Source organism: Cupressus sempervirens, chromosome 3, assembly GCF_028749045.1.
Source record: "Cupressus sempervirens isolate cs-2001-9-10 chromosome 3, ASM2874904v1, whole genome shotgun sequence".
NCBI lineage: Eukaryota > Viridiplantae > Streptophyta > Pinopsida > Cupressales > Cupressaceae > Cupressus > Cupressus sempervirens.
In genome coordinates, this window is record NC_143120.1 from 604667405 (window position 1) to 604739493 (window position 72089).

Below are 72089 nucleotides of genomic sequence, written 5' to 3' on the forward strand. Positions count from 1 at the left end.
ATTATGAAGGTAGTGGACTAATTGAAGGACAAAGTATTGTAGCAGCAAGTTCGTAAGCATAGGCTGGAGTATTATGTCAATACTACTGAAGTAATTAGTGAGTTGATAAATCTGCTATGTATTTGGTTTTATGAATTCTGAAAATAACATTTTATTAGCAGCAGTTCATTTCCACTTTGCATACTATTGTAGTTTCTTTCTTGTTTATGTTGTATGATACCAATTCCATGCACGAAACACAACAAACAAATAAACGTTTGATTTCTGGAGTTATAAGGGGTTTTAAGAAGTTGAATGCAAACTGTTTGACATAATTCCTTTCAGCAATTTGGTTTAGTTTTTTTGGGACATCCAGGGGTGCCCATTACATAATTCGGAATGCTCAGCCATCCATTGTACATGTCACAGGGTATGAAAGGCTTAAAAGAATATACATATATAAAAATAAAGATACATCCTCCTCGAATCCATGATACAAAGTACAATAAAATAAATGAAACTAATAATATACATGATACATCCATACATCCATAATAAAATCTAACCATCCATCATAATAATCCATGAAAAGAATGAAAGTAAATGCCAACCAAGAAAGCTCCAACCACGGTGACCATGGACGGATCTCAATGGTAAGAGTAAAAAGCATTACCACCCGACCGCATGGAACCTAAATGGTCCACTCCCACCGCGCTGAGGAGATAGTCTCAAGTCCCAAACAGGATATCAAATCACATGACACAAGAACTCTCTAAGTCCAGGATATCCTAAAAGCAAACTAACTCAAAGGTTCCAACACATAGATCAACATCTAGACCCAGAGGCACCACAAAGACACGTAGGAAACTTACTATGCAAGCGAGAAAGTGTCATCGCAAAAGTCATGTTGGAAGTTACCCAAGCAATCCCTTAGGAATCCCGGGTCCCCTGTGATCCTGCGGCCACTAGTATCCTCTCATACTGACGAGGCATACTACAGAATGCAAGGTCATAACCAAGCGCTCTCTCTACCCCATCCTAGCTTGTACTAGCACTCAAGGCATGGGAGAGAACATACAATTATCTTATTAGGTTCATTTAAGTCAGTATTTAGGTGAGATGTTTTCACTTATTAAAACAACTTACAATGGGTTACTCCAGGTAGCCTCTTAGGGCCCCGATCCCCATTGCAAGCCACTTCCCGACACTACACATAGATAACCTACCCTAGGCTCATGCAATCACAAATCAAAGAATCATAATAAAATCACCTCAATCCTATACAAGCAACTGAAAACATCATAAATATAATCCACAGTAATTACATCAGTTCTTCATGAGCAATTGATAAGCATCAAATAATAATCATATGACCACAACAGTTCTCTATCAGCAACTGAAGGCATCAATGATAAATCACAATATCCAATGGTTCTCCAACAAGCAACCAGAAAGTATCCCAATAGTAAATCACAATACTGATCGAAGACTCCAAAATGGTCAAGTCAAAACATGTCACAACATGACATCATCATGATCTAAACAAACACTTCAGTCCTCTCAAAGCGACTAGAAGGTAACCCAAGTATAACTGATTGATGACTCAAAAATGGTTAAGTCAGGCAACTCATAAACATACACCTCAGCTTCACACAAGGAAACTGGAAAGCAATAGTAAACAGTAAAAACATCCATCACAAAGCATAGCATCACATCACCATGGTTGGGTTTAGAAAGATCAAGACCAAAACATCATATCATCGCAATTGCATAACCCCAGAGCCTCTCGTAAACGTCCTAAACTAGTCAACACTCTAGGACCACCCAAACCCCAAACATAAACAGAACATAGAAAGCGTCATAATCTCATAGTTCATAGTAAAAGTTCCAACTTTCATTTTAGTATGAGTTTTCAATTAACTAAGTTTCATAGTTTACCCCAACGAATTAACCCGATTCTTATAATTAATCATATCACAACTTAAGAGTATTAATAATCATTTATTAAATTATTAAAATAATAAAAATAATTGATTATTAAATAAAAATCAACCCAATCCCATTAATATTCAATTTTCTTTAAAAAAATATAATTAACAATTATTAATTGATAATTATTATTAAATTCAAACTTATTCAAATATTTACATTAATAACTATTAATTATTTAATAATTATAAATCATTTAATAGTTAAAAATTATTGACTAGATTCATTGATAGACGATATCCACTAAAATATTAATTAAATAATTTATTTATTTATTTATTAATATTTTAAACTAAGAAGTAAAAATCATATATATATATATATATATATTTTTAAATAAATAAATAAATAACATTTAACAATTAATTAATTAATTACATAATTAATATTAAAATAAATTTAATTTAATTAAAATAAAACAATTTTAAAAAAAATTTAAAAAATAATAAACTAGCGTATTTTTAATAAGCCCGCCGACTTAATACGAAAGCCTGCGACTGCCGTAGTCCTGCGGTCGCAAGGCCTGCGACGGCAGGTACCTAGTACCTGACGTCGCAGTACCTACGATGCAGGTACTGTGTGCAGTGTAGTGCCTGCCCCTAAGTCGCATTTTAGTCTTCATTGCCAAACTCTTTTAGGCCAGTTTTATACTTGATGTTTAGTAGCATTACTTTCAGATTATTAAATGTTGTTTTACACTCAATTTATTATATGATGAGATGACTTGGTACTCTATATTTCATGCATGTATGATGATTATTCAATGTTTTCAATTATCAATAATGATTAGCTATATGGTTTATTACCACACGTGCTTTCTTATGGATACTTACCCCATACTGCATGTGTATGGTGTGCGTGTTTGTTTTCTTTATGTATGGTGTTTCTGATGTGGTTAAGGAAGGGAGTCGTAGTCACCTGCTAGTCGGGATCTACACGATGCACCACTTCCTGCCATTGTCTGTTTAGCTTAGAATATTGTGTCTGTACATGCGTGAATTTTATGCAGGTTGTAGGTACCGGGTATCGACTTCTCTGAATTGCCAGGATGAGCGTACCCTATCGCATTATCTCAATGGTAAGAGAGGGGAGATAAACTCTTAAGTCCAAATCCTAAACCCTTTAGCCAATTGTCCTAATTGATAATTAGGACAAGTATCTGAGTTAAGTACCCTCCGAATGCATCAAATGATGTTATTTCGTGATTATAACCCTTTTTGTTTGATTTAGTATGTGTTTTTCTATGATAGGTTTTCATATGTTGCTTTTTGAGTCCTTGATGTATTTTCTATTAATTAAGTTTAATTAAAAGGATTAATTAATGATTTAATTTAATAGAAAATTATTATGATATTTTAATATTTAATTATATTTAATTAATTGAGAAATTAATTAAATAAAAAGTATTAAATTTGGAAATAAAAGTTTTAAGTATAATTTTAGAATGTGATAATATTTATTTAATTTAATAATAATATATATTTAGAGTTCATTTTTAAATAAATGTTAAATATTATTATTAATTGAATTAATAAATATTTTATCAATTAAAGTTTCTTAAATAAATTAAAAGTGGAAAAGATATTAAATTATTAAAGGTTTCTAGATCGCATGATCTAAGCATGAGTTTAAATATAAAAGAAATTAATTAAAACGATTAATTAATGATTTAATTTAATAGAAGATTATTATGACATTTTAATATTTAATTATTATTATTTATTTAAATTGAGAAATTAATTAAATGAAAGGAATTAAATTTGGAGATAAAAGCTTTAAGTCTAAATTTAGAACGTGATAATATTTAGTTAATTTAATAATAATATATTTAGAGTTCATTTTTAAATAAATGCTAAATATTATTATTATTTGAGTTAATAAATATTTTTATCAATTTAGTTTCTAAAATAATTTAAAAAGTGAAAATATAATTATTTAATAAAAGATTCTAGTTCGCATGACTTATGCATAAGATTAAATAAAAGAAATTTATTAAAAGATAAAAAAATAAGTGAAAATAATAATGTTACTTTAATTTCATAAAGTGTGCATCAGATTAAAGGTAATAAAGATTAAAAATAGAAGTCAAGTGGAATATTAAATAAAGTTATTTAATAATTCAACTTAATATGCATGAAAGATGAATGCAAAATAAAAGAAAAGATAATAAAGGTTAATTTGGAGTTAACTGAGTTGTGCAAAGAGTCTTCTCGGGTAAACGCACAATTAGTGCCCCGATTTGAGGAGAAATTGCTTATCACAACTTTGGGGGGGTTCATTTTTGATATAGACGTATTTGGACAGGAATTTTTGGGGGAGACAATTTTTGGAAGCGAATTTCAGAAGGCTGATACCAAGAAAGTTTTCGAGAAGAAGGTCATTGAGAGGAGCGAATTCTCTTACAGTTCCTGGAGATTGCATAATAGCATCAGGTTCAGGTAGGGTCTTCTGTTTTGATCACTAATTGAATTATGCAAATTGATATTCCTGTCTACTCCGTGATTGTAAGAACTTGCCTTCTCGAATGTGTCATTTCTTCGTTCTGAATCTTTTGCTACTCGTTTTCATTTGTAAATCTAGATTGAAAAACTGTTTACAAACCTCAGTCAACAATTGAAATAAATAAGAATTAAATCAAGATTTGAGTTTGAATTAAATGGAATTTGAGAAATTTAATAAGGTTAGGGTTGTGAAATTGGATGAAGAAAACTCTAAGTTGGAAAATAAATATGATTGATTTATTTTATTTAAATTTTATGATTGATAAAATTTAATAAAGTAAATTTACTTGAAATTGATATATATAATACATGACTTTATTTATAGAAAACGTTTTAAAAACAAATTGTTTTTATACAAAAAATATATATATATATATATAAAATTATTGTTTTAAGTGGGGGGGGAGGGGATCACCCGTACCCACCCCCCACTGCCGACGGCCGACAGTACCTGCGTCGCAGGTACTGCAACGGCAGGTACAACGTACCTGCCGCCGCAGGCCCTGCGATCGCAGGCCTGCGACAAAGCCAACGGGCTTTAAACGTATGTATTAAAGTTGTATTTTTTTTAATATATTTTTTTAATATAATTTTTATTAATTATAAAACAAATTGTATTATTATTTAAAATTTTTAATTAATAAATTTTTAATATATATATTTTTAAATTAATAAATATTTTAATTTTTATTCATATTTAATAATTAAATAATAATGCATTTAACATAGTTTGTAAATATTAATTTATTAATAATTTTGGTTTAATATTAATAAATTAACAAGTAATGAATAGATTAAGATAAGAACAAATGATTATTAAAATTAGTTTAATTAAAGTTAATTAATAATGAATATTAATTGATTAAATGGTAGATTTGGAATATTGACTTAATGGAAGTTATTATAGAATTGGGTTAATCGTAAGGGGTAGTTATGAAAACCTAGTTACTTGAATTCGACATTAAACTGAAACATAAACCTTACCTTAACTCAATAATATACTTTCAAATCCAATCTCTGAGACTTTGATGTTGTCCTTGTGCTTTGAGTGTTTTGGGGTTGGTTTAGCGTTGACCAGTTTAGGTTGTTACCAGAGGCTCGGGGTTGTGAATGTGATGTCATGATGATTTGGTCTCGATCTTTCTTAACCCGACCATGGTAATGTGATGAAGTGCTCTATGACATGATTGTGTTTACTATTTGTTATTGCTTTCCAGTTTCCTTGTGTGAAGCTGAGGTGTATGTATTTGAGATACTTGACTTAACCATTTTTGAGTCTCGATCAGTTATACTTGGTTTGCTTTTCGGTCGCTTGAGAGGACTGAAGTGTTTGTTATGTTCTTGATGATGTCATGTTTTGACTTGACCATTTTGGAGTCTTCGATCAGTATTGTAATTTACTATTGGGTTACTTTCTGGTTGCTCATTGGAGAACCATTGGATTTTGTGATTTATCATTGATGCCTTCAGTTGCTGATAGAGAACTGTCGTGATCATATGATTATTATTGGATGCTTATCTGTTGCTCATGAAGAACTAATGTAATTTTGTGGCTTATCTTTTATGATGTTTTTCAGTTGCTTGTATAAGACTGAGGTGATTTTATTATGATTCTTGATTTGTGATTTCATGAGCCTAGGGTAGGTTATCTATGTGTAGAGTCGGGAAGTGGCTTGCAATGGGGATCGGGGCCCTAAGAGGCTGCCTGGAGTAACCCATTGTAAGTTGTTTTAATAAGTGAAAACATTTACACTAAATAAGGGAAAATGAACCTAATAAGATAATTGTATGTTCTCTCCCATGCCTCGAGTGCTAGTACAGACTAGGATGGGGTAGAGAGAACGCTTGGTTACGACCTTGCATTCCATAGTATGCCTCGTCAGTACGAGAGGATACTAATGGCCGCAGGGATCAGTAGGGACCCGAGATTTCTAAGGGATTGCTCGGGTAACTTCTACGTGACTTTTGCGATGACACTTTCCCGCTTGCATATTAGGTTTCCTACGTGTCTTTGGGGTGCCTCTGGGTCTAGATGTCTATCTATGTTGGAACCCTTGAGTTAGTATACTTTTAGGATTTCCCAGACTTAGAGAGTACTTGTGTTTTGTGTTTTGATACTTTGTTTGGGACTTGAGACTATCTCCTCAGCGCGGTGGGAGTGGACCATTTAGGTTCCACGCGGTCGGGTGGTAGTGCTTTTACTCTTACCATTGAGATCCATTCCGTGGTCACCATGGCTGGAGATTTCGTGATTGGCTTTTACCTTCACTATGTTCTTGGATTATTATGACGGATGGTTAGATTTTATGATAGATGTTTTATCATTATGGATGTATGGATGTATCATGTATGGTGAATAGTTTCATATATTTTTACTGTACCTTGTATCATGGATTTGAGGATGTTGTATCTTGATCTTTACATATGTATATTCTTTTAAACCTTTCATACCCTGTGACATGTACAGTGGATGATGGAGCATTCTGAATTAATTTGCCAAGGAGCATTCAGAACAAATGTATATTATGGACATTGGAGTTTCTGATTATTCTTTATTATGTATGTATTATTTGTTAGACTTAGAATTTAATTAAATTTAAACGTGACTCAACGTCTTGGGATCTTTAAGAAATGTAACTTGCAATGTATGTTTGTCAATGATTACATGTTATTGCTTCCGCTACTATGTGTTTGATGTGTATGTTATACATTCTTACTTTAAAAAAAAAAAAATGTTTAGCAAACTTAGTGAAACTTTAGGTTAATTCTTTTGGATCCCTTGGCGGGGCGTTACACGCAGAGCCACGGCAGTGGGGGTGGGGTACGGGGTAATTCCCTCCCCCCCCCCCCCCCCCCCAAAATAATATATTATATTTTATTTATAAAAAAAAAAAAAAAAAAAAAAAACAAAACAAAACGTTTCCCCAATGTACTATAAGGATAAATTAATTCAATTTCATTTTTATGAAATTTTATTAATTATAAAATTTAAATAAATCAAATTCTTAATAATTATAATAATTTATATATATATATATACAGATTATGTTACAAACAAACCCTCTCCAACATTGTTAAGTTTTTTTAATAATATATATATAAATTATTGAAATTTAATCTGATAGGAAAAATAAGTAGAATCAATCGAATTATCAATCTATAATTTTTTTATTTCCAAATCTAAATTCCTCAATTCCATTTTAATTCAGACCCAAAACCTGATTTAATCCAAATTCCCTTTTTACCTACGAACAAGGTTTTTCCCAAATAACTTTCAATTTAGATTTACAGATGTAATCAAATAACAAAAGTTTTCAGAAACGAAGAATTCACACATTCGAGAAGACAAGTTCTTACAAATCACGGAGTAGACAGAATATATTAAATTTCTTAAATCATTTAGGGGTCAAAATACCAGACCCTACCTGAACCTGATGCTAATACACAATTCCCAAAAACTGTAAGAGAACTCGCCCCTCTTCAATAACTTTCTTCTGAAAATCCTTCATAGAATTCTCCTTTTGAAATTTGCTTCCAAAGTTCTTTCCCCAAAATTCCTGTCTCCAAAATTCACCGTCCCCCAAAAATGAACCCCAAGGTTGTGATTAGGAGTTTTCTCCTCAAATTGGGGCACTAATTGTGCGTTCACCCGAGAGGACTCCTTGCTTAACAGACTCAAACTCCAAATTAACTTTTATTATCTTATCTTTTATTTTGCATTCATCTTTTCATGCACATTAAGTTGAATTATTAAATAACTTTAATTAATATTCCACTTGACTTCCATTTAAATTAATTTATTACTTTTAATCCCATGCGCACTTTATGAAATTAAAATAACATTATTATTTCCACTTATTTTATCTTTTTAATTAATTTCTTTTATTTTCAACTCATGCTCGCATCATGCGATCTAGAAACTTTAATTATTTAATATCTTTCAACTTTTAGTTTATTTTAGAAACTTAATTGATAAAATATTTAATTAATTTAAATAACAATACTATTTAGCATTTATTTAAAAATGAACTCTAAATATATTATTATTAAATTAAATAAATATTGTCACGTTCTAAATTTATCCTTAATTTTAATCTCCAAATTTAATTCTTTTTATTTAATTAATTTCTCAATTAATTAAATATAATTAAATATTAAAATATCATAATAATCTTCTATTAAATTAAATCATTAATTAATCTTTTTAATCAAACTTAATTAATAGAAAAAATACGCCAAAGACTCATAAAGACAACATATGAAAACCCATCATAGAAGAACACATACTAAATCAAACAAAAGGGTTATAATCATGAAATAACATCATTTGATGCATTCAGAGGGTACTTAACTCAGATACTTGTCCTAATTATCAATTAGGACAATTGGTTAAAGGGTTTAGGAATTGGACTTAAGAGTTTATCTCCCCTCTCTTACCATTGAGATAATGTGATAGGGTACGCTCATCCTGGCAATTCAGGGAAGTCGATACCCGGTACCTACAACCTGCATAAAATCCACGCATGTACAAACATAATATTCTAAGCTAAACAGACAATGGCAAGAAGTGGTGCATCGTGTAGATCCCGACTAGCAGGTGACTACGACTCCCTTCCTTAACCATATCAGAAACACCATACATAAAGAAAACAAGCACGCACACCATACACATGCAGTATGGGGTAAGTATCCATAAGAAAGAACATGTGATAATAAACCATCTAGCTATTCATCATCGATAACTGAAAACACTGAATAATTATCATACATGCACGAAACTGGCCTAAAAGAGTTTGGCAAAATAACTGAAAATATGACTTAGGAGCAGGCACTACAACTTAATTTGTTCTTCTCTTCCCCACCAACCAAAGGAAGTTTCTTTGAATTTTTTCTAGCTTCTCCACTATAACTTAAGTGATTTTGAACAAGGAGAGGAAGTAGACTGGGATCCCTTGAAGGGATGAAGTCAAAAGTTGAAGCTTACCTACACTACTCAAAGTTTTAACTTTCCACCCAATCAACTTCTTTTGCATCTTTTCCAAAATGTTATTCCAAAATTGATTGCTTACCTCTTTAATAGTCAAAGGAAGCCCCTAGTATGTATTAGGGAGGGAGGTAGTGTTGCAACCTAGGATATTTATCACACTCCTCTGGATATCCAACTCAACATTGAAGAAGAAGACCTTATGTTTATCCAAATTATTTTTTTGTCTCGCATTAATTGCATATATCTCCAAAACATGTTTCCAAGCTTTTGCTTTCACCACTGAAGAGCCTCCACTTAGGAAAGTGTCATCTACGAACTCTTGTATTACCTTTGCCAGAAGTGAGGTAGTAGGTCTGATGCCTTTGATCTCATCTCCTTCCACCTTTCTCAAGAACACTCTTCCCAACACTTTTGCAACCATGATGAATAGATAAGGGGAAATAGGGTCCCCTTGTCTAAGACCTCTTTCCCCACTGAAGTTTCCCTAGGGCGAACCATTCACTAGCACTGAGAAATTTATAGTCTCAACCATCAATTTAATCAATTTAATAACTCCCTAACTAAAACCAATTTTCTCCATGACCTCATATAGGAAAGCCCAATTAATCCTATCATAAGCTTTGGAAATATCTAACTTTAAAGCCACACTTGAATTACCACTCTTCTCCATAGAGTGTGGCACCTCATGAGTAGTTATAGCAGCATCAAGTATCTAACATTCTGGGACAAACTCATTCTGAGTTTTAAACCCTATAAATTTATTCATTAGAGGCTTTAGGCGATTCACCATTATCTTGGAGAAGATCTAATAGGTGGTGTTACTTAGACTAATAGGTCTAAAATTAAAAAGAGGCTCCGAGTCCTTAATTTTCAGGACAATAACTATGAATGTTTTATTAAGTTGCTTGAGTAATTTCCCAGTCCTAAAGAAATCATGCACAACTCTAATCAGATCAACTTTTATGATCTCCCAAAAGTGTTGAAAGAAGGTTGGGGGGAAACCATCAGGGCCCGGGGACTTGTAAGCTTTCATAAAGAAAAAATTTATGTGAACTTCCTCCTTAGTGACCAGCTGCGCAAGCTCCTCATTCTCTTTCACTAAGATCACATTGAGCATGGAATCAAACAACCATTGCCCATCCTCCCTATTAAAGGCCATGTGCTCCTCCTTATAAGAATTTTTGAAGTAAGCGCTAGCCCAACTCCTTATATCTTTCATTTTTGTTAGCTTTATATTATTATCATCCATTACAACATCAATGGTGTTTCTCCATTTATGGATAAAGGCCAATCTATGGATTTTTCTTGTATTTCTATCTCCCAATTTTAGCCATAAAACTCTTGATCTTTGCTTCCAATAAGTTTCCTCTCTGATCATTGTGTCCTTCCACACCCTCCTATAGTTTTCCTCTTCCAGAATCATATCCTATGAAGCCAAGCCCTCCCCCATCGCCTTTTGGAGCTCCTCCAGCTTCCCTTCGACCTCCTTCTTTGTGTTAAACATATCTCCAAAGTAACTCTTTTGCCATGGTCAAACATTCCTTCTCACATTATCAAGTTTGCCCAAGAGTCTGAACATTGTAGTTCCTTCCACTCCTATAACCCACCACTCCTCCACCCAAGAACAAAAGTCTAGATGAGATTGCCACATTATTTCATATCTAAAAGGTCTTGGCCCCCCTTGCACCACCTCTTTCCAATTGAAAATGATAGGGGTGTGATCCGAGACCATCTTGGGTAATCCCGTGAGAGTAGAAAAGGTTAGCCCATCCCAACTAGCTGGGACCAAGAGTCTGTCCAATTTGACTTGAATAAGGTCAACCCCCTTTCTATTATTCAACCAAGTAACTTGACACCGCACATTTCCATATCCATCAAGTCATTTTTGTTTATGAACTCAACCAAATCCTTCATACTCTTAGTAAAATCCACTGCTCCTCTAGCATTCTTAGAGGGATACAATGGGGAATTAAAATCACCCATGCAGAAAGTGTTTCTAGAATGGAACAAGAAATTAGACAATTCCTCCTAGAGTCAACCTCTTCCTTGCCTTGAGTTTGAGGCATACACATTAATGACATTCCAAATCTTGTCATCTTTCCTATGCTTTGTAATAAGGTAATTTTTAGAATAATGTATGAAATTTCCTTTACCATACTAGGTTTCCAAAAGGTAGCCACACCTCCTGATGCTCCCTACACTTCACTCTAGCAAAAATTGGCCCCTGGCCAAATATATCTCGCAATACTTTCTAGGTTAGCCATGGTCATTTTAACTTCTTGAATCAAAAGGATATTGATCCTTGTATTAGACAGTTGCTGCTTAAGTGCAAACTACTTCTAAGGGCTATTCAACTCCCTCATATTCTAAGATAGAATAATCATTTTCTACCCTTGACCATAGCCTCTGAGGTAGGTTACCTGCCACTAGCCACCTCCCTCGGCATATGTTTTGTTCTTCTATTCTGTTTCCCTAATTTCCTTGCATCTAACTTCAACTCCTTTCCCCCTTTAGGTTTCTTTGAAACTCTGGTCTGCCTTCTTTGAGTTTGCCATTTCCCCTCCTCTTCCCCAAGCGGGGAAGCAGAGGTAGTGGGTTTTTCTATTAGCTTGGTAGCTAGAGGGACATCTTCACTCCAACTAAGCACTCGAGCCACCTCTTTCACTTCCAAGTCCTTCCCCTTATCTTCTATAATCTCTTTACATTTATCCTCCAACCTCACACACACCTCCTCAGTCACCATGTTTCTCATGGGGGTTCTTAGAAGATCCTCAATACCTTGTAGAAAGGGGAAAGACTCTCCGCCATCATATCAACAATCTCACCTTCCTCCACCATTGCTGAAGACCCACTTGGCTCTAGAATCTTCTTAGGGACCTCGACTGGTTCTATCGCTCTAATATTTTCCTCGTCAAACGACACCACAACCACCTCCTTAAGCCCCTCCTGGGATGTTGCTTCCTTCATCACCTTTCCTCCAATCTCTACCTCCTCCTTTTCCTTCGATACTTCCTTTGTTTCCTTATCCCTCACTTTCTCATCTTCCTTCTTAAAAGGCATGTTATTCTTTTTACAATCAACAAACAAGTGTCCAAACGTTGAACAACTCTAGCAGAAAAGCCCTGCATTCTCATAGACGATGGGCTGCACCTTCTTCCCTCATTTAGAGCTTAACACAATGGACTTAGGTAGTGCAACACCAATCGCTACATTCACACTAAACCTTGCAAAAACTAGTCTAGATTTTTGAAGGGTAACCATGCCCACGCCACAAAGTGTCCAAAGGAGTTCCTAATTGACTTAAGGACCCTTTCACCCCAAAACTCTAGAGGGAGACCTGGGAGTTTGACCCTGACATGAGCCAACCTATTCAATTCCTTCATTGGGTCTAAAGCAGGGTGCCATTTAGCCACAGTTAGACTATGCTTACCATAGTACCAAGACCCAGTAAGAACCATAGCCATATTTTTTGCGACCATAAATTTGAAGCAGAAAAGCCCCCCTAGACATTGCTGAAACAACCACACACCATTTCACCTTCCACTTCTGACTTACCTGCTTCCTAACCATCTCAATCAATGGGCAGAAGGCCGCAAACCTACCAACCAGACACAATTTTAGGGTGGCAGACACACTATCGACCAAGCTATTTGGAATAATAATTTCTAACCCCTCATCTCCACTCATCACCTTGGGGGCTTCTAGGGGGAGATGAGTTGTCTTCTCTCCTTGGACTACATCCTTCCAACCTTGAGACACAATAGAGCTCACGACTTTCTCCTGGCCATCCACCGGAAGCACAATAAACTCCATAGGGTCCCCAACAGAAGGATGCTCAGGATCCACTCCACCCTAGAAACTCCTAGACTAGGTTAGAAATATAAGAAATATAATTTTGAAATGAGAATCATGTATAAGAAAATAAAAGATAAGAAATAAAAAGAAGTGTTGGAATCCATAATATGAAATTTGAGAATATAACTAGCGATTGCATGCTTTTGTGCTTGCAACGATAAACCGACATATGCTCGATAATAAAATTATCATTTAAAAAAAATAATCTTATGTAAATAAATTATATTATTAATAATTTTCAATTTAAATAACATAATATAAACTAAAATCTTTTCAATAGAGTAATTAATACTATTTATTTAAATTCAATGTATCAAATATGAAAAAAACCATTTAAAAAATCCCATAAAAAAATCTATTGTGAAAAATTAATAAGAGAAATACACCAAAATAATATGAAAAATAACTTTGTCTCTAACAAATATTCTATTAACTAAATAAATTATAGAAACTAAAAAATAATATTTAAAGAAAAAACTAAAGTAATATTAAAAATAAATTAAAGTAATTTAAAAACTAAAACCTAACTAATTTTTAAAAATAAAAAAATTAAATAAATATAAATCACAACAATGTGGAGATCAAATATTTATTTTTTAAATAAATAGGAAAAGAAAAATAATAGTTAAAAGTGAAGATTTAAAATATAATCTTATGTGAACAAATTAGATTATTAATAATTACTAATTTAAATAACATAATATTTACCAAAATATTTTAAATAGATTAATAAATATTATTTATTTAAATTCAATTTATAAAATATGAAAAAACCATTTAAAAAATCCCATGAAAAAATTTATTATGAAAAATTAATAAGAGAAATATAAAAAAATACCGACGTCTATAATATTTAAAGAAAAAACTAAACTACTATAAAAAATAAAATAAAATAATTTAAAAACTAAAATCTAAATCAATTTAAAAAATCAAAAGTTACATAAATAAAAATAAAGATCACAACATGTGTGGAGATTATAATAAAAAAAAATAGAAAAATAAAAATAATAGTTAAAAGTGGAGATAAGAATAATAAATACTAAAATATGAGTTAAAAAAGTGGAGTGAGATAAAAATTGATTGGTAAATAATTAATAGAAAAGATTTACAATTTCAGCCATACGACAATTTTTGAGCCTTAAATAATGAAAATGATAAAGAAATCAAACTATTCCATCAAAATAGGCTCAAAATAAATGGGAGGGGGAATTGGCATGGGTGATCACAAATCATGGTAGAGTTTGTCCAATGGTGTAATTTACTAGTTTGGGTTTATTTATTTATTTATACAAGAATTTTTCTCCGACGCCAGCCAACTTAAAAATCCCGAATTTAATTACATCGGAGTAGATGCGTATGCAAAAGGAGCACTGGATCCATGCGAGAGGATCATTCCAAGGACGTCGGAACGAAGCGGCACCATTGAAACTCCCATTTACAAAACCTCTTTCCTGCCATTCACACTCTACAACTGGCGCTTGCCCAACCTCGGAAGAACAATATTTGATTGAATAATAAGATCGCTACGCTCTTCTTCATTCAATATAACCTAATTCGGAGTAGCAGTACACGATTTGCTCCTCCTGAAATTTGAAAATAAGGGGAAATCTCGCGGAGTTGGAGCCGCACAGTAGTACATGGAAAGCAGAGAGCCAAGGTATCGGGGTTGGAATTAAAAATAGCTGGATATACTCATATTTGCAAAGGTATGCGCCTAACTACTTTGAATAGTTGTTTGTAGTTTGTCTGGATCTGTACCCCAACTATGGGCCTTCCACCCTTCTGTAGCCTTACATGTATTTGAAATGGGGTTTAGGTGTTCAAGTGCCAAATTTGGGTTATGCAATTTTTTTTTTGGATCTAGGGTTTGAGGGTTTGCGATGTGATGATACGGAAAAGGTTTCAGGGAATGGCCGATAATATAGGAGATAAGGAAGAGGATTCTAGGGTTTCAGAACTGCCGAATATGGCGGGGAGTAATAATGGCGCGGATTCAGGGTTTGAGGAAACACAGGGTCGTGATGAGAAGTCGTATGTGAGGACAAGGAGACGGCCGCACAGAAAGCTCAGGCTCTTCGAAGACGACGAGGATGATGATGTGGGTGTTATTGGCGAGGGGTTTTGTTTTCAGGAAGGCAGGTCCGAAATCCATGAGGGAAAGGGGAACCATGTGAGTTCCACTAAAGGGGCTGACGTTGGCCGGGAAATTGAAGCTGCCCCCGTGGCGGGTGTTGAACACCGTGACGGCTCAGTTGGGATGGAAGTTGATGGTCGGTGTACAGAATTTGGAATTTCAGGGGAGAAAAATGAGGTCGACGTGGGTAGTTGGGATGCAGAAGTTCTGGCTTCAAGCAAGGCTGATGCGGATGACGGGTGCTCAGGATTCGGTGTTTCAAGCAATAACATAGAGGGAGATGTGGCCCCAGAATTGGGGATTTTAAGCAGTAGTAACGATGTTGGGAGCACGGAGTGTGAAATTTTAAGTGTGAAGGTCAGTGAGCCTGAGGTGGATTACAAGGATGATAATGCAAATGCGGAGCGCAGGAGTTCAGATAAGGAGAGCAAATGCGATACAAATGATTTGCTTTTAGTAGAGAAAAATGAGGCTGATGCGGATGATACACCTCTGTTGGAGAAAAATGAGGATAATGGTAAGAGGATGCCGTTGCAGAAAGATGAGAAAGTGGATGAGAAGCTTTCAAGGAGAAGAAATACAGTTACTGTTATGGAGGGACATAAGGGGATTGCAGAACATAGGCCTTCAAAGGAGAAAACTGAAGCTGCTGTAGAGGAGAGATGTGATAGGATTTTGGATTTACAACGTCCAGAAATGAGAAACGAAGTTGATGGTTATGGCATCGATGACGAGAGTGTAGAATTAGAGATTTTAGGTGAAAAAAAGGCTGCCGTGGATGGTGGGACTAATGGTTGTAGGATCTTAAGGAAAAGGAAGAGGGTGATCCGTGATGATGTAACTGGCAGGGAACATGGAAATGCAAAACTCTTGCTGGAAAGGAAGAGGAGAAGAAGGGTGGGTGATAATGATCTGAACAAGGGGAAGGAAGACAATGCTTTGCATATGAATCTTCTAGAGGATGGTAAGATTGACAGGAAAACATCAATAGTTGAACTAAAGAAATCATTGAACCGAAAGTTAGGAGGATCTTCAATTATTGAAGCCTCTGAGGTAGGTGGCCTTGCACACAAGTCATCTGGTCATTTTGAAGAGGCTGCCAGTGGGAAAAAATCTGAGAAAAAACTAAGGCGAGGGGCCTCAATTATTGGGGCCTCTGTGATTGATGAACATGCAAAGAAGGCATCTGGTAGTTTTGAAGGGGCCGTGAGTGGGAAAAAATTGGAGAAAAAACTAAGGGAGAGCAGAATGGAAAGGCTATCAATGGGGTCAAAAAGGTTTCACCGTGGAGTATCAAATGGTTCTGGTATGGATTCACTAATACGGGGGATTCTATTAAAGCCTAACTCAGGGGGCACTTCGAGGGATGGTCGGATTCAGAGAAATAAGTCAGAGATTGGAGTTGTCTCCACTGGGATAGATGGCCATGATACTAAGAGTACACATTATTTAAAACAGAGCAGAGTTGGGGTTGTGACTTCCCAACTGGGAAGCAAGTCAATGGATCGGAATAGTTTGAGGAGGGAAAAATCAGATTTAAAAGGTAAAAGCATTGTTGCTTCTGTAAGTCCAACACGTGACAGTTTGTCTGTTTTGCATTTGCAAAAGCAAAAGAAAATGTTGAAGAGCCCTCCAACTTTGGAAAGGGAATCAAAAATTGCAAAGGAAAGAAAAACTACGGTGCCACATTTGGCAGAGGAGAAACCTAAGTCATCTTTGGCAAAGGAAATGAAAACTCCAGTATCCTCATTTTCAAAGGAAACAAAAGCTATGCAAAGGATAGCAAGGTCTGAGGATCGCAAGAGATTGCGAGAACGGCTGAGAGATGCTCTATTGGATGCAGGGTGGAAAATTGACTTGAGACCTAGAAAGGGAAAAAATTATGATGACAATGTTTACATTTCACCTGTGGGGACTTCTTTCTGGTCACTTCCTAAAGCATGGAATGCTTTGAAAGGGAGTCTGGGGATGACAGAAGAAATTTCCGGCTCATTGGAAGAAAGCAAAGAGGCAGAAACATCAAAACATGTAGACACAGGTAATGGAGGTGAGGGTGGTGCTTCAAACATGCTTTTGATTAAGGTAATTGATGAGGACCTTAGTTTATTACAGCGGAAGAGGAGGAGAATAATAGAAGATGCAGAGAGGAAAAATGGTAAGGGAAAGAAAAAAAGGAATTCTTCTCATGAAGTAGACATTGATGAAAGGGCAAATAAAATCAAGAAAGATGGTAAGAGAGTAAAACTTCGGAAGTCTCTAAGCAAAACAGACAGTGAAGATACTGATTTAACTAATGTTAAATTGAAAGAGATAAGGAAAAAGTTCAAAGTTAGTGGATTAGATGCCACAACTCTGAATTCTAAGTTTTCAGAAAAAAATAACATAAATGACAGGATGATGACTCCCCTTTCTGGTCAAAAACATATAAAGAGAAGGTTGCATGGGGACTCTGAAAGGAAGCATTCAACATCAAAGGCATTGTCTAATCACGATTCGGTAAAAAGTGGTTCATCACAAGTGAAAAAAAACAAAAGTCGGAGAGGAGGTTGTGGTTTGTTGGTTCGCAGCTCTAAAAAAGGGGACAAACGCGGGCAAGGTGTATCAAATATTATTAAACGGACTGTTATTTCCTGGTTGGTTGATGTTGGCATTGTTCCTGAGAATGAGAGTGTTCAATATTGGAATAAGAAAGGCACAAGAATAATGCTGGAGGGCTGGGTTCGAAGGGACGGGATCCTTTGTGAGTGTTGCGACAAGGTAATTTCAGTATCAAAGTTTGAAGATCATGCAGGTGCTACACGTCATCGGCCTTTTGAAAATATCTACCTTTCATCAGGAAAGTCACTGACTCAATGCTTAAGGGAGGCATGGGATACACAAGAAGAGTCTCGGAAATGTGGCAAATCCATTATACAAGTCGATGAAGATGATCAAAATGATGACACATGTGGTCTTTGTGGTGATGGAGGAGACTTGATCTGTTGTGATAAGTGCCCTTCAACCTTTCATCAAGATTGTCTAGAACTGAAGGTATTTGCTGAACTTACTTTCCCTTATTTCATACTCAATTAAGCAATACTGAAATATGAATAGCTTCCTTTTGTTGATTATGAAACTAATTTGTTTAATGAGATCTTTATATATTTCATAATTTCAAATGAAGAGTCTTTGGAAATGCTCTAATGAATGCACCCCTTGCAGAGTATTCCGGAGGGTGATTGGTATTGTCTTAATTGTACATGTGGAGTTTGTGGAAAAGTTGGACATGTAGGTGAAAATGCAACCAGCACAATGGCAGATGTTCTCTTCTGTGAACAATGCGAGCATGAATGTATGCTGAATTCTATAATGTTTTTTATAAGAAAAATTCTTCATTTGTGTTTTCGTTCTTAGAAGATGGGTTTCTGACAAGTCTTAGGAGTTAGCAGTATTGAATTCATGCTTGTTTCTTTATCTCAGATCACAAGAAGTGTCTACAAGAGAGAGGAATTCAAATGTCCTGTCCTGTTTTAGAAAATTCCTCCTTTTGTGGGAAGGCTTGTCAGAAGGTATGCTTGTCCAAAAATGTTTGTAAGTTTGTTGATTAGATATTGACTTGTTTAAAAGATTTATAAGTTTACATGTTTTTTTGGAGACTTAAAGGGTTAGTAACTGCTATGTGGGGGTGGGGGTATGGCCCATAGCATCGTAGAAAGTTTTGTGATTTGTCAGAAGGCATGCTTGTCTAAAAATGTTTGTAATTTTGTTGGTTAGACATTGACTTGTGCAAGCTTTTCAAGTATACATGTTTTTTGGAAACTTAGAAGGGTCAGTAACTGCCATGTGGGGTATGGCCCATAGCATTGTCGACCTTGTATAAGCTGATTAAAGATGCTGCTTTTTAAAATATTGGATAAGTCAGCTCTAGTATGTATCATCCGTAGTATATGTGCATGCTGATAAATGTAAAGCAGTTTATGATGGTAGGGTATGTTATTTTTTCTTCTGTTTATTGGCACAGGTTTATGATGGACTTGAACATCTCCTTGGAACTTCAAATTCTCTCGGGGATGGCTTTTTTTGGACTCTCTTAAGGCGTTTTGATGATGATCAGCACAATTCTTCTTCTCAAGGGCCCAGTCAAGATAGAATTGCAGAATGCAATGCAAAGCTTTCTGTCGCTCACATAGTGATGGATGAATGCTTTATGCCTATAGTAGACAAGAGAACCAACATAGACATGGTTTCAAATGTTGTTTTTAGCTGCTGGTGAGTATCTTTTTGCAAAAGTCACTTGTATATAGGATTTAGTGCTATTTCCCATTAGTTATATACAGACTGCTTATCAAGGTTGGTGCCCCCTTTCACTGGCATAACTTTAATCAGTAGTGACAGGCTACCACTGTCATTTGTACTGGACCACATTCTGATAACGAATTGAAATGAATTCATTTACAAGTATCAGTTCAGGCTTCTTGTTGCTATTAATTTGATCTGTTATCTTTATGATATTTTGCTTGATTTGAAGTCCCACCTGTGCATGACCAATATAATTTCATAATATTAAAATTTCTGTGATTACCAGACTCTGTTTCTTGTCCTCATATGAAAACATATTTTCTTGAACAGGTCAAATTTCAGTCGTTTGAATTATCAAGGGTTTTACACTGCAGTGCTGGAGAAGGATGATGAAATAATTTCTGTTGCATCAATCAGGTATTTTTTCTTTTCAGAATGTTCTAAAGGTTTTGTTGAACGTGTAATTTTTTTGTAGATATCAGAGATTTATAGTTCCATTTAATCTGTACAATATACAAGTAACAATTATCTAGAGGCCCACCTGATGCAGTTTTTATGATCGCTCAATCATCATACAGGATTCATGGAGCCCGTTTAGCAGAGATGCCTCTTATTGGAACTCGCCATCATTACCGACGTCAGGGAATGTGCCGACGTTTAGTAAATGCAATTGAAAATGTATGCCAGGACAATTCTTTAGTAGGGATTGGTATTTTAAAGCAGATCTGTTTTAGACATATTTTAATTAAATTGCCTATTGAAATTCTAGTACAATAAGTAGCTTTTCTTGGGATTCTGTAATGTGTCAATGTTTAGTAAATGCAATTGAAAATGTATGATAGGGCTGTTCTTTTTTAGGGATCGACATTTTAAAGCAGATCAGTTTTAGATATCATTAAAGTAAATGGCCTATTGAAAACCTAGTATAATAAGTAGCTTTTCTTTGAATTTTTTAATGGCATTGTTTTTGAGTAAATAATCATCAAGCATATTGCTTCCAGCCCCATTAGTGGTTTCTATAGGTTTTATTCATATATGAATGGTATTTTAGCATGTTGAGGTCTTGTCTTTTTACTCCTTCTAGCCATGTCGATGTATGAGGAAATTTATGAAACAATGATGTTGAATAATTTCAGGAGCTAATATTTCTTGAAAATGTAACCATACTTTCAGTTTGATAGCATATATAGATAGCGTGAGGCCCCTTTCTTAATTCCTTAGATGTTATATGCTTTTAAAGTACTATTTTATTAGTAACATATTGCATCTTGTATGTAGATGCATCTTAATATATCTGTATCCTGCTCGTTTCAGATGTTATTGTCTCTTCAAGTGGAAAAGCTAATCTTACCAGCAGTACCTGACCTTCTGCAGACATGGACTGTAGCCTTTGGCTTTAACCCATTGGAGGTCTCACATAAGACTGAAATTAGACATTTGAATTTGATGGTCTTTCCAGGAACTGATCTGTTGCAGAAGCAGATATGTAATCAAGAAGCACCAACAAATCAACCTGCAGGTCACTATGTTCTCTGTTTTTTAGCATTTTTTTCCAGGAGGCATTTAATTAATTATACATGGTGTAGAATGCCGAGTTTGTAGAGACTTGATTTACTTGCATGATAACAAGATAGTGGCTTAACATCAGAAATGTGAACTTAAAATCAGAAATATGAGCAAATCCCTTATTTTTTATGTTACATGTTGTACCATATTTACCTTGAGACTCATATGCTCACCTCTGATACTTGTTATCCCTGACTGCTGCACACATTAGAGTTGTCTCAGGATGTTAGTAGACTTAAGATGAAGTTTCTTGGTGTCTAGACATGTCACCTAGAAAATTCCATGAAGAATGGGAAATTTTCTATAGAAGTTTCTTAGATGTATCATGTGAATTACAATGCTTTTTTCTACGGGTGCTAATTTCTGATTGACAACCTGCAAGAATCAACTTAAGATGAAACACATTGGAGTTGTCTCAGCATGTTAGGAGAGTTAAGATGAAGTGTCTTGGTGTCTTGACATGTCACCTTGAAAATTTCTTGAAGAATGGGAAAATTTCTATAGAAGTTTCTTAGATGTATCATGTGAATTACAATGCTCTTTTCTACAAGTGCTAATTTCTGATTGACAACCTGCAAGAATCAAAGAAACACACTAGTAAGATTTGTAATTTATGATATATGCATGAAAAGCTGTGTTGGATGTCTTGTAGCTCAAAATTTTCTTATTGAATCTCAATGAGGTCTTGATAAGAAGATATTCAATAATAAAGGCTTGAAATATAAAGCTTTATCAATTAGTCAGTACTGCCTGATGGTATTAGAATTACATCTTCATGCATAGCCATCTCTAAGAACACCTGTATAATGTTTAAAGTAATGGTACTGTGACTATTTATAATTAACGTTTTATTCTCATAATTTTTTATCAATATAATTAATTGGTTGCTTTTATTGACTTCTTCAACAGACGGGAATATCCTTTTCAAAAGTTTTAAGTTTGTATATATATTTTTGATTGGTGATTATATATATTATATTAATTATAGTTTTAACAGAGAGATAATACAGCATAAAAAGCTTTGCCATCCATGTCCAGCCACACGAAGTCTAAAACCCCTGCTACTAAGTCCCAAACTAGCTGATATTAAGTTTTAACACCATCCTCTAAATACAGACCTGAACACTATATTACTTGTGCCCTTTCCTTCACAAAACTGGGATTCACAATTACAGATACTATACATACACCATTATAATAGCAAAATACCTAGCCACAGTGTTTCCCAGAATCACAATAACCTGACTGTGCCCTTAGCATTGAATGTCCTGGTGTATTTGTGGTTTAAACCCCTCCTATGGTGTCCATCTTTGTCTTCTTGGTCTCTTGAGTCTTTCTTTCCTTCTGCTGCTTCTCCATTTCCATCGAGTGTTATTTTAGAAGCTCCTATCCATCCTTAGCTCCTTCCTTTTTTTGTTGCTGGACATTGCACTGCAATCAAACAGTGGTTCAAAAATCTTTAATGTGCCCTATATCTCCTACCAATTCCCTTCCTTGGTTCTGAAACTCACCCCTGCTTCTTCCACAGCAATCATTGGTACAGTGCCTCCTGTTCACTTCGGCTTCACACACCAGCGCATCACCTGGACTGCCTCCTCTCTGGTTCTTAATTCCATTGTCCATGCTAACACTGTTGAGGCTATATTAATGTTAGACTGATAACGATGGCCTGTTAACATGAACTTCTCTCCAAGCAACAATTCCATAATTTTCCAGGACTGAGGGTGGTTGATCTCCTATATGCCCTTCATCCTGTTCCTGGTGACCACTCCCAGTAATGCTTGTTGCTGTCTGCCTGTGGAGAGAGAGTAGTTTGCTTTAATCTCTCTGCCCAATACTGAAGCTCTGACCTACACGAAACACCATATACAAACCCACTTAATGCCTCCTGATTTACATTTGTCCCACCACCACCTTCACACAAACCGTTTGATGCCTTGATCTAGACTTGTCTATTTACAGAGTGCCATGGTACTTTGATCTCTCTCCATATTGGCCTTGAATTGTGTAGTATTGATTGCAATCGGCCCAAGGTAATAATGGTGCCACAAATACATTCTTCCTTGTTGTTTGAATCATAATTCCAAAGGTTATAATAGCCCATCGAACTTGTCACCTGGATAAGAATGAAAACAAGGAACTAAATTTTCAAATTCCATCTACAAGTTTTGTAATCCTTACTTCTGCTAAGGCTTCATCTTGCACGGTCCAGTCATCTTTCAATAGCTGATTTTATTATACAAGTATAGGGCAAAGTCGAAATCCTTCTGGTCAATGTTCCAAAAGTCTTGTAACAATTCGCGTCTTTGTTGATCTTTTAGAGATACTCCAACTTTAGACATGTCATCTGCTTCATGTTCCTTTATTGCTTGACATGGGTTATTTTAAAGCCTAGAGAGGTTCTTATTACAAAATTGATAACACTCTTTTGATTCCCCTTTGATAATGGACTTGACAACAATCAATCAGACCCCCTCCAAATGAAGTTTGTTAATATTAAGAGATTTAGACCCCTAGATTGTTTTGAGGGCTGCTTGCATTTGTGCCTCATTATTTGTTCCTTCAACCAATCTCTTTGCACCAATAACAAAAAAATTACTTGCCCAATCTTGCACTATGAAACTGGCTCTTGAGGGCTTGCCTTCAATGCTACATCAAAGTTCCTTCCACCAATCTCTTTGCACCAATTACAAAAAAATTACTTGCCCAATCTTGCACCATGAAACTGGCTCTTGAGGGCCTGCCTTCAATGCTCCATCAAAGTTCATTTTTATCCATCCTTAATCTAGGGGCTCCCAACTCTCTTTCAAAGCCTCCTACAAAATGTTATTAACCAACTCGCATTCAAAGCCCCCTACAAAAGTTGATTAACCCAATCATGCCTTTTAACAGGCCGAAGTTTGTAGGTTTTTAAAGTTGATAGTTTTTTATAGTTGTTTTTGGCTACCTTTCTACAGGGTAGACCCCATCCTCCGCCCCCCCCCAACCCCCCGCCTCAAAGTCTAAGTGATATATTTGCTAGGAAAAAGTTATTTAGGGGAACTGTTGCAAAAGCCCCTTTTAAGTATTGGAGGGAGTGGTTTTTTCAATTGTGGAATTTGTTTTGCTGTCCCCATAACCTAGGTCACAAGGTTCAAATTTGAGTTGATTTTTGACAACATTAAAATTCAGATGAAGATTACAAGGGAAAAGGGCTGGAAAAATATCCACATTAATTTTGCTTATGAAAATGCAATTTTTGTTTCTTTCTAATATTAAATTATGAAAACTATAAAAAAGAGTAAAGAAATATTAAATCTAATAAAAACTCAATAAGTATAAGATTTTAATTATATATATATATATATATATATATATTTTGATGGAGGTCATCCACAAAGACGTTTTAGTTATCTGATATGGGCCCACGCGTGCTTGAAACCTCTTCGGCTAAGAGCCAAGGACTAAGGAGCATCCGTGCTGCCAAATTCGCCCGAGGCACGATCCTGGCCTCATCCCTTTTTAATGTCTTTGGACCTTGCACTCAGCAAGACTTGATCCCTGGTGGGCTCTTTGTGAGCCATTCAACTTCACCAGTAGACCAAGGGCCCGTTGACTTTATTTTAACATTTGAATGTGGTAATTTTAAAACTAAAATAAGATTATATTTGAAATATATTAAATAATATGAACATGTATTTTTAGATAAATGTTTTAAAATTAGATAATTAAATTTATAAATCTTGATAAAAAATAAAGCCTAGAAAATAGAGCAATATTAAAAAAATTATTAATTTCATAATAGCAATTTTATTTAAGCAAAATGTTACTCGACTTATGTAAATTATGAATTTATATTATCTTAAAGTTTAAAGTGTTTCATTATTTTTTTCGGATAAATAGTAAAAACTGTTAAAAAATTAATTGGGCATTAAATATCTAATGTAAACAAAAACAACTCGACATTTGTACTTTATAAACATTTATTGTTATAAAACTATAATGCGTAGTGAAGTGTTATAATTGAAAAAACCTATAAAGAAAATAAATAAAGCTAAAAAATCATAATTGAGGCAGCATCTGTGATGGCTGGGAGTTGTCAACAAGTGTACTGACGAAAGAAACAGCAACTGCATGGCAGAAATGGTAGGAGTCAGGCAGCAGACATAGCTGGGCTTTGATCTGGTCATCAGTATTCCCACCTTGAGACACAAACTTCCTTTTAAATACATTCTAATTTTCTATTTAAATTTCAATCCAAAATTTAGCAGTTTTTAATACAAGTGCAATGCTCATTCTGCTTGAAATTTTGAGAACCTTGCGACTCCACACAAAACTTTGTTGCCCATGTCTTTGGGTTCCCCCATCCTAGAGATGTAGACCTTTTTTTTCAATTTCAATTATCTATGTTGAATTCCATTTGTCCATGTTAAAAATAGCTAAGTTACGGGCCCTGAACTGGATCTGTGTCTGTATTGGATCTGGATTTGTGAACCAGTTCATGCTGTATTTGCACAGGGTCCAGATTTGATCCTTTGGATTTGTTTAGATTTGCGGATTGTGAATCCAGACAAATCCACAAGGTTAAATCTGGACCCTGGACGAATTCGTCACGAATCCATGCAGACATGGGAATCTGCCACGGATCCATGCGGACCCAAGGGAATCTGGTGTGAATCCATCTTGAATTCCCAAGGTCCCACAGGCCAAACACCAGTGGCTACGGGGCAACATATATGCACCCTTAGCCAATGTTAAATAGTGGAAGTCTTTTATACTTACATTGAATAATGGTGCATATATGATGCACCATAGACAGCGCCTTCAAGCATGGAATAAGTACACATGAATCTTTATATATGATGCATATATATTATATATATGTGTATATGTATATGTATATGTATGTGTATATATGTATGTATATGTGTGTGTGTTTGTGTGTACTTAAGAATCATAATGGGGAAAAAGATCATGAATCCACGAATCGGATTCTCGAACCTGAATCTGACCCTGAACCCGAATTGGCAACTGAGGAAAATACCTGTTCTATTTTTGGTGTGGTGTACTGCCACCTTGCCCCACCTTGCCCCCAGTTACCTATACCATAAAATAAGTTGTCCCCAGGTAGCTATGCTATTTTTGTCGCATTATAAGTTTCTAGCAAAAAGGAAATATGGTTTTCCTATTAGAATAAAAAAGGAATGTATGTTGACCAAAGCTGGATCTAACAATAAAAGTCCTGTTAAATATACTGTACTATGATTGTGAATAATCATACAGTGAAAAGTGTTTACAGAAAAGGATATTGGTTTACACCTAAGTTACTGATTCGGATGCAGATTCCGTAGCAGATATGGGATGCAGGATTTTTTTTGGGAGGAATGCGTGTGTGTGTGTGTGTGTATGTATATGCAAAGAAATCAGATAAGTAATTTCAGTCTTGTATTCTTACCTTCAAGATCAAAAGATGATGTACATTGTTTCTTTCAAGTATTTTGTTTAGATGCAAAACCCCTAGATAGCAGCCCAGAAGAAACCCTTGCAAAGAAACCTATTGCAATTCAAAAGGAGCTGTGGAATGAGTTTTGTAAGCCATTTTTAAGCACTCAGCATATAGTATTATTTGGCTGAAGTTTTCACCCACAAAGAGTTTCTCTGAGGAATCAATGTCTCATTGCTGTTCAAATCTATTGTATCGTTCTTATCTTTCATTACATTTGATTAATTATTTTATTCATTTTACTTAAGATTTTAGCCTAATAGAACAACGCCACATGTTAAAAATATATTAAAAAATGTTTGGCTTTCTTTTCTGGGCAAGGAAGCCTGTGGATGCATCCGGGTGCCTGTGAATGGCATCCGGATGGCACCCACAGCATACCCATCTGCCTCCAGCACCTGTCCGCATCTGATTCCGCTTCCGCATCCAGCCTCCAGGAGGCCGAATCAGTAACTTAGGTTTACACCATAGTTGACCTTAGTTACCGATTCGGGATACGAATCCGATTCAGGCACGTGAATCGGATCCGTGGATTCGTGATTTTTTTTTTTTCCCGATTAGGATTTGTGGAGGATTCGTGAATATATATATATATATATATATATATATATATATATATATATATATATATATATATATATATATATATATATCTGATCTTGCCCAAGCCCCAACTAGTAACAGATATATATATATATATATACATATTTATTTATTTATTTCTCTCATTTATTAGTATATATAATGCATAAAAAGGTCATTTTAGCACTAGAAAGCCAAAAAATATATTAAAAAAAGTCATATTAAATAACTTAGACTCACTTAAACCTGTCGATCCTTGAGGATTCACGCTGGATCCTTGAGGATTCGTGCCTGGATTCATGCAGATCCGGGCAGGATCCTTGTTTTACACAGTGGATTTGTCAGGATTTGTGGGCCATGAATCCGGACGGATCCACTGTGTAAAACAAGGATCCTTGTTTTACACAGTGGATTTGTCAGGATTTGTGGGCCATGAATCCGGACGAATCCACTGTGTAAAACAAGGATCCTGCCTGGATCTGCACGAATCCAGGCACGAATCCGGATCCGGCCTCTAGGGCCCGAATCCGGTAACTAGGTAGTTGACCGTATCAGAGTGCCAAACTTTGAAAATTATTATAGTACTTCAATTGAGTATAAACTGAATCTATAAACTATTTCCATTTCTAAGGCAAATTATTATTTATAAGTGTGTAATCCAAAAAAAAAAAAAATTCTCTGGGAAAAGACTGGCAAAATCCAAGTACTAAGATGTTTTCAAAATATTGGAAAAAGTGGGTTTAATAGGATAATACAAAAAAGTAGTAACATGGGGATATATTTAAAGGCATTTTAGTAACTTAGGGTTATAGCACTCCTGCTCCTACTGGTGCTTTGCCTTCTGCTCCTGCAGTACTCCAAGCTTCCGCTGACAATGTTCGACCTACTCAGCACCCCGTCCATTGTGCTGAAAGGTGTCCAAATGGAGTATCATTAGCTCCAGAGAAATAGTTCCTCACTCACATTTTTCTCCATATGTGGTTAGTGAGCTGTCCCCCACACTGGAGGAGGGCTACAAGCCTTTGCTAGTTGCCATTTCTTTGTTGTTTTTTGTTTTTGACAGCATCTTTACTGTTTGTGTGCTGTTACACCATTTATGACCTCTATTTGTAAAAGCAGCACACCTGTATATGTGCTGTTGTTCTCTTTGACGCCTTTAGGCTGTGTGGTTGTCTAAGGGTTAGCCCCTTTGCTAGGTTGCTGATTATAATAAGAACATAGGAATATAGAGAGAAATTAGAAATGAGAGATCTAGGATGGTAGTCCCTAGCATGGTGAAAGGGGTAGTGGCCTCCTTCATGGGATCTGGGGGTTAGTGTTCTAAACAGGGTTGAAAGGTGGTGTTCCAAGGGGGTTCAGGGCAGTGCCTGTAGCATACTTCTTGTAATACAATGCAATGATGAGGGGGTGAACCACATAGAAAACACAATTCTATTGCTCATAATATTAGAAACGTGTAACATGAAAAACTGCAACACTTAACCCACAAAGGGGGTTCAGGGCAGTGCCTGTAGCATACTTCTTGTAATACAATGCAATGATGAGGGGGTGAACCATATAGAGAACACAATTCTATTGCTCATAATATTAGAAACGTGTAACATGAAAAACTGCAACATTTAACCCACAAAGGGGGTTCAGGGCAGTGCCTGTAGCATACTTCTTGTAATACAATTCTATGATGAGGGGTTGAACCACATAGAAAACACAATTCTATTGCTCACAATATTAGAAATGTGTAACATGAAAAACTGCAACACTTAACCCACAAACAGTACATTTGGAGTTCAAAAGGCCCTAAGTAAATTTATTCTTATGTTTATGGTTCACATAAAATGTAGTAAGTTGCAAAGAGCCTAAACTATGTAGCTAACACTTAACATTTGTTTTGAATAAATACATTTGTTTATAGGAAAAAATGAGTGACAAATATATGTAAAATTCCTGAACTTTGAGTAGGAAAATGATTGTTTTTTATACACAAAACAAATTTGGAGTTTACGATTTTCAATTAGTTCTTTGTCTAATCATTTAAGGCATTTTGTAGAGAATACTTGTTCATATCAATGCATATATATGAAATGCTTTGATAGGTCAAAATTTAAATAATTTAACTCATGTTTTCCTGTCACTATATTTGATAGGTCATAAATAAATAAATCAATAATACAACTCATGTTTTTGTGTTACTGTTACTTGTGGGAAATTCACAACTAGTGCCAATTAGTGATTGGTTTCTAAGTGAATTGAAGGTCGCTGTATCTCTGAGTGTCTAAGCAAATGACTTGTTGATAGGGTTTTACTAGTGAGCTTCTTTAAATTACACAGCTTTGAGAAATCAACAAAGTAGATGAGTTTTTTTTTGGTTGGTAATTTACACTGCGAGCCTTAATTTTTGGAAGTGTAGAACATTATGTTAATCTGCAGCTCAGATAAAAATCTGATTTAGCACTCAAATTGTGGTAGATTTTTGTCATTGAAAGAACATTAACTTATGGTGGGAAAGATTTATTTCATTAAATCGGATTTAAACACATTTCAACAGGAAAAAGGGGTAATGGTATAAGACTTTGATTGTTTTTCTTTTAAAAGCAGATTTGTTAGAGAAAAATGGCTGCAGTGATGTTTGGGTTGGCTTTATTTTTAAACTCACAAATTGTTAAAATTGTTAACTATTCCATGTTCCCCTCTCAAAGGAGGGGAAAAGAGAAAACTGGCTAAAACAAAAATAGATCAGAAAACCTTGGGCACTGGCTAAAACAAAAATAGATCAGAAAACCTTGGGCTTTGGTAATGGTAGTATGCAAGCACAAGCTATTTGAAATTCTCTTCGTAGAAAAAAGCATAGGAAGCTAAGGTGTAACACAGCATAGTCGTGGTAGTATGCAAGCACAAGCTATTTGAAATTCTTTTTGTAGAAAAAAGCATAGGAAGCTAAGGTGTAACACAGCATAGTCGTGCTATGTGCATGCCATGGGGACTAGATCTAGTTGAGGTTCTTATAGATTGGATCTGCTTTCTTACGAGATAATTTTTTAAATTTGCTGAGTTGCATGCCATTCACTTAGGCCATGAAATGGTTTGATATGCAGGTTAACTACACTTTTGAGGAAGTGGTGATAGCACCCGAAGGACTGTCCTCTTTGTTTGGTGCATAATTTACCTTAGACCAGCTTTACCGGAATTGAACTGTCATCGGCTCGGAGAGCTTTTTGCTGGTGCCACTGTATTGCTGGAGATGGCAGTAACTGGGAAATGATGGATTGTAAGGACAAGATGCCAAGCTTACCTGGTTATTTTGCATAATTTTTACAGGCATAAGACTTGAAAAGATCATTGACGTGGTTGGAGCAGCTGCACTGTAACAGACTTTTGACCTTTTTTTAATTGAGAATCATTTTCTCACACCAGTGAATTAATAGAGATGGTAATTTGGAATTGAAAATTAGCAAAAATCAGGTCATCAGATGGCCTGCTCTTTTGCCAAATTTCACAGGTGTAAGAGGTTCTCGTCATTGCAGTGCAGCATTTGGTGCAGTGGTTGTTCTTGGAGGTAATATGATATAGGGTTTAGAGTACAAAAGATTCCTTCTGCTTCATAGTCTATTTTAAGTTTAGCAGATTTCAGCTGTTGATGAGTTCAGCATTTGTGTATAAAAGGAATTTCTTATTATTTACCACAGTGGCTAATGTCTTGGAACTGTAGTTCTCTTAGTAATTAGATTTTACTATTACTATAGTTCTTATCACAAATGTTAATAAGTGAGAAACTGACGCTAGAGAAGTACAGCGAACAACCTTAGATTGAGGGAATCTGTTATGGCAGTCTGTTGATGTGCTAAAAACCTTGTTCACTTACGAGTTAAGTTAGCAGATCTATATTTCAGGATTGCACCCTTACAAATGAAGTGGTTTACTATTCTTGAAAGTACTTTGAAAAATTATGAGGAGGTAATAAGTTGTATTTTCTTTGCCAGTTCAAAATTTGACAATACACATTTAGTTTCTCCATCTGATAAAGTAAGAAGTAAATTTTCTTCCTGGAATCTTGATGAGGGTGGATTTGATCATGACCCCAGGTTTTGTCTGCATGATTACTTGTACGTAAAATTTTTCTAGGGTGAAAATGAGGCAAAAAAATTCATTTTATGTCGTAGCAAAAACTTTGTTGAAATCAGTAAAATGCTGGGATATAAAAATATTATAAAAACATTTCAAAATTCTAAATATCTCGTGGTCATTGAGCTGTGTTTTTATAACTGTAGGAGCTTGCAGCGTTGACTATTCAGCTTGCTAAATTTAGATTTGTAATAATTTAGAAAATTATGTTGGTTGGATGAGTAATTGTGATTGGATATAATGGGAAGTGAAGCTGTTAAAAGCGAGGGTCGTTGATTTGGATTGAAAACATATTAGAATGCTTTCTACCATCTAAAAAGGATGTGTACTTGCTGGCTGAATTCAGTAAAGATCATGGTTACAATTGAGTTCTTAATAGACAAACTTTTTTGTCATTTTCAGGTTAAAGTGAAAGTGGACTTTGCAGCTAATGTATATCAAAAGTTCAAAAGGTGATGGCCGATACACATCTAATATTGATTATCAGGTAATGCATATGCATTATATACTGATGTAATGAGACGCTCCCTACTTATGGCACTGCATGCTATTTGGTACAGGCTCTCATTAATGCGAGGGGATTCAGGCTTTAGCTCGTTTTCTTTTCTTGATGTAGGGTTTATTTCAATCTGGAAGTTGGAAATTGTATGATACGTGCATAACCTTTAATTTGTACAAGTAAATTGAAGAATTCTTTTGCCAACAATTTTTTTCTGCAATAGAATGTTCTATAGGCTACGCGGGTGGTTGTGTCAGGTGCTTGTGGGTCAAAAAGGTAACTGAATGGCTTTTGGATTCGAGGATATGGATCATTCGAGAGACGATGACATCCCTCGTCGGACATATCAATGGCGGATCTAAAGGTATTGCTTGGAGAGCATACTAAGATCCTTATTACATGAATATTTGTGAATGTGGCAATCGCTTCTCAGCCCTGCTGTCTTTTTGGTTTGTACAGAAGACTAATCGGTAAATTGACACATCATAATCAAGTGACTTCATTACAAGGCTGTCTATTCTGAGGAATCCATTCAATTATGGACTGCCACCTAATTTTAAGTCTAAATTTAGCACTTTTAGCTCCTTTTGTACTATATATCAGATAACATAATTTATTTTTATTATATTTAACAGTGTATATATGGATCATCATTTTCCCATCTCGTACGGAATTAGTCTGTGATTCCTAATTAGCGTTGAAATTATACCTCAATTTTCATGTAAACGGTTTACGTTTTGATCCCAAATGCATTAGTTAAAATGTTTTGTAGTTTTTACATTGAAACCGTGTTTAACTTTTTACACTTGGAATTGCTCTAACCTGGATTCATTCTGCTTGAAGTTACTTTGGTTAAGTTTTTTGTAGCGTTGTATCTCGAAGATTTGGAGCGCAAGAAATTGAACTCTATTTTACGTTGCCTTATTTATTACATTATAACAAAAATAAAATAATAGTAAGCAGACAGTTGTGAATAATGTTTTTCGTTGGCATGGGCAAAGTGAAGCTGTAATCATAATGACCATAATAATGAGAATTTGTACTGAGAAATTCAAAACTTGAGTACAAGCTAGTGGTTATTAAAGGGACAGGCTAATCTTCAGACAAAATGTGAACTGAAGACAAAATAAAGTCAATTTTTTTTTTTCAGATTTATGAAAACCTACCGATATTTTTTTTTCAATTTTTTTGTTGTTTTCAACTACAAACTATGCATAGATCAAATGCTGAAATTTTTAGAAAAATTCATGATTTCAATTTTTTGAAAATTGATCAACTGTACAGTTTTTTGTGAAGATAGCTTTGCCCGCTATCAAACTACCAAAAGCCGTAATGCAAAATGGTGGAAGTAATTACAATACGGGAGGTAGTAATAACGTCATGATTTGAGATGTTAATTTTTGTGAACTATAACTTCGTCGTGGCACATAAATGTTAATTTGTGAACTATATCTTCGTCGTGGCACCTGACATTTATAATTAGTCAGATTAGGAAAATAAGAATTTAGGGTGTTAAAAATGTGTTCTGCGATCCCTGTTGAAAAGTAAAGTCAAAACCTTATTCCTAGTGGATCAAATGCAACATCCGCGGCAACATGAGAAAAGTACTGATGCAATATACCGTTAAGTTGATAAAACAAGAGTAAAGCTGTTACTTAATGAGAAACTACGTCTTTTTTGGAAGACTCCTTCCTGTCTACGTCTGCAGTTCAATCCACAGCCGCTCCTCTATGTGCATCAATGTGAGAACATTTCTCGAAACTCATGGCAAACGAACACCCACATAAGAAAGGTTGTCAAGATTAGTATGAGTTCTGCCATCATCCTCTATCCACGTATAAACACGTGTTAAATTTTAGATTGGGCTATAAAAAAATAAAGATTACATGTTCTAGTCTAAAAATTTATGCTGAAGATTACTATATTTAAATATTATTAATCTCAAATAGAATATTGACAAATGTAAAAATATACCACCTGCAAAAGGTCATGAGCATTCTATTGAAAAAAAAGCATAGACCACAATACACCAAAACAATAGCAATGCAACTAGTGACTCACCCAAGGGGGGGTTGAAATGTTATACACAACACTCGGAAGAGTTACAAAAGAGGATGAATAATGATTCATACACCAAGACACTGGCAATGCAACGAATGACTCACTCAAGGGTGGGTCAAAATGCCATCCACAACATTGGGAAGAGTTCGGAAAGAGGATGAATAATGATCTAGCCATTGACGAACAACCACCTAAGGACTATTATAATTTAGAACACCATTACAAAGAGGTTGGGTGGGGCGAAACAATAGCCTAAGGACTACTATAATTTTGAACGCCATTGCAAAGAGGTTGGGTGGGGCGACAGAAGATCTCCTTAGACATTGTGTTAGCATATGAAGTAAAATGCTGACAAGGTGAAAGGTTATCCACTAAAGATTGGAGCATATTTGAGGCAACATGCAGAGTAGGGTCCGCAAAACCTAAGCAGGCCACACTAACAATATGAGGTAGAGTTGGATAAAGGGAAGGCCTCATAATCCAGCGATTTGAGTCTGCAACATATCCATCACTATTAGAAGCACATACCCATAAAAGGGTTTGATGGTGTCAATATATACTAGAACTTAAGAAAAAGTAAAATAAGTGCCCTATGAAGGAAATGGGAAGTAACCAACAAACTTTCCAATGGCCTTGTAGCAAGAATCCTTGTAGCATGAATGGCCTTGTAGCAAGAATCCTTGTAGCATGAATCCTCTCAAAATTGGAGTGGTTCAATAAGGGGATTAAGGGAAGTTGTTTGAGGTTTAATGGAGAGGAAATGAATATCCCAACCCATAACTTTTTTAGCACCAAATTCATCAAAAAAAGCAAAGGAAACAATGAGAACTCCCTTATCAACTTTCAATTTTTCAAATTAAATTTCTTAATTTTTTTGGATATTTAAAAACACTCCTAAATAAAATTTAAATATTATTTTATGTAGTATTGTCAATTTTCTTCCAAGTCTATTCTAGTGCTTGCACAAAGAACAAGTGCAAGGGTACAATTGTTAGTCGTATGAGGTAGTTGATGTCCTTGTTTATATAGAGGTCATTTAGAAAATGTATTAGTAAGATACCATAGAAGATGAATTACATGCTTAATGACATGATATCATACTATATACAATTGAAAAACATAAACTACAATATTCATGTAGAAAAGCAAAGCCATATCATTTATGAAAATGAATACTATTTGAGCATTGAATCAAGTTCTCCTCAAGTTATTTCCCTGGCTTTCAAGGAGTTGTGTAGATAAACATGCTTAAAATATAGTAAAACTCTAAACACCAACAATGAAAACAATAATTTTGGGGTTTACTTGGATCCATATCAATAGCATAGTAAGTAGATATAGCACTATCAATAGTTTACTCACCATTACCACAAACACCATCAAACTTGTGGATGAAAACTAAAGCACCATGATACATAGAAAGCTTAGTTTCATTATCTTGATCAATACTCGATACTAGTATATGAGAATTTTTCTTATTTTCTACAATATTTTTAGTTATATATGATTATAAGTCCTATGCAATTTAATAAACATATAGATAGCTAAAATATCTTTTAAACAATATTTTTTTAGGTTATGACTAAAATGATTATAAATGTGCTTCCATATCTATGACACATTATTAAAATTATGTAGTTTAATGATCAAATAATCAAAAGTAATTTATAGCAACTTTATTCTTTTACTTGAAATATTGTAGACTTAAAACAATTATTGCTATGCTTTATAAATTACGCAAAGTAAATTATTTGATAAATTGCATATGAGAACATAAAGATCAACTTTCTATTTAAAAAAATGTTTTCTTATGTAGAAAACCTTAAATGGGAAAAGTGTCTCATGTTAGATTCACCCAACCGAAGTTTTGGGCTCAAAGATCTTGATGTATTTCCAACTCTTAACTAGAAAGAAGGGTGAGATTGTAACTATGAATAGATGACACTTTTAGCTAATGCTAAATATAATAAGTTCACATAGCAAAAGTTGGATAAAGAGAAAGAAACCGTATGAATATTGTCTCTTGAATATATGTTTAGAATCTTCTACTATTCTCTTATCTTAACTTCTCTCTTCTTTTTATAATAAATTTTATTCAGTTTCTTTTGTCACTTCATTTCAAAAAAAAGTAACCTCCTAAATTTTTAATTGGTTTACTTAAAACTTAACATGTTTAATTTTGGTTGGTTACTGAGGAATATCATTTGGGTTGACTTAGAAATTTATAGCTAAACATCAAATTCTCTTCTTGCTTTTCAAAATTTTGAAAACCTCATATAAAAGGGTATATAAAATGTTTTAATATCTTATATCTAAGAAGCTGAAATGTTTTAGGAGCTTTTATAATTAGGGTTCATTAATTTTAGCTCTTATGAATAAGAGTTAATAAAATATAAGCTTAATTTTTTGCACGAATCCATTGACCTTGTCACTATTTTTGAACAACACTTAATAAGTTGAGAAGAATATTGATAAATTTGCAGCCTAGACATAAATATATACAATTAAATAACATATTTTAGCAATAGTTGTTTAGTACCAATCTCACAAATGATATGCCTTTCCTTTATTAATCCTTCATTTAATTTTATATCCTTATGAAAAGCTTGCTACAAGATATATCTTATTTACATAAATTTGGATAACAAACTCAAACAAGAGCAAAATATGAATCATTCGAATACTTGTAAGTATTGTTAAATACTTTTATGTAAGATTCTATTGTTGTCATAGATGGTGGATTTTACTTGCATTTCATTAGCGATTACTTAAATGTTTTTTTTGTACACTAGAAGAAGAGTAGTAACATTAACCCAATTTTTTTTTCAAGTAAAAGGTCCTCATTTTACTGAAAAGTTCTAAGGCCTTATAAGCACACCGATTCTAAGCATAGCCTACAACGATGGTACCCCAAGATATAAGATTTCTCTTGCAAGATATTTCGTCAAACAAATGATGTGAAATCTATAGTTTGCCAAACTGAGAGTACATCCACAAGGCTATTTTGAGTAGCGTTGTTAGGCTACAAATCACTTTTAAACAATTGGTCATTATTTTACTTTACCTAATTTATTTTATCAAATATTTTTTGTGCATATCCTACCATCACTACAAGCCATGAGACCACATCTTTATCAATAATATTGTGGATTTATGAGAAAAAGGTAGTGCACTTGTAGGTAATGCCAAACATATATGCCTTTAATAGAAACTTGCCATATTTGACATGCATGTTTGGGCCCAATTGTATGATAAAACATCATCATCGTATCAAAATGAAAAACATTTCCATTATCCCCTTGGTAGTAATGTAAGGGAACTCAGTGTAAAAACAATTGCTTAAAAAAGGCAAACATATTTGAACAAGTTTCTAACGTTAGCGAGGTTCCTTCTGACAATTTGAGACTAAAATGGTGGGTTGTGCCTTGATGAAAAAGCCTATTGGCTAATTAGCTTAATTAACACAATTACATGATTTCTTAATTTTCTTAAGTTGGGGGTTTTTTGTCCACAAATTGAAAAATAAAAGTATAAGGATTAATCCTTAAAATTTTGGTATACACAATTCCATCCTTAGGTTAAATGAACTACATTTTCATGCTCTAAAGGAGTAATAATCAAATAAATAAAGGAGCTATTCTTCTTATGATTCCCCCTTCTTATTTTGTGTCACTTATGTACCTTTTGCCCCTCAATAATCACAATTCTTTACATAATTTTAGACTAAATTTTTATTTTAACTTATTCATATATTAATATTTCCTTTATCCATTAACTTTGTTCCAAATATTCCCATGTGATGCTACCATTTTGAGTTTTGCTGGCATCAACATTAAGGTTCCTCCTGTGCATGGATCTTTTTGCGTGGTTACAATGAATGAGTCTACTGCATATGGGACTGGGGATGTCACGCTCCCGCTTCAACAATTTATCAGTCGACACTTTTGTGCCCCTATCTTTCTTGGTTATGGTGCATGGTTTGGTGTCAACACTAATGGCTCCTCTTTGTTAATGAAGGATTCAAAGGTTGTTGTCATGGGTTCTTTGTCCTTAGATCCTACGTGTCCTTGTTATTTAACTACTGGGACTAAGTATGGTTTTCTATTGAGTTTTGGTGTTAAGAGATCTATTGTTCCTCTAGTGGGCTCAAAATTTCACTGGGGGTCTCTCTGCAAAGCATTCTTAGGCAGAGGTGATCTATGATATTGTCCCCTCTTCTTTTGTAATAGATGCTTCAAAATATGCTATTTTACAACACAAGGATCCTTTCCTTGTTTGCAAATCTATTTTATTCAAGCTTTCATCAAAGATTGAGAAGGAGGTTCCTCATGATCCTAGTGTTTTCACCTCTCATGGAGTTATTTATCAATTTATGACCAAGCTTGCCTCAAGTGTACAAATGGATTTTATTAAAATTCAAAACCAATATTATCTGGTATACTTCATATTTTCCCTATGGAAAAGGTTATTTTATTGCTAAATTTGATATTATTGAGGATAGAACTGAGGTCTTATGTGATCACTTCTTTAGCTGGGAGGATAAATATATGTTAATGCTTAAACCTCAGCATCCTACCCCTCTTCTAATTTTTTTAGCAAGACCTCTATTCAAGTTAGATTCCCCATCCTTCCCCTTCATCTTTGGACATATTTGTTTTTGAAGGAAGTGGGTGACGTTTAAGGGATTTTTTTTTTAATGTTAGGTGATGATTCTTTAGATATCTTCCATTGTACTTATGCTTATATTTTGGTTGACCTAAATGTTTCTAAGGGTCCCCTGACTGAGATCAAGATTGATTCTTCTATGGGATCATGAATCAACTGCTTGACTATAAGGGAATCCACTTTAGATGTTGTAGATGCTTCAAGAATGGTCACATGTCTTCTCAATGTAGATTAAAGAAAAAAACTATGCCTCTTTGTGGAAGAGTGTTTCTTTCTAGAGCACTATACTGTTTGGAAGAAAAGATTTTCTTAGGTAGTTGCATAGGATTATCTAGTTGTTGATTTTAGTCCTCCTCTAGATGTTGTTGTGGCTTAGTGTGCTTCTCTTTCTTTTGCTGGGAGTGAAGATGGTGGTAGTTCTGCTAGTGTTAGTGTTTTTGGTTCTCTTGAGAGCGTTTTCCCTGATCAAGTAGTGACTGCTATCTCTGGTTTAAGACCTAAAGTTCCTCTTGGACCTACCTCAACTTCTCATATCTCTTCTAGACCTATTATTTATATGAGACTTGTCTCACCTTCTCTAATTTTAGCTGTCCCTACTACCTCCGTTGGCCCTTCCTTGGGATCTTTTTCTCTCTCCCAAGATGGGGGAAGTTAAATAATAGATTTGATTTCATGGTAGGATGCCTTTGCTAGGATGGAAAAGGGACAAATTATAGTAACAAGTAAGAAAATATAAATCTTCCCACTCCTCTTTTGATATGACCCTTCATTCCCATAAGGGTAAGTTGAAGGGTAAATCTTAGATCTATTTGGTTGCTCTATGTTACATGTTGGTTACTCTTGGGGATTTCTCCTTCTCATGTAGTATCTTTTCATGCCCAAAATACAGGGCATAAACACACTAACAACCTTTTTCATTAAAACAAATAATAATCGGATTAAATGTAATACAGAAGTATTTGAACAAAATTACTTAATTTTTCCTCATTCCCATGTATAATTACGAAATTTAAGTACAAATCAAATGCAAATTTACTTAACATATTTTAAACTTAATTTGCATAACTTGATATATATTTAACTTCAATCAAATGAATTTGATTACAAAACATACAAATGTCGTAGGAAGGTGAAACAACATTACTTCTAATTTAGAGAAACATATGCATAACTGAAATACCAAAAAAATATCATAAGCAAGAATATAACTCAATTTTTATAAACAAATATGGTTTAGTCATTTCTCATTCATTTTATTGAACCACCTGATTCAAGGGCTCCACCGGGAAAGAACCAGGAAGAAAACCCGGCATCGTCGCCACTACAACAAAAAGTTTAAATACAATTTACACAGGATTTCAATCCCAAACATAACTGAATTCCAACAATCAATTTAAATTTCTTTCATGGCCCTTAATAAGGGACCCATTTCATTTTCTGTAATGCATCACTGAAATTGTGGAGAGAACGAAAACTGACCAGGTGACAAACAAATATAACAAGAGACAAAATCAAACATTCATATTCATACTAGGTTTTCACAACAGGATTCACAATGAATCAAAATTAGGGAAAGGTGGATTCTTCCAACCAGGAGAAGTCAAGCACAACACCAAACAGATGCCCAATCGGGGCTATAAACCAAGAACTTCCATTCTTCCATTTCAACATACCATAATCATACAAGGTTTGTGCTGACAGGTAGGGGCCCATAACACCCTACCCTTTCTCCCTCTTCTCATCCTGAGAAGAGACTCTACACTGGTTGGAGTCTGACTAAACAGACCTTTCCCAAAATTGGTCACTTCTGCCCTCTCCAAGGGTGAGTAATACCAAAACACCCATGCAAGAAAAATATCAGAATTGCAAACATAAACATGAAAGGAAATCATCCAAAAATAACATGGTTTTCAAAGCTTCCCAACATACCCACAAACATACAAACATTGAAACAACAACAAGGTAGCATAAGCATGAAACAAACATGGAAACTGAACAAGGGAGATGAGAATTTCCTACCTTCACAAGAGGTAATGGCAATGAACAAGTTTGAGTAGAGTTTCCCTTTCCTTGCTTCAATCTTCAAGAACTCCTCTCTAAATGTAGAGATTGGGTAACAACCTCAACTAGTCCAAGAAAGGCCTCTAAATAAGCCTCAAACTCAATCACCAAAAGGATCCATAACTTCTCCCACCTACTTACAATTCTAGAAACTCCTAACTCAACCCACACTATGGTTAAACACTAAGAGGAGGTGGGGTAATGAAACTCATGGTAGCCATAGTCAATTTTCGCACAAAAGCAAAACGAGACTTTTTGAGTGGCCACAAAAGTCAATAAAAGGGGCTTAGGGGTTGGAAAAGACCCCTAACCCATACCCATACCCCTTGGGTATAAATATTTCATTTTTTAAAGCCTTAGGAATAGGTTTGGAACCAAACAAAAGCTAGGAAATAATTAGGACCATCTTGTGTGAAGATGAGGTGTATGTATATGAGATACCTGACTTAACCATTTTTGAGTCATCGATCAATTATATTTGATTTTCTTTCCAGTCACTTTGAGAGGACTAAAGTGTTTTCTATGTTCTTGATGATGTCATGTTGTGACATGTTTGACTTGACCATTTTGGAATCTTCGACCAATATTGTTTTTGGGATGCTTTCTAGTTGCTTGTTAAGAACCGATGATTATTGTGATTTATCTTTGATGCTTTCTGGTTGCTCGTTGAGAACCGATGGATATTGTGATTTATCATTTGATGCTTTTCAGTTGCTCGTGGAGAACTGATGTGAATATTGTGGATTATCTTTTGACGCTGTTTAGTCGCTTGTATAGGATTGAGGTGATTTTATATGATTCCTTGATTTGTGATTTCATGAGCTTAAGGTAGGTTATCTATATGTAGTGTCAGGAAGTGGCTTGCAATGGGGGATGAAGCCCCTAAGTGGCTCTGGGGATAACCCATTGTAAGTTGTTTTAATAAGTGAAAACATTACACTAAATGGGGATCAAAATAAACCTAATAAGATAATTGTATGTTCTCATCCATTCCTCGAGTGCTAGTACAGACTAGGATGGGAGTAGAGAGAATGCTTGGTTGCAACTTTGCATTTCGTAGTATGCCTTGTCAATACGAGAGGATACTAGTGGCCGCATAAGGCTCATTAGGGACCCTGGAGTCCTAAGGTAACTGCTAGGGTAACTTCTATGCGATTCATGCAATGACACTTGCTCGCTTACATAGTAGGTTCCTACGTGTCTTGTGTGCCTCTGGGTCTAGATGTCGATCTATGTTGGAACCCTTGAGTTAGTAAAACTTAGGATTCCTAGACTTAGAGAGTATTTGTGTTATGTGATTTGATATCCTGTTTGGGACTTGAGACTATCTCCTCAGTGAGGTGGGGGTGGGCCATTTAGGTTCCACGCGGTTGGGTGGTAGTGCTTTTTCACTCTTACCATTGAGATCCGTCCATAGTCACCGTGGTTGAGGCTTCTTGGGATGCTTCTGTATCCTATTTAGATGATGTTATTTATTGATGCATTTAATTATATTGATGATTAGCATGTTAGATATCCTTATGCTTATGTTGTAATATTTTTAGTAGTGACGTCCCTATTACTACAGTACTGGAACAATCTGATTGGTTGCTTGGGATGTTATGCGTAGGAGATGACTAGGGCCCACGATGGTCTAATGATGCTATTGACAGTTGGGAGGAACCACACACTTAGTTATGTTTTATGATGGATAGTTGTATTTCATATTGGATGTTTATATCTTTTATGATGGATGGATGTATCATGTATGGTGGCTGGTTTCTTTTATTTTATTGTACTTTGTATCATGGTTTTGATGAGGATGATGTATCTTTATTTCTACATATGTATATTCTTTTAGCCTTTCATACCCTGTGACATGTACAGTGGATGATTGAGCATTCCAAATTAATTTGCCAAGAGGCATTTAGAACAAATGTATATTATGGACTTTGGACTTTTTGATTATTATTTCATGTGGATGTGGTAGTTGTTAGACTTAGTATTAGTTTAAATTTAAATGTAATGCAACGCCATAGGATCCTTAAGGAATGTAACCTGTTGTGTATGTGTTAGATGATTGTATGTTATTGCTTCTGCTATTATGTATTTGACTTGTATGTTACTCTTTCTTGTATCAAAAAAAAAAATGTTGGTAAACTTAGTACAACTTTAGGTCATTTCTTTTGGGTCCCTTGGTGGGGCATTACAAAATTATTTTATATACAAATTTATCTAGTTTTAAATCCTATTTTATATAAATGATTTTTCAATTTATTTAATATAAATAATATTTTAATTTATTCTTGGCTATTTTAATTTATTTTATATAAATGATATTTTATGCTATTGTGTATTAGTGTACATATTCTTAATGTTGATCGATAATTTGTATATAAATTAATAGAATTAATTTATAAATTATTAGTTATATTTGAATCTTAAATGATTGCTAAACAAAGTGATTTTTATGTCAGATGTTTGGTATATGTTTTTTTATAAGCATGGGTAGCCTAGGCTTGGTTTATGGCTATACATACCATAGGCTTGGATTATTTGATTTTCCATATATATTTTTGTTTCCATACTAATGTGAGCTTGTATCATCATGATCACGTTTATTGAACCATGTTCTCAGAATTGAGTGCATATGCTTGTACGTTCATTCCTTAAGAATATTTTGTAATGATAATTGGTTATATGAGAATCAATATATTGTTTATGGTTGTTTGTCAACCAATATTTTCTTGATACCGAAGAAATCAATTCAAGAATTGATTTACCATTATGATTAAAATTCAAAATGTGATATGCATATGTAATGTTTGTATGTATATATCATACTTTGATATTGTGACTGATTTAGAAAAATTGGTGTTATTTACATATTATATATATTTTCGATTTCTTCTAACTCTCTCTTCATATCTCCTCTCATTCTTTCTTTATATTTCTATCCATATACCTCTACTTTTCTTCCTCCCTCTGTAGCTATAGGCATGAACTTTGATGCTTTGTATCTCTTGTTAAATATTGGAATTAGTATTCAAGTGTTCTATTGACATAGTAAAAGTAATACTACATGTTTTTGATATCAATTTTATGTACACTTTGCAATAACAAATTTTTACTTCTACTACATTGTGAGTCCTTGCCACACACAAGAGAGACTAATGTTATCATTTTATTACTTTCAATTAATAGTTGCATTAAAAACTATGTAATAATTCTATTCTAAAGTTTATACTACGGTGTATAAGATTTTGTTTTATTAAAATATTTTTGTTCTTAATTTTTTGTAATTCTTTGATTATCTATTATAAATTTTGAATGTTTAATTTATTTTACTTATAACTTTAAAAACCTAATTTTCCTGACCAATAAAAAATAAGCATAATATTTTATTTCATGTGTTTGTAATATTTTATAACCAAAGAAACTCCTTGATATCTCCATGAAGCAGTCAAATCCATATACTATTATTATCACAATCCATATCTTGCATGTTTACCAAGGCAGTCTTTGCACTTTGCTCCTTAGAATAAGAGATAGGGGATTTGAATCTATTGTGTCTAGGGGGGTTACGTGTTGCATGCACATTTATATAGTTCTCTCTACCATTGATGTCAAGCAACACACTAGAGATTTTCACACTTTTTGTGTATCACTTGGCTTCTGTGACTTTCTACAGAGATTCTGACTCCATTTAAACTACAGATAAAAAAACATGGAATATCTTTGATTTTTGACCTATGACAATACACTTTTTAAATGTAACCCCTAGATTTTTCTTATCCTATGGTCATACATTTTTTATTGTGGAGATTTTGATTATTGTTTCACTCGAAGACTTTAGTACTATAGAAGCTATTTTCTATGGTATTGTTTGACAACATAATTTCACTATATTTAATTATAATTCACATTTATATAGATAGACACAAGACACTATGGAGTAGTTGTTATGATTATATAGACGTAGGTTAGTTGTTCTTTATCATTATAGGGTATCTTGAGTTTTTTTTCTTTGAATGAGACATGTAGTTAGAAATTAGAGTGATAGAAGGAGAGCCCAGATCCAACGAAGTGTGTTTTTAATATACAATTTTGCTTTATTCTAATGACTTTCCTTAGCCCTTCAAAATAAAGCATGATATTACTTATAGGATAAAGTTTCTACACTTTTTTGCATAACAAGTTAGTTTTTATCACACACACACACACACACACACACACACACACACACACATAGAATATAGAATTTAGAAATTTTCTGTGTACTTATTTTATTTTAATTTAATTTACTTGTTGAACATAGTTAATTTTAATAAGAATTTATTGTCTTTATTTTGTGCGCTTTTATATCTCTTAAATTCATAATTACAAGAAATTTGATCCTTGGAGATGGTGACACTGCACATCACTAAGACTACAATACTGGAATAAAGGAGACCCTAGCTAAGGAGACATACTAAAACTTAGAATTAGCCTTCAATATAATTATAATATAGCTAGAAGCTACCTCAAAAAGTCTGGCCAAACCCCTAGTTTATGGTTAGTGAAAGCAGTCTGATACATTGAATGTTCAATGCAACATGGAGGATAAGTGCGCTTGGATGAAATGTCTCATTCCACTTTTAGAAGAGAGTGCAAGATGTAGAAGTACTGGTAAATTATTATTATTTTTTTCCACTATGAAGTTATCTTTGAAATTGACCCTATTCACCACATAAACAATGACAACTGTGCTAACAGTTGGAGAGATTACAACCAATCACTATAAACTTGTAATCTTCCTTTGCATTTAAGAGGGGAAGCTCCCTCGTATGATGGGTGTATTTGTGATTTTTTTAACTTTCTCTTGAAAGTATGAGTGAATAGTAGAAACCCCACTGATAGACCTACACATACTGAATGGGACTCCACAATGGATAACCGATTACAAGGATATTTGCAAAAGAGAATTGTAATGATGAAAAAACATGAATAACAAACCTTGACATATGAAAATAAATTCTATTTTGATATATTCATAACAAGATACCATGAAATGAATACATTTTGTCAACTAAGAGAACTATAAGACCACATCATTAGGCAAGAGATCTCTAACTCAACATACGAGAAGCAAGTGATTCAATAAACATTAAACACATTCAAGACATATGACTAAATGAGTTCTTCATTATTTCATTGAAAATATGCAAGTTCAAGAACATCAAGTGTATAATAAAAATCCAATAGTCCCTTTACAAATTTCTCCATAATTTCCCCTTTATAAAATTCTTCCCCCTTACAATGCAAATGTCCTTGTATTTATAGGCTTTGCAAAATAGCTACCTTCCTTCTGGGTTAATAACTAACCTACTTTAACCTCAAAAGTTCACACAAAAATGGTCAACTTCTTAACCTTGACCAATAGTGAGCAAAGTCACTAATAACAATGTCTGGGTTGGAACCTGTCTTCAGAAGGTTGAATCATTGATTTCGGTGAATTATTTGATGTTGATTCTTCTTATGATCTCTGCCATAGTTAAATATCATTGACATAGAGACAATCATTTACTTGAAATATTCCTTCTTGAAAACTGTGTATGTCATGAAATTGACATGCATTTCAAACATTTTGACAAACCGATCTCGAGGTTTCTATTCTTCTCAATATTGTCTACCCATCAAACCAATTCTAGTCTCCTTGGAATAGTTGGAGTTAGTGAAGAACAAGAGTTATGTACCATTTGAGTCCAATTTTCACCCTCCTCTTGTCATTCTAGAAACAAACCCAATGAAATTATAGAAACAAAAGGAACTATTCTGAAAGTTAGACCACAAGCTGCTCTCACACAGATGAAGAAGAGGGGTATGACTGTGTATGGAGAGGCTCATAATTCCTTCCATACACTGAATAGTATAGAGAGTCCATAGTCGCCCCCTCCAAATGGGCGGGTCACTATCTAGGCTAGACCAACAGTAGCTGCCATTATACCTGTTTTGAAGTTCCCATTTGACACGAACGGGGAAGAAGATAGTAGAGGATCTCCAATCTTCTTCATAACTATGACTTCATTTGTTTTAAATATTCTACGTAATTATCATCTACACACATCCAAAGAATTTGTATTGACATCAACCTCAACCTTTAACTGGCATCGTGAGCTATGAAAGAGTGGCGATATCTAGCTAGATTATTTGATCACGATGGTTCTTTGTGGAATGTCAATGCCCAATAATTTGCATGCATTTGTTTGTTGTCAATTTCCATTAACTCCATGTATCCCAACCATTTTTATTGGACTTATCCTCAATGACAATAAATTAAGCATCAATAAAACCAGTGATACACTGCCTAACGTGAGTATTTACATTGAGAACTGCGAACATAGTTTATATGTAGACTGATTATGCAACTTCCTCAATATAAAGCATTTTGCTGTTTAAACAATTCACAGGCATCTTTGAGAGTTCTCGACTCAACTTGATCTTGGTTATGAACCATGGGTGCAGGATTAGCTATGACAACCTTTTCTAGGCACTTTTTCAAATGGTTCACATGCCTTGCTTATATTGCATACTTTGCATTTGAGGATCGCCTAGAAGGAATTCTCGAGCTAAGACAATAATGTGGCTAGTAATGTCATCTTAATGCATATCGATTATATTTTCCTGAGATAATCATAAAAACACCATTGAATTATCCATTTTGTGCATAGGCTATGATATTTACTTGAAGCATTCTGTCAAATAGTTTACGTACGTGCTCTTAATGTTTCTAAATTTTGCATACATGCCAACCCAAGCTTTCCATCTTCTGACTCTATTTTCTTGATAATTCATTGACTCCAATTGAGCATTTGATTGAACAACTCATGCTCCGCTTACCCCTCACAATCCCCACATTTTCATTAGATCATTCAAATGAAGTTATTGTCTACACCTCATTCTTTATGGTTTAGAAAGGACCTATTCATGAGATCACGACAAAATGTATGGCCTGTGTGTAAGTGGAAATAATTTATGATAGCAACTAATAATGTTTATGTATGCACCTGAAATCCTCCATGAGCACCTCGAACACTCCCTTCACATGTTTGGTTTGGAATCTCACTTTCTTCTCCAACAACGTCCTGTCAACCCATTCTTGGAGCCATTTTGTTAGGCAGTTCACAATCCAATCCTTTCTTCATATTTTGCATCATATACATGTGATAGTGTCATTTGCAGAGCTTTGGGTGTTCCTGCCCTGCATTGGTACCAATTTCACCTTTAGTGTGAAGAAATTGACCGAACCACTACATTTTCATCCACTAAAGTTGAATCATTTGGTGAATCCATCTATAAATGTGGTTCCACATTTGTTCTGCGTGTCTTCCTTCACAAATTATTTATTTTCTCTTTCGCTGATGGAACTCTCTGTAATTTTCTCCATCCAGCACAACGTAACTAACTTTTATTTAGGTTTATAACCCCTCCATTCTATTAAAAAATGAGGCTAAGATTCGAGTTGCAAATACATTTTGAGCTTTCCCGCTTATTTCCATCGTTGTAGGAGGTCAATATTTTTGGCAGAAACACTTTTTTTATAGATTTCTTGCATAATTTCTTTTCGGTTAGGGAAGTTAAGATTTCACCTCAAAATAGGTTTTTCAACTTTCGTGCCTAAGCTTTCCCTCTTTTAGGAGGTTAATATTTTCAATCAAAATATTTATTTGGAGATTTTCTTAATTTCTTTTGTGAGGGAGGTTAATGAATTGATTGAAAATATGTATTTTGGAGACATTGATTAACCTCACATAACTTTTGACTCATGCATTAATTTTCAAAACTTTGAAATGATGGATGGAGTTAGAAACGAGTCGTATACTTTGAAAGAATAAAATAATCAAGAAATTAACTAATGATTATCCTTTTTAAAGCTCAAAGCTAGGCATGCTTTGCCTACTTTAGAGCCTAAAATGATAAAATTTTGGATATTTGATGCACACAGACCATTACATATTAGCCACATCACATGTACTCTTACTCCACGAGTGCCATTAGTTAATATGATATTTTTTTTTTGAAATTTGGGCCAAGTTTAACAACAAGGTAACAACTGCCTCTAATTGGGACAAGGACCATTAGGGACACAAAACAAACCTAGAGGTAAGAAAATACAATGCTTTATCAAAGAGTTATAGAGTCACCCAAAAAGGAAACAACAAAGGGGATTAACTAGAGGAACAAAGACAAGCCAGAAATGGGGCACATAACAAAAAGTCCTATTTAGAATATGTACATGGTAGGAAATCCCTACCCTAAAGAGACTCTAATGAATCATGCAAATCCATTTACTAGTTAAGGGAAATAAATACCATGGTGAGATATTAGACAACAACCTTGGAGTACCTGTGAGATCAGTTGTAGGTGTGCTCCTTGAATTCCAACTTTGATCGCTTCTTCACACGAGGAAACATATCCAAATAACTATGTCTCATAATTTTTTTTTATCGATTTTAGAATCAACTCTACTTTCTATCGCATGTCATTGATGACTTCATTTTGAAAGAGTTGAATTATTATGTTCTCAAGTTTCTAAATGCATTTCTAATCTTTTTTACTGTTTGGAAAGCCCTCTTGGATTTTTGGTTATTGGTCATCATAAGGCCCTTGATTATTTTTTGATTGAAGGCACTCTTTTTCTCCCATTGGTATTATCATGGTTGAGCTTTGTAAATAATGGTTTGAAGCTGAATGCACATCCTTGTCGAACTTAATTTGTGTTAGATGATATTCTTTCTTCACTCCTATTTGGTTATGTATTTGATCCTTGTCAACAATGGAATGGAAGATAAGTTCTTCTTCTTCTTCAATAAAAACATCACCTAACAAGTTTCCACTATGAGGACGATTTCTCAAACACTGGTATTCATGAGCATTAGAAATAAAATGTTCATGTCCATATGTTTCCACCAATAGATCATAATGCACCTCTTTATGTCTGGATTCCTTTGTGAGGTAAGGTGCTACCTCTATCTTTTTCTGTGCATCTTGTACGTAGTGTGATACAACATAATATTCTTCTCTTATTTTAAACACGTTAAGAACATATGCCTCTTTGGATGTATGTACCTCAGTCGATAATTGAAAGGTTTTCAAGTATAATTCACTATTAGAAAATCTATTGTCTAAATTTGAAGGATAATGATCAAGAGTAACGATTTCATCAAACATATCACTCTTTTGAGTTTCTTTGAAAATATTGACACCAAAATTTTCCTCATCTGATTGTGATAAAATCCCATCTTCCATCATATCCTTTCTACAAGAAATTCTTATGCCATTTACATTATCATTTCCTTTGTGCATAAGATGATTGTCAATGTTATGATCTATACTTTGTATCCTTTTCAGTGGAAAATATTCTACTAACTTAGGGTATGAAAAAATTTGTTGATGTTACCCTCATCTTTAATAAGATCATCACAAATCTCATTACTTAGTGACACATTAGAAGAATAAATAGATAAGTTCATACCTTGAATTTCAAAAACTTTTGTTTCCTCTTCAATGACCAATGATGAACAAATAAGAATATCTTCTCTACATAGGAACTTATCATCTAAAGCATTAAGGCACCAAATAGGAATAAAATTGATATGTAATTCAACTTGATCTACACTTCCTTCATCTTCAATCATATGTTGTGTACTTTCTTGACAAACATCTATGATGTAGGAGCATCCTGGGGTACTTTGTAATCCTACATACTGCAGTGGTTTTGACTTTGGAGTTGGAGAACTCAATCGAAGAAGGGATGTTGCTCAACCATTATTGGAGTAGTTCCTTGTTGTAGTGTTGATTGAAGCACTCTTTCACTCTTTAAAGGATCTCAATGAAGCTTGTTGCACTTGGTCATTCATGGGGTGTAATGTTGACCGAGGAACTCAACAACTGAAGGAGCTTGACAATTCTTGTAAGAGCTCGACCGTCATGCTTTCTCAAAAATTCTTGGCTTGCTTGGTGGATTTTCTAATGCTCAGTCATGTGGTTTTCCAAATGGTGTTCTTGCAAATTTTATCAGCCAACTTGGTGCATTTAATGTCAGTAGTGTATGATCATGGCATGGATCGATCACAGGGATGTGTATGGACCTATTTGGGTCTTGGCTATTTATTTGATATGTATTAATAATGATTGTAAGATAACTTGTGACATATTGTATTTCTTTGGGTTCTATACATGATTCTATTTGCAACAAGATGACTTGTGGTCATGCAAGTATTTAAGGAGGGCTTGGCTAGAGTTGTAGGCATTCAATCAATCATGGAGAAGAAAATATTTGAGTTTATAATCTAGACTTGCAAATTGAGAGAAAGCTAGTAGTTGTGGTTTGGAAGGCAAGGAGATTTCTTAGTGTCTTGCAAGCACAAGTTTAGATTTCACTAGAGGTTTCTACCAGAGTGTTGTTGTGTTATAGATCTGGACTAGCTAGGGTTTTGCGTTGGATCTTGGGGGATCTTGTAGAACTATTATTTGCTTTGTATTTTTCTATAATTAAGAAGGCATTACATCCTAACACATTGCATGTAATCAATTATTTTATGAGTAAGGTTTTGAATTTGGTATCAAATCTTGTATCTTGTGTTGTGTTTCCACCATTTAGTTATTTTCTAGGAACTAGATCATCTCCATTAGTAGTTCATCTAGTTCTGCACTGCATCAGGTGGTATTAGAGTGAAGGTCGGATCTAGTTGGTTGACCTTGTGGATTTGTTGCTTGGGGTTTATGAAGATCTTGGAAGGTGCCTCTGAGAAGATTGGACCCTAGGGAGATTGATAATCTCTTTGATGCTGTAGATATTAGGATTCAAGAGAAGGTTAGATAAGATTTCAGAAATGAGATGGAGTTGAAGAAGAATGAGATCATGAGAGCTGTACACTTGATTTGTGTCACTCTCTAAACCCTTCTATCCAAATGATTCCATGAGTTTGGAATGTTCGAATGTTGGCTTAGAGCTCCCTATCCATGGAGTGCAATAGAGTATATTTCAAGAATAAGAAAGCTCTCAGATGAGCCTTAGAGATACTCTTCTTGCTAGTAAACCATGCAATGGGAGGTTCCAAAGACAAGATGCAAGAATGCAAATGTCTCAAGGAGTTCCTAAGGAATGCAATGCAACTAAAGATTAAATTAGAATGAATATGAAAAGTGCAGCTATTCTAAGCATGGATGAGAGTGTTACAATCCAAATATTAAGCTATGTGAGATAGATTATTGCAAAATAAAAGCTAAACTAACATGCAACATGAATCTAAGCTAAAATGCTATGGTATGAGAAAATGTAGACAAGAAATAGAAGTTCTCCACAAAGCTCCAGAGAAATCTGTTAGAAAACCTACAACATAACAATATTCAAAATGAGGATGGATTGAGGGGGAAAGCTCTCTCCCTTTTAAAGATGTACGAATGGTGGAGATCAAGATGAATATGGTGGATAATCAACGGTGTAATTTGAAAAGAGGAGTGATCCATGTGCACACACAAATCAACCAATAGAATATAAGTTGACTTGTCATATAAGACAAAAGTCACAAAGCCTTTTCTTTTAATTGCAAAATAGAAAAAGGACTTTATGTGTGCACTTTAAGTGGGTTAGAAGAATGGGGTCTTTTATTTAATTAAAAGGGGACATGTTCTTTTAATCAAATAATGAACTTAGGATAACATAGTCAAACTATAGGTTATAATCAAATAAATTGATTATTAGCAATTTGGTCTAGATAAATGATTAAATTAATTTAGCCAAAATGCTGAAAAGGGGGCTAATAGTCTAGATGACCATTTTTAGGTGATTACATTTGCCCCTCTTTGACTAATGCGTGATCGATCTGGGAACACATTATGTCAAAGAAAATCGAAGCCAAGTAGGCGATGATAGATATAGATATCTGATTCTAAAGAATGAAATGTAGAAATAGATAGCAAGTCCTAAATGTACAACCTGATAGTGGTAGTACTGAACACTAGGAAAAGATGATGTCAGAATTCAAGAAGAATGCTAACACTTAGAAAAGCGGATAGAGTGAGAGCAAGTGAGAAGATCAAACAAATGCTCCTAAGCAGTGATAGAGTATTTCTGCCCCCTCGGGATCGAAATTGAAATGAGGTAAGGGGATGCAAAAACTGGCTAGAAATGAGAAAATCAGAATATAGCAATGTCCAAGATGACAGATAGATGATTAGAACCCAAGAATGACTATATAAAAAAATTGATAAAATGCCCCAGTTTGACTAGAGTTGACCTTGAAGGATATAGCATAAAAATTAGGTCAAAATGAGTAGAAAGGTGATTTTAGACATGAAACGGTGAATTTGAAATAGATATGAAGTATGGAAATGATGAAGACATGAATTAATGAAGATGCCTCCGTGATGATTCAGCGATTAGACCTCAAAAGGTTAGTTAACTGCTCAGAAGAAAGTAGAATTTTAAAAGACAATTTTGACCATCAAGATGAACTCGAATTTGGATTTCGATCCCGAAAATGAATCCAGGATGTCATAATTATTTAAGAGGTCAAACCTTTATATAATGTGATGATAAGATAGAAAAGAGATGAAGTGAAAGATTAAGAAGGTGAAAAGACATGAACAAGAAGAAAGTAAAGAAATATATGAAAGGAGTTAGCCGATATGTCTGTGAAAAGATGAAGAGAGAGCTCTCCCCATATGCAAGAATGCAAGACTAAGCTAGAAAATAAACCTAAAATGCAAGCTAATATGCAAAGTGGTTTACCAGCAAGAAGCGCATAACATTTAGACTCTTAATTTCATCATTGAGCATTTATTAGGGACATCATGAGATCATACAACCATCACTAGTATAATATGAGGATATGAATATGATCGATATTAGATAGGTATGTGGAAATCCAATCTAAGCATCAGAGACATGTAAGTCAAGATAACTACGTGATTAGATTTCCTAAGTTTAATTTAGCAAGATTACATTTGTATCAAGGCATAAGTGCCAGGATAAACCCTGAGTGCGGTCTTGCAAAATAGTCAAGGATGATACATTTGTAAGTCAACGTGTTGAATAGGACCAGCATAAATGCTTACAACACTATAGACAAACAAAGTATACCCACAAGCAGAAATCAAGAAGACATGCCCCATGCCCCCAGTCTTCTAGTCAATGACATCCTCGAAAGACTATTAGGGAGGGAACAAATGGCAAAGAAATCATCATAGATAGCACACAAAGTAGATAAATGTCAGCATAGCTCAGTTGTTTAAGTGTTAAAGTGCGTGTGTGTAAGTCACTTGGCCATTTCTTCCAGACTTGATTCTGATAGTGAGAAATATCACGACATCAGAGACCGTAGGTAAACTATTTGTAAAGTGTTGAAAAACACTTGATGTCAAAGTGGGGGAAGTGTTGAGAAACACTATTTTGTGAGTTGTCAAAGAAAACCTAATGCACAAGAATACCTCAATAGGCTAAGTAGCTATGCCCCCAAGATGAGGACAAGAAACAATTCGAAGCTAGGAAATGTGTAGCGAAGTGGATGATTGAGATTGATAGACATAGGTGCAAGGGTTTCAAGTAGCGCCTGTTTCCATGTTTTCACCACTTTGACAGTTTATTTTTTTTTGGTGATACATCAAAGTGAGGTTTTCACTAAGATGATCATTTTTTTAGGACATTTTCTGATTTTTAGGATTTTTTCAGGCTCATAGATATATACAAGATAGCTGAGCAGCAAGCCTCTAAGTATAGAACTTCTTCAAGTGTAGGATGTTGATAGGTTCTGCAAGTTCTTCACCCTCTAAAGTAGACAACTGGTAAGCACCAGACCCAAATGCTGCTGTGATAATGTAAGGACCTAACCAGTTAGGTTCAAATTTCCCTTTCTGTTCTCGATTTTGCTAATTTTTGGGATTCTCTCTAAGCACGAGTTCACCAACTTGGAACTCACGGGGGTGAACCTTTTTGTTATATTGTGTAGACATGTGCTTCTAATAAGCTCTCATGTGATCAAAAGCAGCCTTGCGCCGTTCATCCAGAGTCTCTAATTCCTGTACTCGCATAGCTCTATGATCTTCATCGGTTATTAACCCATGTAAGGAGACGTGCAAAGAAGGTATCTCAACTTCTAATGGGAGAACAACCTCAGAGCCATAGACTATTGAAAAGGGTGTAGCCCTTGTAGGAGTACGAATAGAGGTTCTATAGGCCCAAAGTGCTGAATTTATTTGCAAGTGCCAATCTTTCCCAGACTTGTGAACTGTGCGGTGTAGGATTTTTAGCAATGTTTTATTAGAGGCCTTAGCTTGGCCATTCCCTTGGGGATAGTAAATAGAGGACCAGTGTTGTTTAATTCGAAACTTTTTGCATAGCTGTTTTAAGTCCTTATTCTTGAACTGCCCTCCATTATCTGTAACAATAGAGGATGGGATACCATATCGACAAATGATGTGATTTAGTATAAACAGGGCAACATGTTTGCCTGTAGCAGCAGATAATGGTACAACTTCAACCCATTTAGTGAAATACTCCGTTGCTATGATGATGAATTTATGACCGCTGGATGAGCTTGGATGAATCTTTCCTACCAAGTCAAAGGCCCATTGCTGAAATGGCCAGTATGTCACAGAAAGGATTAATTCTTGCCCAGGAGCATGTATCAAGTTACCATGGAGCTAACATTTTGAAGGAGATGAAAGGGTGCTTGATCTTGATCTTTCTTAACATTTATAGCTTTTTCATTTTGAGAGCCCTCTTGACATGGAACCACTTCTAAGGACAAGGGAGAATGAAGAGTGAATGGAGTAGTGTTTGGATTAGGCATAGTAGTGCATGAAGGTTGAGGATGTTTAGGATTAGTAGCATGAAAAAGGTTTGCAACCAAGTGAAGGTTAGCTTGAGTTTCTTTTAGAGATGTACGGAAATTTGATTCCAAAGAATGAAATGCAGAAATAGATAGCAAGTCCTGAATGCACAGCCTGATATCGGTAGTACCGAGCATTAGGAAGATGATGTTAGGATCCGAAAAGAATTCTAACATCTAGCAAAGCGAATAGATCGAGAGCAAGTGATAAGGTCAAACAAATGCTCCTAAGAAATAGATAGCTGTAACAATCAACAATAGAGTATTTCTACCCCCTCAGGATCGAAATCAAAATGAGGTAAGAGGAAGCAGAAACTAGCTAGATATGAGAAAATCAAGATATAGCAATGTCTGATATGACAGATAAATGATTAGAACCCAAGAATGACTATAAGAAATTGATAAAATGCCCCTGTTTGACTAGAGTTGACCTTGAAGGATATAGCATAAAAATTAGGTCAAATCTAGTAGAAAGATGATTTAGACATGAAATAGTGAATTGAAGTAGATATGAAGTATGGAAATGATGAAGACATGAAGAAATGAAGATGCCCCAGCGATGATTTGGAGATTAGACCTCAAAAGGTCAGCTAATTGCTCAGAAGAAAGTAGAATTTTAAAAGACAATTTTGACCATCAAGATGAACTCGAATTTGGATTTCGATCCCGAAAATGAATCTAGTACGTTGAATTATTTAAGAGGTCAAAACTTTATATAATGTGATGATAAGATAGAAAAAGAGATGAAGTGAAAGATTAAGAAGGTGAAAAGACATGAACAAGAAGAAAGTAAAGAAATATATGAAAGGAGTTAGCTGATATGTCCACAAAAAAGATGAAGAGAGAGCTCTCCCATATGCAAGAATGCAAGACTAATCTAGAAAATGAACCTAAAATGCAAGCTAATATGAAAAGTGGTTTACTAGCAAGAAGTGCATAACATTTAGACTCTTAATTTCATCATTGAGCATTTATTAGGGACATCATGAGATCATACAACCATCACTAGTATAACTATGAGGATATGAATATGATCGATATTAGATAGGTATGTGGAAATCCAATCTAAGCATCAGAGACATGTAAGTCAAGATAACTACACGATTAGATTCCCTAAGTTTAATTTAGCAAGATTACACCTGTATCAAGGCATAAGCGCCAGGATAAACCCTGAGTGCGATCTTGCAAAACAGTCAAGGATGATACATTTGTAAGTCAACGTGTTGAATAGGACCAGCATAAATGCTTACAACACTATAGAAAAACGAAAGTATACCCACAAGCAGAAATCAAAAAAATATGTCCCATGCCCCCAGTCTTCTAGTCAATGACATCCTCGAAAAACTATTAGGGAGGGAACACATGGCAAAGAAATTATCATAGACAACACAAAAAGTAGATAAAGATCAGCATAGCTTAGTCGTTTAAGTGTTAAAGTGTGTGTGTGTGTGTGTATGTCACTTGGTCATTTCTTCAAGACTTGATTCTAATAGTGAGAAATATTGTGACATCGGAGACCGTAGGTAAACTATTTTAAAAGTGTTGAGAAACACTTGATGTCAAAGTGGGTGGGGGTAGTGTTGAGAAACATTGTTTTGTGAGTTGTCAAAGAAACCCTAATGCACAAGAATACCTCAAAAAGGCTAAGTAGTTATGCCCCCGAGATGAGGACAAGAAACAATTCCAAGCTAGGAAATGTGTAGCAAAGTAGGTGATTGAGACTGATAGACATAGGTGCAAGGGTTTCAAGTAGTGCCTATTTCCAGGTTTTCACCACTTGACAGATTTTTTCAGGGCTTTTTTCAATTTTTTTGTATTTTTCAATTTTTGAATTTTTTTGGTGATACATAAGAGCACCTATTACTAGGTTTTCACTAAGATGATCATTTTTTCAGGACATTTTCTGATTTTTAGGATTTTTTTAGCATCATATATGATTTTTTGGATTTTTTAGAAAGTTTTAGAGATTACTAGTTCTCGAGCAAGATCACATCATTTTCTCCTAATGTCTAGCAAGGTATAGGACATGATGGAGAAACAAGCTAGTGGATAAGCAATAATGCATAAGAAAGGAATGTGAAGCAAGTGAAAGTGATCCTCAAGAACTAACTCCTCAAGAGTACCCAAGCTAGGGAAAGAGGTGAAATAGTCATATGAAGCATGTTTTGGATCAGCAATGGAAGTAATGAGCAAGATAGCATGTAGAATAAGCAGTGAAGCCAACAAGTGAGATAGCATGAAGCATGTAGTCCAAAAGAGTAGACATGTCAAGAGACCTAAGAACCATTTTTATTTATCATGATCAAGACCAAGGGCTCAACTAGATAGTATAGCAATGGGATAGAGCAATAAGAATAAAGCTCAAGATAGAGGCTATGAGTGAATGGGAGAGCACAATAGAAACTCTCATAGATAAGATAAACAATATGCAAAGATAGCTCAACATTGTCAAGATCAAAGAGAGAAGAGGGGATAGATGGATGATGAAAGAATTATGCATGATGCCTGGTTGCTAGGTTCTCATCATGTTACTTATCCAAGGTGCCACAAGAAGTAGTTTTCACCATAGGATAAATTTATTTCTCTTTACTTTTGCTACCAAGGTGCCACAAGAAGTAGTTTTCACCAAGGCACATTTTATTTTTTTACATTTTTTCTATTTTTTCTTTTTCTTTTTTTGAATTTTTAGAAAGAGCTGAAGCTGTTTGAATGTAGATAATGCTCCTATAGAAAAGATAAGTCATGATAAGCCAAGACCATAGAAAGGTATGCTCAAAGATGTTGATAGGGTGATGAAAGAGAAATGGTAGTAGGAAGAGTATATGGAGGATAATAGTTTTAGAAAGTTAGTGTAAGCTTTAGAGGATTTCATGAGGGTAGTTGAAATATTGTTTAAGATCAACATTGACACACACCTTGAAGGGTATTGGAATTATGGAGGAATCATGGATTAAGTAGCTTGAGGTTTAGATGTATGAGGTGGTAAAAGAGATTTGGAAAAAAGTGAAGTGGAAGGCTTTGGAATATTTTTAGGAAGATTTTTGGAAGAAGATGGAATAGAAGCCTTTGGAAGCTTGAATGTCAACTTTGAAGTATTTTCAATATTCAAGTCTTCTAAAAGAGACTTGGGAATCCATATAGCTTTAGATTTTCCTTTGGATACTTCAAAACACATTTCTTCAATAATGGGTTTAGCAACCCATATTTTCTTTGATTTAGCTTTTTTAATACTGGACCTTTGCAGTCTCTTTTGTGCATTCTCCTTCTTAGCATTCACATGTTGATTAGATGGGACATAGTGATCTTCATTTTTCAATGGATTCTTATGTTTATTCTCACTTCCAAAGGACTTGGGATTTGTGGATGAATAAGGATGATATGACTGCTTTAGATGTATAGATGGGTGAAAAGTCATCAAGGATGAGTGTCTTTGTTGATCTTGAGGTATGATGGGAGAGCTAGGAGTGAATGTAGGAGATGGAGGAACATAAGGCCCCAAAATGGATGGAAGGTTTGAATGCTGTAGCTTAGATGGATAAGGACTAAGGATAGATTTAGAAGATGCAAAGGGATAGTGGGAAGGGATATCAACATCTTTAGATTGAGCAACATAGTCAAAGCCATCAATAGACTCATGAGTATCTTTGATAGGAACAAAATTTTTAATAGGAGCACTTGAAGCTTGAGCACAATTTTGAAGTGGATATGGAGAAGTAGAACATGAGGGGACACTTCGATCTTGACAAGTAGCTTTGGATAGCATATGAAGAGAACTTTTCTCATAATTTTCAGCAAGCTCAAGGGAGATAATGGAAGTGGTATCTTCATCATACTTAGGAGGTGGACAAGTTATAGGATATGGAGGGGAAAAATCTTGAAAGAGATGAAAGGGTGCTTGATCTTGATCTTTCTTGACATTTATAGCTTTTTCTTTTTGAGAGTCCTCTTGACATGGAGTCACTTCTAAGGACAAGAGAGAATGAAGAGTGAATGGAGTAGTGCTTGGATTAGGCATAGTAGTGCATGAAGGTTGAGGATGTTTAGGATTAGTAGCATGGAAAAGGTTTGCAACCAAGTGAAGGTTAGCTTGAGTTTCTTTTAGAGGTAGCCCTTGAGGGTACACATATTGCATATGGAAAGCACTAGGTTTTTTGTTTGATGGAGGCATGTTGGAAAGCTTTGAAGTGTTGGGAGATGCACAAGTGTTGGAAGAAGTGGAAGATGTAATAGAGCTGCTACTAGACATAGGTTCATTAATGTAATCTTGCTCAAGAGAAGTATCTTCACCACATGAATCATTAAAGGTATCAATAATTCCATTATCAATAAGATCTTGGATTTTATGTTTTAGCTCAATGCAATCTAAAGCACTATGCTCATTATGTTGATAATAATCACAATAGATATCCAAGAATGGGTTTCCATATGAGCTAGACTTAGGTAACATGATGATCTTATTGCCAAGAAGTTTTTGCAAAGTGTCATCATAAGAATCTTCCAAGGGAGCAAAAATTCTATTAGAAGTATGTCTAGAGTCCTTTTTTTGTTTCTCAAGTGAATGGTATGTATCCATGTATTCATCATTATCTTGGTCAAAGATAGGTCCATCATGAAATTTTAGCATAGGCTCAAAGGAGGTATCACTTGCTTGTTCTCTAAAGAGGTCTTTAGATCTAGAAGATGAAGACATTTGATGTCTTGAAGTAGAGCATGTAGACCTAAAAGAAGAGGATGACCTCAAAGAAGGTGACTCACATGCATGTAAAGACCTTAAGGAAGATTCATGTAATGATGCAATCTTCTCCTCTAACCTTTTCTCAAGTTTAAACTTCATTTCTGTCATGCGCTTAAAGAGATGAAGGTAAGAAAGATCATTTGTCTCTTCTAGTTCTTTGTATTGCACATATAGATCTTGAAACTCTTTCGTGACATGGAGGATATCATGATCATCTAGATTTGGTTGAAGTTTGGTAGCACAAGGTTTAGATCCCATAGTTTTAGATGCAAAGCCAAGCATAAACTAGTCTAGAAGATAACTTGATGTTGAAACTATAGGAGGTAGAGTGTTCACTTGCCAAGATAGTAGAGAGAGATTAAAGTGACTTGTCAAACAATATGTCCAAGAAACTTATGACATGAATGACTCAAGTCAATAGCTAGGCAAGATGCCCAAATAGCCAAATAGATAGAGCAAGCAGGGTGACAAGTGAACAACTCTCCAACCCAAGAGTGTAGTCAAGAAATCAAGGCAATCATTTCAGCAAAAGGATAACTAGCAAGCGAACATAGACCATGAAGACAAAAAAACCAAGAGCACTAAGACCAAAGAGCCACTTTAAGCATGTTCCAGAACTAGAGACATAGCAGATCAAAGTCAAATGATGAGACTCCCCTTAGCAAGCAACACAAGAAAAAATGTTAAGACTTGATGCTTTGACTTGGTTGACAAAGTTTGACAATAGTTAATAGCATAGCAAGTTTGATGTTCAAATTTTTTTTTTTTCCAAGCAAGATAGTGACACATGGAGTATTATTCAAACAATCAAGCAAGGGACAAAGCAACCTTGCATGATACGAGCATATGTGACGTCTCAAAAGAATTCACTAGAATTATCATCATGTGTATGTTCCGAAGATTTTCATAGGTCTAGCACATTCAAGAACACATGAAGCAATATCTACCTAAATGTCATGGTTCATTACTCAACAACTTGGACCACGCTTGATGCTCCTTTGCCTCACACCAAGTGGTTTCCCACAAGAGATATTGGCTTTGTCATGGAAGTGCCATAAGCGCAACCAAGGGAACACATATGGTGAGTGTAAATCTTAGGGTGATTCGGGTAATCCACTAGGATCGATCCTTGCACCAAGAATTTGAGTGGCTAAAATAGGTAATTACTAACTTAGGGTGTTTAAATAGGGCTTTTGTTCATAGTGTTCCTCTTGCTCCCAATTACGGAACACCTCACCTTGCGATGAGTAACCGATCTTGCGATCACAAAAGTACCTTAAGCATTCTTGCCTAGTGATCTCCCTATGGTCGAAATCCCATAAGTGATCACACTAGGCGAAGATAAACACTATGTCTACCAAAGTTTTCTGTCTTTGGTAGCCTTGAGTTTATAGTGGGTTGGAAGAGCTGGGTAATCTGCTTGTCCCCACTTGGGTCGTTCCTCTCAGGTTGTCCGAGAGCAAGCCCTCTAAAGGATTCTAAACTACACAAAGAGTGGATCAACTTTTGGAAGTCAAGATTTTTGATTCACCATAAGGGTGAAGAGCATACTCTCCTATTCCAATCATTTTCTCCCAAACACGCCAAAAAGATTCAGTTGTCTCTTACTCTTGAAATCAAATGGTAAGTCAAGATTTCTAATTCACCACAAAGGTGAAGAGCATACTCTCCTATCACCAAAAGATCCCAATTGTAAGTTTTAATGTGCTTAAAAATAAACAACTAGTATATGCCACACATGTAAAAGTAAAGAACAAGAAAAATTAGATTTTTATGTGTTGGGCAGCCCTGCAAACAATCGTTAGTAGCCCTTGTGCATTTGAAGCTTTGACATGCGTTCTTTTTATGCAATGTTTCAATTTTTTTCATAACGATGGCAACCTGTAATCACAACTTGTTAGCACCAAAAGTTAGTGTGAAATAACATAAAAATCTACAATAAAAAGTGGTGAGTTGCTTCAAAAATCCAATTTATCTTCCAACCAAGTGCATGCAAAGAAAGTGCAAGTTAATCACAAATGCTCTCATTTTTACTCTTTGATTTTGACCTAGTCAACAAGATTGGACTTGTTTGCTATGATTTTGGATCCAAAAATAGAAATGAAAAGAAAAGACCCCTACTAAAAATTAGAGAGCTTTCCAAAAATGTAAGAAATTCAAAAAAATCTTCATTTGCTCCCTAAAGATCAATTTTGTCAAAACAGATCAAATTTATCAAATTGAGCTTTTGATCCTTAATATGACCTCAAAATTCAAAACACAAAAAAAGAACCCCCATTAGAATTAAAGAACCTTTCTGAAAATGTAAGTTTTTTCAAAAAATGCACTGATTTGCGATCAGAAATGGTTTTTTATGAAAAACAAAGAAAAACTAATAACTCTCGAAAATCACGTCAAAATAATCTAAAAATTGGACTAAGACATTTTGAGCACATACCCAACTTGCAAAAAAAATTTTAGAACCAAAATCCAAGCAGTTTAAAAGATATGATCAAATCTTTAAACCAACTAAATTTTTGTCCTTCAAACCAATCTACTTATGGGTTGGCCTTAAAACCAAAGTGATAATTCTACAAAAGGATTTGATTAGATCCAATATGCTGTTGTAAAAAAGTAGATATGAAAAATAAAAGCAAATGGAGCTAAAAACTTGATTCAAGCCCCACAGTGGGCGCCAAAAATGTACACTCGAAAGTGTCCCACTCTAAACCCTTCTATCCAAACGATTCCATGAGTTCGAAATGCTTGGATGCCGGCTTAGAGCTCCCTATCCACGGAGTGCAAGATAGTGTATTTCAAGTTCAAGGGCTCTCAGATGAGCCTTAGAGATACTCTTCTTGCTAGTAAACCATGCAATGAGAGGTTCCAAAGACAAGATGCAAGAATGCAAATGTCCTAAGGAGTTCCTCAAGAATGCAATGCAAATGAAGATTAAGCTAAAATGAGAATGCAAAATGCAGCTATGCTAGAATATGAATGAGAGTGTTACAATACCATTATTAAGCTATGTGAGATTAAGCTACATGTAAAAATAAAAGCTAAGCTAAGCTAGAATGCCATGATGCCATGGATGAGAGAATGTAGACAAGAAATAGAAGTTCTCCACAAAGCTCTAAAGAAACCTGTTAGAAAACCTGCAACATAACAATATTCAAAAAAAGGATGGATTGAGGGGGAAAGCTCTCTCCCTTTTAAAGATGTATGAACGATAGAGATCAAGATGAAGATGGTGGATGATCAATGGTGGAATTCAAAAAGAGGAGTGATCCATGTGCACACACAAGTCAACCAATAGAATATAAGTTGACTTGTCATATAAGACAAAAGTCACAAAGCCTTTTCTTTTAATTGCAAAATAGAAAAAGGACTTTATGTGTGCACTTTAAGTGGGTTAGAAGAATGGGGTCTTTTATTTAATTAAAAGGGGACATGTTCTTTTAATCAAATAATGAACTTAGGATAGCATAGTCAAACTATAGGTTATAATCAAATAAATTGATTATTAGCAATTTGGCTTAGGTAAGTGATTAAATTAATTTAGCCAAAATGTTGAAAAGGGGGCTAATAGTCTAGATGACCATTTTTAGGTGATTACATTTAAAAATGTATACTTGATTTGTGTCACTCTCTAAACCCTTCTATCCAAATGATTCCATGAGTTTGGAATGTTCGAATGCCGGCTTAGAGCTCCCTATCCATGGAGTGCAAGAGAGTATATTTCAAGAATAAGAAAGCTCTCAGATGAGCCTTAGAGATACTCTTCTTGCTAGTAAACCATGCAATGGGAGGTTCCAAAGACAAGATGCAAGAATGCAAATGTCTCAAGGAGTTCCTCAAGAATGCAATGCAACTAAAGATTAAATTAGAATGAATATGAAAAGTGCAGCTATTCTAAGCATGGATGAGAGTGTTACAATCCAAATATTAAGCTATGTGAGATAGATTATTGCAAAATAAAAGCTAAACTAACATGCAACATGAATCTAAGCTAAAATTCTATGGTATGAGAGAATGTAGACAAGAAATAGAAGTTCTCCACAAAGCTCCAAAGAAACCTGTTAGAAAACCTGCAGCATAACAATATTCAAAATGAGGATGGATTGAGGGGGAAAGCTCTCTCCCTTTTAAAGATGTACGGATGGTGGAGATCAAGATGAAGATGGTGGATGATCAACGGTGTAATTTGAAAAGAGGAGTGATCCATGTGCACACACAAATCAACCAATAGAATATAAGTTGACTTGTCATATAAGACAAAAGTCACAAAGCCTTTTCTTTTAATTGCAAAATAGAAAAAGGACTTTATGTGTGCACTTTAAGTGGGTTAGAAGAATGGGGTCTTTTATTTAATTAAAAGGGGACATGTTCTTTTAATCAAATAATGAACTTAGGATAACATAGTCAAACTATAGGTTATAATCAAATAAATTGATTATTAGCAATTTGGTCTAGATAAATGATTAAATTAATTTAGCCAAAATGCTGAAAAGGGGGCTAATAGTCTAGATTGCATAATTTGAAGAAAAAATATATGTCTATGAAAGATTACATCGAGGAGTTTTAGAAGTTAAAAATTTAGTTTGGACATAAAGAAATTTCTAAGCAAAAGGTGGCTCAACATATTGATGGTTTGAGATTCAATATTTAGGATGAGTTTGGTATGCTAAAGATTGATTTGGTTGAGGATGCTTATTAGTATGCTTTGAAGGAAGAAGATAAGTTGAAAAAAATACGTCGAGGTAGTTTCTGAGGGTAGGAGAAGCAAGACCACTCGACAAAGGATAAACCAAGTGCAGAAGGTGAACCAAAACTTGTTGAACATAAGATAAGGACAATTAGAGGTGAATTTAAAGGTACTTGTTTTTCATTGTGGTGAAGGACATAAGGCTTATGAATGTTCCTAGAAGGCTGGTGATTGAAAAAATTCTATGGTGAATAAGGACGGCGACTCAAAAAATCAACCCAAGTAGGAAGGGGAAATTTTTTTGTCTCAACGAGTACTATTTGGTAAGAGGGTACTGGAACCTTGACAAAGGAGTAATTTATTTAGGACTTATTGTAAGTCTACTGGTAAAATATGTAATGTGATTGTGGATGGTTGTAGTAATGATAACCTTGTTGTTGAGGAGATGGTTCATAAACTTGGTTTAAAGAGAGTGAGATGTCCTTTTCCTTATAGGATTGGTTGGTTACAAGATGAACATGCTTTGGAAGTTAGAGAGCAATGTCTTGTTAATTTTTAGATTGGGTTGTATAGGGATCAAGTGTTGTGTGATATTTTGGACATGAATAATTGTATCATATTACTTGGTAGACCTTGGCAATATGATTGCAAGGCTATGCATGATTGTGTCAAGAATATATTTACTATGGAGAAGGGTGACAAGATGTTTTCATTGATTCTTTTGCAAAATGAAGAACTCAGTAGGAGGAACCTGAGTTTTAGTAATCAAGTTGAACTGAAGGATTCTAGAATGGTTTGAGATCAATGTCGAAAATAAACCTATGGTACATTGTGGAATAATGTGAAGAAGCATAACAAATAGTTGATTGTTGCTGGAAGTGGTTGGCAAAAGTGGAATAAGGAAAATAGTTTGCAAGTTGAAAACTTGGAGGAAATGTGTGTGAAGAAATAGTTCAGGATTTATGTGTTGAACCCTAAAAGATGTTCTTCCAGTCGCTAAGAACATATTTTTGCACCTGTCGTGTCTAATACAAGAACATCCTGGGGTAGTTTTCAATTATGCATATTGTAGTGGTTTTTAATTTGGAGTTGGAGAACTTAGTTGAAGAAGGGACATTTCTTGGTCATTATTGGGATAGTTCCTTTTTCTAGTGTTGACCAAAGCACTTAGTCACTAAAGGAGTACGAGGAAGCTTGTGGCACTCGGTCGTTCTTGGGCTGTAGTGTTTATTGAGGAACTTGACTCTATAGGAGCTTGGAAATTATTGTGGGAACTTGGTTGTCATTCTTTCTTGGTAATGCTTGGCTTTCTTGGTGGTTTTTTTGACTCCCTGTTGTGTGGTTTTTTTGAATGATGTTCTTGTGGTTTTGATCGACTGGCTTGGTGCATTTAATGCATGTAGCATATGATCGTGATGGGGATCAATTGTAGGGATGTGTATGGACCTATTTGGATCTTGGTTATGTATCCTACATGTATTTAATAATGGTTGTAAGAAAAAATGTGGCATATTATATTTCTTTGGGTTCTAGATGACTCTATTTGTAATAGGCTAACTTGTGGCTGTGCAAGTATTTAAGGAGGGCTTGCATAGAGTTATAGGCATTCAATCAATCATCGAGGATAAGAGATTCAAGTTTTGAATCCAGATTTACAAATTGAGAGAAAGCTAGTAGTTGTGACTTGGAAGACAAGGAGATTACTTGGTGGCTTGTGAGAACAAGTTTAGATCTCACTAGAGGTTTCTACTAGAGTGGTGTTGTGTTACAGATCTGGACTAGCTAGGATTTTGGGCTGGATCTTGAAGGATCTTGCAGAACTATTACCTTCATTGTATTTGGCCATAATTGGGAAGGCCTTACATCCCAAAAAATTGCATGTAATCAGTTTTTTTTGCAAATAAAGAACTAATTTTGGTATCACATCTTGCATCTTGTTTTGTGTTTTCATTGTGTAGTTATTTTCTAGGAACTATATCACTTCCATTGGGGGTTCATCCATTCCCACACTGCGTTAATCTAATATATCTTTTTCAATCTCATTGGGATCAAGATGATTGAATACTTTCTCTTGATTTTTGAAATTTTTACAATGATATCCTGATACATTAGAAATCCCTTTTCTATAGACTCCATTTCTTGAAAACCTTCTTGATTATACATATAATCCTTTTCTTCTTTCATGTATGTAGATTTTGTTGAGTACTTTCTTAAATTTTGATTGGGAGATGCTTTTTTATCAATAAAATAATTCTCATATTGGTCTTCTCTCTTAATTTCTTGCAATGTTTAAAGTAAAGAGGGATGAACTTTGTTAGAGTTAAGGTACGTGTGTATTTCCATAGAATCTTTTTAAAAACTTAACTTGATCAAGATCACTAGAACTATTATTTTTTTGAGTGATAGGTGTAGGTGTGGACTACTTTCTCAAAACCATCATCCAATTTTGGTTCACATGAGCCATACTTTTGAAAAAATTATTCTTTAGGTTCACATGTGGAACTTATTCCTTACAAGGATTTTGGTTTTTGAGAGATAAAATGATTAACTTTACCATCTTCGCCATCTATCTTTTGTAGATTTTGAAGTAAAGATGGATGAATCTTTCCTAGATCAAGTTGTGCACCACCATAAATTCTCTTTAGGAAGTCAACCTGTATGGGTTCAATAGGAGCCAACTTATTTTGGTATGTAAAGTAGTCATCACCACTATTACTATAAACTTATCTTTGAAATTGACCTTGTTCACCCTATAAACAGTTACGACAGTGCCTGAAAAGATTGCAACAGATCACTATCAACTTGCAATTTTCCTCTATGTTTGAGATGGGAATCTCCCTCATATGATGGGTGTATTTGTGATTTTTGTGTACTTTTCACTTGAAAGTAAAAAAGGATAAAAAACATAAAACTAAACAAAGTGAATAGCAGAAACCCCACCTATAGACCTATAGATACTGAATGGGACTCCACAGTGGATAATCAATTACAAGGAGATTTCTAGAAGAGAAATGTAAAGATGAAAAAACTGTTGGAAATGTAGAGAAGGCTAGGCGAGTGAGAGGGGGGCGGGGTGAATCAGGAACCAATGAAACTTTAACTTCAATTCACCAATTAATTCATCATAAAATAATCTAATCTAATTGCATGCATGAAAGACTAAAATTAATAAAACATTCATAACATTTGACATAATATTTGGTAACCCAAAAACCTTCCAAATAGAAAGTAAAATTGGGGTGGGGATGATACCCATAAGCTTTAGTGCTATAGTATAAAGATGGCTTGTTAAAGCTTACAAATGATCACTTCTGATGATATGCCCTATTAGGAGAAATAGGGATTTTTAGGCCCACCTTGTAAAAAGATTTAAATAATACAATGAAGTATGTACTCGGCTAGGAGATTTTGCATAAGACTGTTAAGTCCACCTTGTTAGAGGATTTGAATAATGCACTTGTTAGGATGAACCAATAACTGATCTCTTCTCTACAACTCAATTTTTTGAATGAGATTTATTTGATGTAGGAAGATCACCTTAATGTGGTGGATGAGACTCTACTTTTCCTTATACTACTTGTAGCCTTCAAAATCAGATGTTCTTTATATTTTATACTCATTTGGATATGGAAAGATATCTCTTATTTATACCAATCCAAATAATTACCTTCTGAAGTAAGCTACAATATTATATTAAACAATCTTCACCTAGTTGGCTCAGTGCTGACACTTAGGTTCAAAAATCCACTCAAGTGATATTTTGATACTCAAAAACACAGTAAACTCAAAAATCTCTATTACTTGGTTGACACTGGTGCTCGATCCACATTGATTACTTAGGAGTTGGAGTGAACTTGGTTAACATTGATGACTCGACAAACATTGAATAGCTCGGTTGACATTGCAATAACTCAGTTACTATTGCAACTTCGTCAACAGTACTATCTACTCTACTTGGTTAACATGGCTAGCTACTCTGCTTAGTTAACACTCCATGCTTGGTTGATACTGTCTGCAAAGTTTACTTGGTGGTGCTCGGTGACAATGTAACCAACCAAATGATTAAGTATTTTGGCATTGATTGACAAATAGTCTAACCATAAGGTCAAAAAAAACATGAATACCATACCTTGACATATGAAAATATATGCTATTTTAATATATTCATAAAAGATACCATGAAATGAATATGATTTATCAAATAAGAAGGCTATCAGATTGCATCATTACACAAGAGATCACAAACTCAACATACAAGAATCAAGTGATTCAATAAACAATGAACACATTCAAGACACACGACTAAATGAGCTCTTCATTATTTTCCTTAAAATATCCAAGTTCAAGAATGTCAAGTATATAATGAAAATCCAAAAGTCCCTTCACAAATTTCTCCAATATTTCCCCTTCATAAAGTTCTTCCACCCCACAATGCAAATACCCTTGTATTTATAGACTTTGAAAAATAACTACCTTCCTTATGGGTTAATAACTAACCCACTTTTATGTGTGTTTGGGAGAGTTTAATTAACCTCAAAAGCTCAAACCAAAATTTTCAACTCCTTAACCTTGACCAAAAGTGAGAAAGTCACTAATTACAATGTCTGGCTGGGAACCTATCTTCGAAAGGTTGCATCATTGATTTTAGTGAATTATTTGATGTTGATTTTCCTTATTATTTGTGCCATAGTATAACATCACCAATATTAACATAGAAATAATAATTTACTCAAAATATTCTTTCTTGAAAAGTGTGTATACCATGAAAGTGACATGTCTTTCAAACATTCTGGAAAATCGATATGGAGCTTTCTATGCTTCTCAACATGATACCTATCAAAAAATTTCTATCTCCTTGAAATATTTGGAGTTAGTGAAGAACATGAGTTATGTACCATTGCACCCACATTTCCCTCAACTCCTAACATTCCAAAAGGTATCCCTAATAAAATTCCAGAAACAAAAGGAACTATTCTGAAAGTTAGACCACAAGCCCTCACACAATGACAAATAAGATAAGCAAGAGTGTTATGGAGAGGCTCATGGAACTTTATTTTCCTAGCCAAATACAAAGAATCCCTCCCATAATCTGAATAGTACAATGAGTCTTTAGTCACCCCCTCCAAATGGGTAGGTCACTATGTTGGCTAGCCCAAATGTAGCTTCCATTATACATGTTTTGACATTCCCATTTGAAACAAACATGAAAGATGATAGTAGAGGACCTCCAATATCTTACATAACTATGATTTCATTTTTTTAAAATATTCCAATGAGCTACATGATTCTTTGTTGGAAATACAATTGGAACAATTGTTATTTTGTCATTGATGTCAAACCTTACTAGTAAGAAATTTGCTAATAGTGTAGAGTGCCATATTAATTTGATTGATGAAGAGGATTTGAAAAGAGAGATAATAAGATGAACTAGTAAAGTGGTTTAGTAAATAGGAGTAAGTATGATGGAACTACAAAGGGCACTTGATTAGTTGGTATTTGACAAGGTCATATATTGTTTGATCACTATATTAAGTGGATAAGATATATGAGTTGAAGTATAGAAGAGATGATTGATACAATTGAAGAAGTCAACTAAAGCTCTAGATTTAATAAGTAATAGGTTACTAGGTCAATAAAGAAGTTGAAGCAAAAGATTAAGGAACTTAAGTAATAGCCGAGTAGAACAATATTAGCCAATTGATGATAGTGACCGAGCAAGATAAAAGAAAACTGATGTAATGAATGAACATAGAGATGAATGAGTAAGTTAGTGAAAGCCAAGCAAGATATATTAGTAGTGACCGAGCTACCTAGTGATGATTGAGTTGAACAACATAGTGATGATTGAATGTCAACATATTAACAGTTTGTGAAAGAATCAAGATTTGAGACTGACACATTTGAATTTATAAATTAGTCAAAACATATTAAAGATGAGGATTGATGAGTTGGCATATTTAATGCATGAATTAATCTTCATGAGTGATATAAGGAAAATATTCAATAAGAATTTTCTATAAGTTTCAACGAAAGTAGAAGTAAGACAAAATGATTGATAAATTCAATGAATCTGATCAAACCCTAAGATCTATAGTTATGTTTAAGAAAAAAAAGATTAAATCTACCTATTTAAGGAAGCATATGAGATATTTACAAGTTGGTTGAGGTTGGATAGTAAATTTGTGAAGAACAAGTGGAAGAACAAGAGTTGCAGAGGAAAAGTGAAGAGTTGGTGAAAGTGAGATTGCTTGAGGAGTTTTCAAGCATATCAAAGAAGAAGAACATGATGAAGACCACTCAATAGACCATGAATGAGTTGAATGGAGATGTGAACATGAAAAGTGAGTTGTATTTTATCAGATCAACATATTTATTGCTTTCTAACCATTATGACAGTAAAATCCTTTAATCAATGTTGACCAAATAGTCATATTGCAAACCCTTTAATCAAGGTGACATTTTGATGGGATGTTTTCAAGACCTCTAACAAGGACACTCCAAATAGGGTGATTAAATACTTTAACAAGGTCACATCTAATATTTTTTTTTGTGTACTTTAATAGGGTTGTATCTTAACCGAGCTCACTTTAGAAGAGTGAAAAATTGGTAGCATGTTACTTGGTGATTTTTCCAAATTGGGTTTCCACATCAAATCTCGGTGACATACTTGTGTGAATTTTGTTTTCATGTGTTATGGTATTTACTATTATATGTTTCTTCAATTTGGCTAACACTAAAATAGAGAGCTAAGTGTTGATATCAATAAGTTAAAGTAGTAATGATTTTATATATAGACCAAGTGGATTTATGAGTTTGATAAAGTTGTTTAGAGTTGTTAAAAGTTGAATTGGTACATCTAGACCTAAGGATAATTGATTCACCCCCCTCTTAGTTATTTTAATCATTCCAACAATTGGTATCAGAGCTTTGGTGCTTGCACATAAATTATGAAGAGACTTAAGCAAAAGATAAAGATGTACAAGAGAGAGGTACCCAAGCTGAATAAAGAAAACTTTCCAACATTACAACACTTGACGAGATTGCATCTATATGGAACTGG

The 72089-nt window shown here is 34.7% G+C and overlaps 1 protein-coding gene across 6 annotated transcripts; it reads left to right on the forward strand.

Moving 5' to 3' along the window:
• Window positions 1-14501: 14501 nt before the first annotated feature.
• LOC149568124 (uncharacterized) lies at window positions 14502-32632 on the forward strand. 6 transcript variants are annotated; one of them, XM_089821124.1, is made up of 10 exons: window positions 14502-15017; window positions 15128-18475; window positions 18647-18776; window positions 18905-18993; window positions 19446-19693; window positions 20054-20140; window positions 20302-20401; window positions 21038-21242; window positions 30446-30906; window positions 31875-32632. In XM_089821124.1, exons 2-9 carry the CDS (start codon window positions 15197-15199, stop codon window positions 30448-30450), a joined length of 4143 nt encoding a protein of 1380 aa, XP_089677250.1. In that variant the 5' UTR covers window positions 14502-15017; window positions 15128-15196; the 3' UTR covers window positions 30451-30906; window positions 31875-32632. The 6 variants fall into 6 exon arrangements, with proteins under 6 accessions (XP_089677250.1, XP_089677251.1, XP_089677247.1 ...); XM_089821125.1 differs by having other exon boundaries at window positions 14536-15017; window positions 15211-18475; XM_089821121.1 differs by having other exon boundaries at window positions 14598-15017; window positions 15176-18475.
• The last annotated feature ends 39457 nt before the right edge of the window (window positions 32633-72089 follow it).

Coding starts and splice junctions, on each gene's coding strand:
- LOC149568124 (XM_089821124.1), top strand. CDS start 15,197: ATGATACGGAAAAGGTTTCAGGGAATGGCCGATAATATAGGAGATAAG. Junction 18,476..18,646: donor AAGATTGTCTAGAACTGAAG/GTATTTGCTGAA, acceptor CACCCCTTGCAG/AGTATTCCGGAGGGTGATTG. Junction 20,402..21,037: donor TAGTAAATGCAATTGAAAAT/GTATGCCAGGAC, acceptor TGCTCGTTTCAG/ATGTTATTGTCTCTTCAAGT.